The sequence below is a fragment of the Dipodomys merriami genome, unplaced genomic scaffold (genome assembly GCF_024711535.1).
Source record: "Dipodomys merriami isolate MVZ:Mamm:240054 unplaced genomic scaffold, mDipMer1.0.p SCAF_41, whole genome shotgun sequence".
NCBI lineage: Eukaryota > Metazoa > Chordata > Mammalia > Rodentia > Heteromyidae > Dipodomys > Dipodomys merriami.
Window position 1 is genome coordinate 5,452,734 of NW_027205715.1, and position 72,089 is coordinate 5,524,822.

Genomic DNA, 72,089 nt, shown 5'->3' on the forward strand with positions numbered 1-72,089 from the left:
CCACCTCAATTCCATCACAGGTGATAACAGGAAAGCATACGCTGAAGTCAGTGCAATGAGGGAGGGAGACACAGAGTCCATGAAAGTAAGTACTACAGGAACTGAATGAGTAGGAGAAGAAAGGGAAAGATTCTTGTAGAGTGAGACAAGTAACTTATATCTCAATAGTCAATGTATTGGGGGTGGGAACGTGGCTTAGTAGTAGAGTGCTTGCCTCGCATGCATAAAGCCTTGGGCTCGATTCTCGGTACCACATACACAGAAAAAGCTGGAAGTGGTGCTGTGGCACAAGTGGTGGAGTGCTAGCCTTGAGCACAGAGAGGCTCAGGGACAGTGTCCAGGCCTTGAGTTCAGGCCCCAGGACTGGCAAAAAAAAAAAAAAAAAGTTCAATGTGATTTAATTTCCCAGACAGTGGGAAATGCATGTGCAGGGACTGTGTGTCATGGGGAACCAAACCTATGTTCAAGAAATGCAAAGAAAACTGTGGGGACTATCACACATGTGGAGGGAGGTAACTGGAAGATTACAGCAGGAACTCAGGAGCTGAAGTAAGAAAAGATTTGGGGGGTTTTCGACTAGCGATGGTTGTTTACAAACAAAAACAAATGCTACTCACTTGGCCAAGGCAATGATATGTCGCTCTAGAAATGGGAGAAGCTGAAGTATGGAGATAATAAAACAGTAATGACAGATAAAGGTTAGAAGAAAGGAGAACACATAGCACAGAGATGCTCAGGACCATGAAAATTCCTAAAGAGGTGGATACATGCCATGATGTAGTTATTACAACCCATCCATTGTACAATCCCACCAATGAACTCTCATGCAAAGATGATAATCAGGTGTCGATGCATAGTTGATGACAATACTAAAAATGTGCTAATGGTGTGGGATATCTGTAGTGGGAGAGAGTGGACAAATATATGGACAAAGTGGGAACTTATTGAACTTTCTGCTTAATTTTGCTGTGAACCTAAAACTTTTCTTAAAAATAACTGTTAGGGTGGAGTGGGTGGGTTCAGGGGAGGGGGTAAACAAATGAAGAGACAAAGTGGGAGAGAATACAGTCTTAATATTCAATGTGTATCCATTAAAAAAATTGAGGGGAAAGGTAGGATTGAGAGGATTAGGGGAGAGTCAATGAAAGGGTAATATAGATCGAGAGGCTCATAAAGTGATTTGTTGAATGATAATTCCTTTGTACAACAACTTAAAGATAATTTTTTAAAAATAAAAAATCAAATATGGTAAGGAAAATTTGTTGTGATTAGTTTTAACTCCTGGGATAAAAAAGAAATAGTGAACACAAAGCAATTATTAACAGGCAATTTCAGGGTTCATAGTAATATATGATGATGACTTGGGTGGACTAATTACTTTATCCTTGGAATCAGGCTTCCATGGGAGCTGATGGAAATCTCAAAGTCATTGCGGTGGGACATTCCTTGCCTCCTACCTCAGAATAGGACATCTTCTAATTGGCATCTTTTCCTGGTTGTACCATTTGCATCTGTCATACTAACATCAAATGCTGAATGCTGGGAAAGCATAGGTTGTAGCTACAACAGATCTAAACTCTATGTCTCTACCTCTTTAAAGTTATGGTTTGAGCCAATTACATAACTTCCCTTGAAATCTGGGGATAATCTGGGAAACTTCAGAAATCTGGGGATACTCCAATCTCAGGCATGACTTTCCGGTATTCCTATATCAAGATCAAATGTGAATAACGCCATATCTTGTAATTACTCAACAGTAGCTAACCTTTACCATGATGTGGTCTATCAGATATACCTTGTGACTCTAATTTTGTCATAGTCCTGATTAAAAAGGAAACAAAACTTGAGAAGGAATAAATATTTTTTGATGTTACAGAGCCAAGTACAGAGATAACAAATTTGAAATGTTAGAGTTCAGTCTTTCAGTCTTTACTAACAGGCTCATGACAGATACTTGAAGACAAACCATAGAACAAAATCTTTCTCTAGGTTTCTCACAGTTATATCTGAGGATTCAGTTCACGGATCTAATTAGAAATGAAAGCCACACATTAAACCAAGGGGCCATGGAGCTCACTCTTTGTTAATTAGGGGTTCACAGGGATGCTATCTTTGCCAATATTGGTCCCTCTGTCCTGACGATGTGCTCACGTTCTCCTGTAACCCCCGCAGGTAAGCTTTCTTCCCAGTCATGTACTTTGTGACAGGTTAGCAACAATTTCAACTTCATGCTCCATTTTCTCTGCCTACTGAGGCAATTTGCTCTATCCATGCACTTTGTTATTTCCTCCGCTTTGTGCCTCCGACCTGTAAGGTGTTTTGTGACGGGAAGTGCACTTTGAATACCAACACGTCAATTGCTCACCTGGATGAATACTATCTACGCCACTTTAGGGGGAGGAATTTAATAGATAGGTCATCCTCTTACATTAAATAGCTGGTCAAGACTGCAGGCCAAGTTGTTTCCCCCCCAAAAAAATGCCTCTCATTGTACTTCCTGGGGCTTTTGGCATTTTACCATCATGACATTCAAGGTCCTCCACAGTCTGGCTTCTCATCATCTCTCAAGGCTCATCTTCTACCACTGTGGTGTTATTTGCAACGGCGGTGTCAGCGTGTGAAATTGTGTGCTCTGACCTAAATTCATTATACCACTTACAATTCCATCTCCCTCTGCAGAGGTCATTTTCTCTTCCTGTAAGATCCAGTCCTGTCCCTGTTCTCTGTACTTGCCGGAACACCTGCTCACCTGCCAAGATTCCATTTGAGTCTCACATTCACTAAGTTGTATTCCTGATTCTTTTCCCCCACCTCCTGACCCACAGCTGCTGGTTATATTCTTAAAGCTTCTTGATCATCAAGCATATGTTGCATTGCAGTATGCTGAAGCTATGTGTTTCTAAATCTTGATGAAGACACTGAACTCTGGAGTCCTCCCATCTAACACATCTGTGCATGGAGACTGGTTAAGATATTAATGATGGATGTTATAGGAAAGCCAAGAAAACTATCTTCTTATAATCAATTTTACCTTGTTGTGAGGGCTGTGTATGTATTGAGTATACAAAATGATGTTACTATAAGTCTTCATATCCAGAGGTAAAAGAGATGTTAATATTGACCATCACAGCTGGATGCCAGTGGCACACGCCTGTAATCATAGCTATTTGGGATGCTGAGAATGGTGAGGTTTTGTTTTGAGGACAATCTGGACAGAAAAGTTGAAGATACCCCTTCTTGATGAAGAAATAGATGAAGTAGAGAGCCTGCTTCTTAGCTGTAAGGCCCTGAGTTCAGACCCAAGTGCCACCATAAAAAAATCAGCCATCATAGTTCTATGTGTAAGATAGGTGCAAACTATCAGTTTGGTCCAGAGAAAGAAATCAAAATCACAGGGAATGTGGGGGAGGGGGCACGCTATTGTCTTCACAAGTTGACCGTCTCTAATTTATATTTCAAAATTGAAAATGTCCTAGAATCTAAGATTGTATATTTTTTTTAGGATTTGAATTTAGGGTCTTGCTCTTGTAAGACAGGCATATTCTAACCACTGAACCATGCTTCCTACTATTTTTTCCCCAGATTACTTTTTAATATGTTTTTTGTTGTAAACAAATACTGTACAGAGGGGTTACAGTTACATGAGTAAGGTAATGAGTACATTTTCTAGTGAGCATTGTTACCTCCTCCTTTGTTTTTCCCCTACTATCCCTTCCCTCCCCACTTCCCCAACTCCTCCCTGCCCCGCCCCAACTTGTAAAGTTCATTTTCAGCATAGTGTTTTGTATATCTAATTGTTACAATGGGTGAACCTGTATCCTTATTTAAGCATTGAATTGTTATTTCCATTCAGTTCCCCAAATTAGAAAAATGTATATACAAGATGCAGGACAAATCAAATACAGTGAAAGCAGGGGTTATACTGTGGGGGAGGAACATACAAAAGAAACAAAAAAAAATCACATAGTACATTTTAAATGCGTTAAAAATAATAGCAAGAAAGAAAAAAACAACTTCTGTCCCTATCTTGAGTTTCATTTCCCTTAGCATCATCTTATCTGGTCATATGTACATAGCTTTTGACCTTTTCTGCTTGTCCTTGACTTATACTAGTTATTGCAAATAAGGGAAACCCTGGGACCTATGTTTCTTTGGGCCTGGCTTACTTCACTTCATATAATTTTTTCCAGGTCTTTCCATCTCCTAACAAATGGGGCAATGTCATTCTTTCTGATGGAGGCATAGAGTTTTTGCCTTTTGTCTGGACATGTACCTGGGCTGCAATTCTGTAGTTCATGCATCCCGCCATGGCTGCGATGACAGGTGCATACCTTCCCTCGAGATACCTTGATAGCTATTGCCCAGAAGTCCTGAAAGCATCATCTTTCTGACCTCAATCTCTCGCCTAGCTGAGATGACAGGCATGTGCCACTGCATCCAGCTGTTGGCTGAGGTCTCCTAATCATTTTTCTCTGGCTGGCTTTGAACCACAATCCTTCCAATCCCAGCTTTCTGAGTAATTTAAGATTATGGGTGTGAGCCACTGTACCTGACATGGAATCTGACCCTTTTTAATGCTGATAATAATACACGAGGTTTCAAATTTTTTTAGATTAGGGATTCTCAACTACTAGAATCTGCACAAATACTGCAAAATCTCAAAAACTCAGAAATCTGAAACACTTCTGGTCCTAGGCATTTCTAGATAAGAGATACTCATTCTGCACTGTTAGTTACAGTTACATGACTTTGTATAATTATTATTCTATACTGGCTTACTGATTTAGAACTATGTACTACCTTCTTTTAATTGGTATTTTATCTCATACCAATCTCAGGAAGTGAATATCATTATCACTACTCTATAATAGTAATGCCAAGGCTCAGAGAAGTTTAGCTGTGATAACCTGGTTTTAGAACATAGACCTCCCTAATGCACCTTATTCTTTTGTGTGTGCCCCTCCTGGGGCTTGAACTCAGGGCTTGGGCACTGTCCCTGAGCTTCTTGATCTCAAGGCTAGCACTCTTCAACTTAAGCCTTTGCTCTACTTCTGGCTTCTACTGAGTACATACTAACCTTCCTGTCTGAGTTGCTTTGAACCACAATACTCAAATCTTGGCCTCCTGAGAAGCTAGGCATGAGCCACCAGCACAGGGCATGAATCTTTTTCTATAATCTGTTCCCAAAAACAATGTTCCTTCCTGACTACTGAAGAAATTGAGCCAGAAGATATATACATTTCCCCAAACTGAGAGGATGGTTATGGAGATGGAGTGACGAGATGTAGTTTTACGGAGCTATAAATAACTCAGTACTGTCCTGGTGAGTCCAGACACCACTGGAAGTGAAAAACAAAGCAAAACCAAACCAGAACCAGGGAACTAGATCTTTTCTAATTCCAACTTTTTCCCATCTCTTGCTACCCCAGGAGCAGCCCTTGCATTCCCAAGGACAAGAAAATGTGATGAGTAGCATTGAAGAAGATAACTATTGTTTTTTTTTTTCTGTTTTCTTTCTTTTTGTTGTGTAGGTACTATGGTCTTGAGAAGTATTGAGAGAATGACAAAGTACCTGAACCCTTCATCCTCCTCCTTTGCTAAGGCTAAAAGGACAGCATAAATAACAGCTAGGAGAAAAGATCAATGAAGGCTTTGCCTGCAATAACAGAGAGAAAAGTACCTGGCCAAGGGAAACCATAAATGCCATCGAACCTCATTCCTCATCCTTTGAACAGAAGGTCTCCTCTGACCAGAGCGTTAAAGATCAACTGCGGCTCTTCCCTTGAGCATAGATGTTTGCTGTACTTATTGTCCTGCCCAGCTATCTAGCATGGCATTGAAAACTTGTCTGCAAACACAGTGGAGGCTTTCCCTGATGGCTAATCTATAAACTCCATAAAAGTTACATTTATCTATCCAGACTTTTGCAGTTGATATTATCCACAGTAGGGCATTTACTCCCCTTTCTTCCATTAGTAATGCCATCAAATATAGTGAAGCTGGCGGAGACCAAGGTACTCCGGACACCCATCCAATTGTTTTCCTGCCTTTCACTGGTGATGGATGGGAGTGATTGAGTTTTCCATCCTGAGCTGCTGCACTCTTTCAGATTGTTCTGTGAGATGACAGGCCTCCTGCCAGAGCTGTTTCTTGGGCGTGATAGAGTTGAAGTCATTTCAAGCTGGGTTCGGGACAACCTTGACAATTTCCAGGAGTTCTTTTGGGGGTTCACCCTGGAGAGGGAGCTGAGTAAGTGGGGGCTGTATGTTTTTTAGTCCGCCATCTATGTGCTTGGTACAAATAGAGAATGACCTTCACTGTCCCCTTCCACCCACCTCTTCCCATGTATTTCTCACTTGTGCTGTATGTACAATGAATTCTTGCCTGCATTCTCCACTCTCCTCCATTTCATTCTTCTATTCCTCTCCCCTTGTCCTCATCCTTCCCTCTTTCTAATACCCATTTCCTGATACTTGTCTTGTTGGGGTTTGATTTGGCTTTTTTTTTTTTTGGTACAAATGAACCGCTTTGTTAAAAGGCAAAAAATAAATTGGGTCTCTCTTTCTCCCTCCCTTTGAGAGCACTCACACTCTGTTAAAACATGCCCCTGCCTTTCTGCTTTTGTGTTTGTCTGCTTGTCGGCCTGCTTCCTTAATAAAGCTTCACAAAGTTTTCCTACCAAAAAAAAGAGCAAGCAAATTAAATCCATAACCTAAAATCAAGATAAACAAAGGAAGAATGGGAGAGAATGTTGAAAGGGGTGATGGTGATCGTGTTGTGTTGTATTCAGAAATGACTTGGGTGAATGGGAACCCTTTTATACAACTACTTAAAGATAATAAGAAATATTTTTTAAAAGCAACAATTTCCTTGAGCCTGACTTGGAGATTGAAGATCGCTGTCTACATTTGCACAACCAGTAGCAGAATAGTTCATGGATCTCTGAGTTGCTTTTCTTCCTCTGAACTTGAGTGGCCTTATCTCTACAATAGATGTGAATGTATCCTCTCCTTTTTACATGAGTTTTAGGATGGTCAAATAAGATGCTATAAATAAAAGTCCTTTGTTAAGTGTGGAGAACTAAGAAGATACTAGTTAAACTAGTTACCCTTTGAGCATTGTCCATTGCTGGTCCTGGGGCTTAAACTCAGTGCCTGGGCACTGTCCTGAGAGTGAGCCTTTTTCTCAAGGCTAGTGCTCTATCACTTGAGCTGTTCTACACTGCTCACCTAGCTAAGATCACAGGCGTGAACTGCTATGCCTTGCTTTTTGTTGAGCTGTGTGGATAGCTAACTTTTTTTTCCCCTAGGCTGCCCTTAAACTGGGATCCCTCTAATCTTCACTCCAGAGTAGCTGGGATTACAGATGTGAACTACCACTTCCAGTCTGTGAAAATGATTTTTAAAGGAAATATTTCCAGGAATAATCAGTAAGGAGCTGAAAAAATACAGGACAGGGAAGGGAGAGAGTTTAGCTTGCAGGAAAGCTTTCAAAAGAATAGATTGTTCTTTAGACATAAATTAAGCATCAGTGTTATCATTGCTACGACAAGGAAGATGAGATACCGGTTTTTGGTTTTATTTATTTTTTTGCATTTCTATCACTTTTTGTTTAAGTGTACCCCTTTTCCTGTATATCTCTATTTCAGAGATGCCAATATTTATAAAATGCATAAATAAAGAAGTAGTTATTGAACAGAAGAGTTGGTGGAAGAGCATTGTGCTAATTACATGCAAAGCCTTGAGTGATTTACCAGCTATGAGAGAGGTGGAGAGGGAAGGAAAGAAGGAGGGAGGGAAGGAAGAAAGCAAGGAAGGAAGGAGGGAGGGAGGGAGGGAGGGAAAGTTGGAGGGAGAAAGGGAAGTAAGAAGGAAGGAAGGATGGAAAAATGGAAGAAAAATGCAAGGAAAAAGAAAGGTTACCATTGAACATCATATGTTACAGATAAGATTTTATGTTCTGGAGAAATAGTGATGAATTTGATACTCTATAAGTTAGGTTCTTTGCAGAATACAATATAATGATAAAAATCCATCATTATTTTAGGGTTTGTTTTGCATTGCAAGTGTTGTATAAATGTGAATCTCAGTTTCTATATTATGTGATAGGAACTGAAAAACCTTCCTGTCTGGATTGTGGTTGGATTTGTTTTCCAAATCCTTGTGGCATAATAGAGCTTAACTCCACACTTAGCTAGGGAAGGCAAATTGTCAGCATGGGCAGTTGAACAAAGGTAGAGAACTGAATGTGGCCCACACAGAGCCTCTAAGAAAGCTACCTGGGGCTCTCCAGGAGTGAAAGTTTAAATCATCCCTCCCATTGAGCAACCTCACCAAAACTTTATAGCACATGGTGTTGGATCTATTTTACGCATTAGATTGGAGAGTCACTTCATAGAAGTCACACAGCTAGGAGGAGAGCAACCTAGATTCAACCTATGCTGTGCATTTAATACCACATAGATTCCTATACTACATGAATATTTGAGTATTACTTTAAATAACTATGTTAAGTCTTGAGATATTTAAAAGAATGATTCCTATCATCTTTTAGTCATCAAACAAATCCATTGTTAAACAAAACTGGTTAATCGCCATAAATTCAGCCATTCACAATATTAGTAATGGCTTTTCTTCCTTTTTCTCCTTTCTTCTTTTTACTCCTCTCCCCCTTGTCCTCCTTCTGTCTCCCCCTTTTTCTCCTTTCTTACCCTCTCCCTCCCTCAGTCCTTTCCTCCCTCCATTTTTTCCTTCCCTCTCTCTTCTCTATCTTCTTCCTCTTCTTCCTTCTTTCCACCTTTCTTTCCCCTCCCCTCCTCTTCCTTTTCACGTTCATATCTTTTCCTTCTTGCTATTTTTTCCTTTTGTACACAGCCCTGATTATCGGTAGAATATTCAAAGCACCAAACAAAAGCAGAACTCTGAAAAAAATAATCAAACTTAGATTTTTCCATTAAGGAAAAATAACATGCCACTACCACCGGATGTAAATCTACAGGACATGAACATTCCTTCTCTTAGAGAAGTTTTAGAAAGAACTGGGGAACTCATCCTGAGTAATAAAACCAAGGAGTAAAACTGGAGCAGCAGAGCAGTGGGTTCATTATAATAACAGCATGGCTTTCCTGAAACTCTAGGCAGGGAACCCTAAATTGTGCTCAGTGCTAACTGCGTATATTACTGGAATTACATTACAATTAGGTTGGCACTGAAGCTAATGTCTCTGGTCCCCGGTACCCAGTCAGTTCCAGCACTTGACTGATTTCCATGGTAGCCTGCACCAGCCCCATGGAATAAGAAAACCACGCTTTAGGGAATGGGCGCGTGGCGCGCGTGCGCGTGCGTGTGTGTGTGTGTGTGTGTGTGTGTGTGTGTGTGTGTGTTCACTAGAAACCAAACTGCCAATTGATTGCAACATGATATTTAAAAGATTGTTTAACTGGGTTTTTACCCAAGATTGCTGTTTCAGAAAGCGATGGTACAATTAGGAGATGAGAAGCCACATTTTTTGACACAACCATTTCATTGTGAGCAAATAAAAATGCGCATTTGCCAAACAAGAAGGTATAACTTATCTGTCCCTAGCACAGGTATTTACAGCAAGGCCAAGTCCTGGATTATTTAAATAAAGCCATAATATTTAAAGAGTCTGAATTAGCTCTTTCTTTGTCCCGGAAATTGGTGATAGGGCTGGTTAATCTAATACTCAGTGCTAATGTAATTTTCTTTACTGGTGGCACTGGGGTTTAAACTCAGGGCCTCCAACTTGATAAGTAGGTAATCTATCACTTGAGCCACATCCCCAGCCTTATTGTGATTTTTTAAATGATATTGATTAAACAGCAGCAACAAAATGGTGAAACATTTGAGCAATGATTTTCTGATCACTCTCTCTAACTTGAAAGGCTTCCCTGTTACATCTCTTTCTTACATCATATTCATCAGCCAAACTAATCAATTCTCCCATTTATTCTGAATTTAACTTTTCTTGTAGCTTTGTCCTTTGTTTTGGCTGCTCTCCCCCTATCCAGTATCTGCCTTCATTTCCTTCCATAGCCCCATGACTAGAGTGTGTCTGTCAGCAAAACTGTCACTTTCCTGAAATTTCCTCAGAAGTTCTTCACATGAACTTTTAATGATGGAGTTCCTCTGGGGCTCAACTTGAGCTCTTCTACTCCTGACCTAGACCATTTCATTCATTCTCTAACTTAAATTAACATCTGTGTTGAAGATCCAGAATTCAGACTGTAGAGCCTTATATCCAGCAACCATCTTAATAGAAATACTGGATTATTTCCCAGACATTAAAAACCCCAGTGTTTCACAAGTAGAGGAATTCCTAGTACAAGAACCACTTAGTCAGTAAAAAGTACCTGGACTACCCTGGTGACTTACCCTAGAAATCTGTTTTCTCTATAATGTATACTTCGTAATAAAATGCTGGGGGGGCTGAGACTATATAGCTCAGTGGGATAATGCCTGCCAATATCTGGCTCTGGATTCAATCACCAGCCCTGCCTTAAAAAAAAAAATGAAGCAATGAAAATAAAATGCTAATAGATTTATTATAAGTAGAGACTCTTATCTCCTTAAATATAAATAAAAACAGGTAGTTAGCATAAAAGTTACATAGTCCAAAAATGTCTTAGATCTTTGCCTATAAAAATACGAGTTTAGGGCTTGGAAGGTGGCTCAGTGGAAGAGCGCTTGCCTTGCATGCTCGAGGCCCTGGGTTCGATTCCTCAGCACCACATAAGCAAAAAGAAAAAAGCCGGAAGTGGTGCTGTGGCTCAAGTGGTAGAGTGCTAGCCTTGAGCTGAAGAGCTGAGGGACAGCGCTCAGGTCCCATGACCGGAACCCCCCGCCCCCCCAAAAAACCCCCACGAATTTATATGTGAAACAGTTTTTAGTAGCATTATTCACATGTACCTAACTGATAACCCAATTTTTTGTCTAAATGTTCATTAGCATACTAGTTCCCACCTGGGTTTTGTGCCCTGTCCCTTTAATTCCAATAGTGGGGAAAAGGCAGGAGAGACCAGCCCCAGCTACACAGACTGAGTAAGACCCCATCTCAAATGCTGGAAATAAAAAGTGAACTAGTCCTTCCAGGCAATGGTGTACAATTCAACAATAAAGAGTGATTGATACACAAAAAATATATGGATTGAGATCTTACATGAAATACTGTAAATGAAAGAATTCAAACTCAAAGGTTTCACACTGCATGAATTTGTTTTTTGATTTTCCAGGAAAGGAAAATCTGTGAGAACAAAGATCACGTAAGTGTTACTAAAGGTTGGACTGAGAAAAGTGCTGGAATTCTTTCAGTGCAATTCTGATGGTTTAGGTGGTTATGTAAATCAAATCATGTGTTCAAATTCATAGAACTTTTCAATTATTTTTTTTAAAAACGAAGGAGCAATAACAAATTCTACTACCTCATTAAGTGTATGGGTCAAATAATTTGTTTAAAAGAACCAAAAACATCTGTGTCATAATAGGAACTGGCTAATCTTCATGTAAAATTACTCCATTTTTTTTGAAGACAAATGTTTATAATTTTCAAAGTCACTACCAGGACCCACATACATCTTAACTGAAAGCCTGGGTGTAGGTAAATAGTTTCTATTCTCATGCACGGATATCTACTTAACTAGGAGAACATTTTGCTGGGTTTTGTAAAAGTACTTAAGGCCTTTTTAGTTCCTCACCACTAATCCAAAACTGGCCCTGAGCAATAGCGGCTGGAAGCCATTATTTTATAATAGTTACTTCCCATTCTGTAGCCTGAATAAAGTGAATGTATGGTTCCAGTCCAATTCCTAATGGACAGGTGTCTGCATATCACAGATTGTGCTAATTGTTACCCTGCTGTCAGATTTAGTGCATCCCTGAGAGAGAATGAGCCTCAGAGGCTGAAACACCCCATAGGACTGTCTGGAATCTATCAATGGAAAACTCACACTTCTGTCAGCCTCACTCGGTATACACAGGCCTCGAGTGATAGTAACTGGGCCACAGTTTGTGGGAGGATGGAAATGACTGCTGTTTCTGGTTCTTCCAGTAAATGGACCTCAGGACCATTAAGCTGGTAGGTATCCTACATCAAACATAGAGACAGAAGTTTTGAAATCCACAATAAACACAGCTTCTCGAACTCTTTATTTTCTGTTAGATAACCTGGGGTTGTATGCTTTTCCTTGAATTGACTGATTAATTATTCTAACATGGCACTGATTTTTTTTTCTTATGCATTGTCCAAGTTGTGCTTTTGCTGCATTGCCTCTCTTTTAAGTATACTGTGATGGATTCGATCAAATTTCCTACCATCACAAGGGAAGACAGATGGTATTTCAAAAATTTCTAGGGTGACCTTATTTTATTTTGGTCATCATAACCCAATATTTAGTTATTAGTCTGGCAGGAAGAGGAATCCAATTTTATCAGCATCTCCAGATTTATAGGATGTAGGAAGCTAATTTTTACTAAACAAATTAATAAATGATTATAGTGGGATCCAAAAATAAATTAAAATAGCTTGTAAATATTCAATTATTGAAATTTAATTATCTTGTTGATTTCCTGCTTTTTTAGCATTTGCAACATTGCCTTTCTCTGGGGGGTAAATGCTTGTGGAAAAGAAAACTCTACTACAGTGCAACCATAACACACTCACGTTCAATCACTCAATGAGAAATGTAATACAGGGTACTGAAGGAAGTACTGAAGGAAGATGTCTTAAATATGTGAATCGTATCACTTTTATTTACCACAAAAAAGCTGTCATTCTCTGCTAAGGTATATGTGCATTTTTTTATTGGCTTGGATTACTATGTGATCTTGTGATAAATCTCTTTCGAGACCACAGGAAAAGAGCAAACTCTTGTCGGTCAATAAAGGATCAACTCCTGAAGAGTATGTGCACTTCCACTGCCAGCCCTCTAGGGAATGGGAAAGATAGACAGGCAGCAGACAACCTAGGCATTGGAGAGATCCCTGCCATGCTGGCAGAGAGGCCCTAATCATTCCTTTCTTGACCCTTGGAAAGGTGGCTACTTCTTCATGAATATACAAGACCTAAATATCCTGTTGTAGGTCCCATCCAGTACAACTTAACGTCTATTGAGTTTCATCAATAGCGGAATACTACTTGAATACTTCTTGGGTTATTCCAACAGGATTCTTACAATATTTAAGTGAGTCTCCTTATATCCTCTGTCCTAGTATCAGCTCTATCTGTCACAGAAAATCAAGGGATGAGGTTGCTGGGTCATCTGGATGGATGGTGGAACACAACACAGCCTCCCTGGAGACACTATGATTGTGCCAGGATAATTAGATATGTCTCCAAATGGGAAGGGCAGTTCAGGAAATGGTATAACATTGAAAAATATTAAGATCTAGGCATGGCTTTCAGCTGGATGACAAGGTTCTGTTCATACCCCAATCAGCCTGTCTCCGAAAGTAGACATCACCTGCTCCTTGGCTTTCTCCTTTGTGTTTTATCTAGAGGAATACCTCTTTTGTTCACATCATCTTTCTGTAGACAGGGTGTTTAATGTAGTGTTCAGACAAGCCCTACCCCAAATCACACCTAAAGTCACCTAAAGTGGACCCATGGATAGTTAAAAACTATTTAGTTATACTTTGATGGGCAGACTGTAGATTATTTGTATCAACAGCTTATCCGGTTTGTATACTTTTACTAATTTAATTCTTCAAATGTAATCCTTTGCTGTGATGTACAAGGTTGATAGCCGCTGTCTACCTCCAACAATGTGCCCCTTCTGGGTGTTTGGTTTTTGCACTTGCTACATTTATAAGGTCTTTTCATACCAACTCTTCTGGCTGAGGGTTTTGAGGAGGATGGGTCATGGGGGAAAGACATCAGGGGAATGGGGAAGTGGACATTTGGTTAATTACCTGATACAATTTTTTGTGTACATTTAACTCCTTGTTGGAGTTTGGAGTAAATTCCTGATGAGCACAAATCAGATTACACACTGCAGGGAGAGTTAATGATTTCATGCTGAGCAAGTCTGTGTGAATTGGGATTATTTTACTACAACTATATGATTATTACTCTGGAAAATGTAGCAGTAACTACTTATTATTTAACTCATAATGGTGCTACAATTACAGTAGGGGGGGCCTTATGTACAAAAACTAACTGTTCATCTTTCATATTAGGAAGTTAATAGTGCCTAAAATTGAGAAGATGAGAAGTAGTACCATAAATACATTTTCTAAAATTAAAGTTTAATGTTTCAGAAGAAAATGTTGAAGGAGTTTAAAGTAGGGACCCTCATGGGCAGAAGGATTCATCTAAAAGTTATCTATGTATCTAATCTATATCATCTCTATGTATCCATAGATAGATATCTATTTCTATAGATATCTATATATCCCATAGTTTGTGGGAGGATGGAAATGACTGCTGATTAAGAATTTCTATAGATATCTATAGATAGATTTCTATCTATAGATATGTCTATATATCATATAGATAGATAGATGACATATCTGTATATACACATATATCATCTCTCAATACTTCTTTGTTATCAATCTTTGTCTTCTTGCTTATATTCTTTGATGTATAATATATATTTTTATAATGCTATACTAATGTTGAAGTGAAACAAACCTCTCTCACACCACTCAACATGAAGTTCTGGCTACGGATGTGTGGGGGATTTCACTGCACATTAAGTAGATCTCCAGTGAAGACTTGCTGGAGTACACAGACTTTCTGTCATGTGGAAGAGATGTACCCTTAGGGTGAGGTATAGGAGAAGGGCTCAGCGCTCTATGTCATCTCTGTCTGGGGTGTCAGGCTCTCCAGGCATGTTCACATGATCAACAATCCAGAAATTCTCCAAACTAGGTCCTTCTGAGGGTTTGATGGGAACTTCCTGTCTTCAGCATCACTAATTTCAACCCTGGCCTTTAGTGATCAGCTTAGCCTTCAGTCTCTTGACTTCTGAGACTGGAAAGTTTCACCCTGTCTCATATTGTGCCTTGTTGTTGTTGTTGTTTCCTATTGGTTCCCATGAAGTAGTATAGGGACTTTCAGCCACCTAGCAACATAAGCAACATACTCTGTGGAGTACAGAGATTTTAGCATATGTTCAGAAAGAGACAGAAACCAAATGCGTATTTCTTGTAATATCAGAGCATCATAATTACAGGAATTATTAAAATATTTCAATATAAATTAAAATTAACATTTTATCCAATATCTATCATATCATCTGGATGACCACCTACTAAAATAACAATTGATTATGTGTATAATATATACCAATATAGTGTATACCTTTTATCAGGTCTATTCCTCTGAAAATAGCCAATTTTCTGATTGATTCCCTAAATATAAAGCTGTGGGGTTCAATGATCTCTAATCTGGACACAGTTCCCTAAGTACAAATCTCTCTCAAAGGGTGCAAGATGTGTTGATTCCCCTCTATTCTTTTAACATGTTCATATTATGCCTCGCTGAGGGATTCATGGATGATTCCTTTTTTGTTGTTGTTTTTGTATTGACTTCATGAAAATGAGCCAATCATACAATGCCATAAAAGTAGGTTTGTCATAAAGTATCTTTGATAAACAAGAACAATTCTATAATGCACAAAAAGTCTTTCAAAGCAGAGTCACTCAGAAGCGCAGGAACATGGAAGTTGAATTTTATGGTCCATATCAATATTTTACTGTGGTTACAAATCTCATGCAGATGCCAAGATATTTTATGTTGCCAAATGGTTCTTTTATTTGGTAGCACATGTTGTGTGTTCTATTTAGTACCGAACACATCTGTTAGAACGTTTTTCTTGTTTTCCCTCCCTACAGTTTTTGTTGTTGTTGTTGTTTGCAATTCTAGTTCCTTTAAAGATACAAACTCATTCATCAGCCCGATGCATGTTTTATGACTTATAAACATTGTTAAACGATGCCATTCTGAACAGTTGCGAGTTAGGAAATTACTGCTTTGGGAAAGGTATTTTTTTAGTGGTCAAAGAGCTTTTCATTAATCTCCCTTCTGCAGGTTTAGAATCCAAGCAGGGCATGACAGCTCTGAAGGCATCTGGGTTTCATGTCCTCTTGGGACTATGCAAATGGTGCAAGGGAAGAAATAAACAGGTGTTTTGTGTGATGCCATTCAACTGGCTTTCTACTTGCCCTTCTCCACTTCAGGTTGAAATCACTTGCCAGCTTGGCAGAAGTTTGCTTAAAAGGCAGGCAAGAGGTGGGGAGCGAGAGCAGTCAGTGATTGCTTTACGTGCCAATGAAAACTAGAAGGTGTGCTGTGTGCAGGAGTCTCTGCCAGGCCTGCCCTTCAGCCAGCACCCAGCCCATCTTCCCCACAGAGTTGAATCAACATTTTCAGAAGCAGCCCCCTCCGGAGTGATCAATGCAAGGTGTTACTTGGAGAGGAGCTGAATGATTTAGCTCTGTGGGGAGGCGGGACATCGACCTCCAGCAGCAGGCGGCTGGGGACAGATGGAGGGTGACTTTTTAGAGCCCAGGCATGCATGTAAAGGAAGGTGCACACCAGGCCAGAGTGGAAAAGGCCCAAGGAACTTTGTGTTCCCTGTCAGGCACAGATCATGGGCTTTTCTTCTCACAATTTTGACATTATTTGCATTTAGATTTGGGGGAATATTAGCATAAGATAAAATCCAATTGAGTTAAATTGAAGAATTCCTTCAGGACACCACCTTAGGAAATACTAAATTTCAGAAGAAAGCTCAGTCTTTCCTACTCTGTGTGTGTGTGTGTGTGTGTGTGTGTGTGTGTGTGTGTGAGAGAGAGAGAGAGAGAGAGAGAGAGAGAGAGAGAGAGAGGAAAAAAACAGAATGGAAGAAATCTGGTTATAGTTACCTTTTGTTTATTCTTTCTCACATTTTTCATCCTTACCGTTTCCTTATTTTAATTCCACCTGAATAGACCTTAGGTGATAGAGACTTGATTTGGTCATGAATTTGTTCTTTTTGGGGGGGAGGGGAGGAAGGTGGGTGGGGTGGAAGGTCTAATAACAATATATATAAGATTTTGTTGGCCTGTTATGAAGGCTGGGCTTACTGACATGTGGTTTGATAAAGAAGGAAATAGTACATAATGGTTTGGTGTATAAAGATTTTTTAATTGTCCTAAGCAGAGGATCTGGTTATGGGACACCTGATATCTAGATTTCATAACATGGCTATGGATCTTGAAAAGTAGATTAACTTCCTTACTTCAGCTTTCAAAACTAGATGGGAAGTTCAAGTCTTTAATTTTCTTAAAGACTCTTTGTATCTGGAATAACTAGTTAAATTTTCTTTCTTTACAGAAACACACACACACACACACACACACACACACACACACACACACACACACACACACACACACACACACACACACACACACACACACACACACACACACACACACACACACACACACACACACACACACACACACACACACACACACACACACACACACACACACACACACACACACACACACACACACAGCTCCATTTCAAATCTGGGTTACAGTGAAGGTTTATAAAATTATTTTTAATTTTTAGCATTTAGCTTTTGATGTTAAAATATGTATGATTATTGAGCCTCAAGAAAGAATTAACTTTAAAGCCATGATAAGCAATTAATTCATTCAAGTTACCAGCCTTGAGTAACACTCCAAATTATAATATTTTATTCAAAAAACCCCATATTAACAGTAAACTCACAAGATCCTTTGGCACAAACAAATGTGTAGCTAGAGATAACCTATTTTTTTTCTTTTCTTTTCCTTTTTTTTTTTTTTTTCTGGTGCTTATCACAGGACTTGAGCTCAGGGCCTAGGCACTGTTCCTGAGCACTTTTTGCTCAAAGCTAGCACTCATCAATTTAGCCACAACTCCTCGTTTGGCTTTTTTGAGTAGGTCATTGGAGATAAAAGTCTCAGGGATTTTCTTGCCCAGGCTTCAAACTGCAATCCTCAGATCTCAGCCTCTGAGTAGCTAGGATTACAGGCATGAGTCACGGGTGGCCAACTATTTGTTATATTTAAAAACTAAGTATATAGGGTCTTATTAATAATTTATACCTAAACAGGAGCTTGTATTTCAAACTCAGAGATCTGTGGGATAATATAATCTGCTCTCCTAGATTAAGAGTCTGAAAACCACCATTTGATTCTAAGTATAATATGCTCAACGGAGTCATAACATAATGATAATACTTCCTTATCAGATCTGCATGCTAATCCATGATTTCAGATGAGAAGTTTGGCTTAACATTTTCCAGAGTGAGTTCAGTAGATTTTGTCTCCATGTTTCAGAGAATTTATAAAATGAATGTTATAAAGGTAATATTGTGTTGAAGTAATGAACACTAAACTTATAGATTATTTAATATACCAGTACTAGTCCCTCAGAAACATAGACTACCACTTGAGAAGTATTACTTTAAAGGTATTCATATACAGGTTACACATGTAAGCCAGCACTGACACTGAGGCTGAAGCAGGACAATTGTGAGTTCAAGGCCACCCTGGACTTATGTAGTGAACAATTGTCTTCAACAATGCCAACAGTAAAAGATGAATTTTGCTTGGTTTCTTGGTCAGATTTGTTTGTTGTCATTTGCTTGTTCTAATGAATGCTGATTATTAGAGAAAGAGAGAAAAATTATCTTCTGAATGAACTTTCTAGGAATAGTGAGAAATCCACTGTTGACTTGTATGTTTGGGTGGAAATTTAGCCACTACTGTTTTTAGGATTGAAATGAGACATTAGGTGGGTGGACAGAGTGGTAACATCATGCTAATGATGAATATTTAAGGTGTACCTTTTCAAAGATTACTGCCAATTTTCCAACTGGGTTACTGAGTTACTTTGTTTTCTTTTTGACAGTGGTACACCAGAGAGCCACCTGCTGGCTTCCATAGAGAAACACATCACTGACACTGGAGATTGAGAATGGAAGGAAAAGAACAAAACAAAAACAAAACAGTAATACCAATAAGCAAATCACTTAAAAATTAATATTTGAAGGAAAAGTATATGGATCTATCTAATTTTTTTCTGACAATTATAATTCACCTGACTTTGTATCCCCTTTACTGGAGAGTTGTTTTTAGAAAAGTGATTTAGATGTATTCAATCTAACAATAAGCACCACCATGGCATTTCAAAGTGATCTCATAGTCATTATCCCATAAAAGTAAATATGATTTGCATTTTATAGGAAATGGTAGCTAGAAACTGAGGCTGTTCACTTGAACTGGGACTTAGGCCATGTGTCAAAGCCAGAAATTCTGATAAAAGAAAATCTGCTCTTTGTATCTCACACAGCTATTTTATTACCTTTTTCTTTATACTGTATTTCTCAATTTGCATTTTCACCATATATTTGAGACCTCTCATTGTTGATACTGTTTTGTGGCTTACAATGCTAAAACAAGGTTGGCTTGCTCAAGTCAGAAACATGATAAAGAATTAGTTTCAGTATTACATGAAGAGGAAGAGAACCTTTGTGGTACCATTCCATTCTACCTCAAATTTAATTTCCATGTTTGATGAACATGAAATTTAGTTTATACTTTACATGATATTTTTGAACATGTTTAGGTTTTGATTTTTTTGTTAAAATGCATGTGGATTTGGTCTAGTTCATTAGAGTGTCTCATACAATTACAGGTTTATTTGTACCTTCTGTTTTCAGTCTTGGACATATTCAATATTGAAGTTTTGTCATCTTTCTGCAAATAGGCAATAGTTCATTGGAAACTCTTCTTCCTGGTTGGCCTGCTCTCCTTTCTAGTATTTATGTTGTTTTCTATTTCAAAAGAGCAGTACAGGAACTCTATGGGCAGGTTTCCAGAGATAAATACATGAGCCAGCGATATGTCTTCACAGCTTCCTTGTTCACTGGCTGGATGCTATTGCTTAAGCGTCTTATTCACTCTGAACTCTCTCTTCTTTGTTGAGAAACATCAAGTTAATGGTCTTTAGCACCAAACTTACAAAGTGAATGTTTAGGAACCTTTAAAGCTGTTGCATATATTAAAATACTTTATGAATTTTAAACAGTTTCTTCGGTATTTATTCAGTGTTCCTTATGCTCCTCCTGTTCCTTTCCTTTTTTTGAAAATTGTGCCCTTTAACCTTTTGTTTTCAAGCATTTGCAAGAGATGCTGTCAATTAGAAGATATAGTAACTAGGGTATGTACACATTGAGCCGTTCCAAGTTAAGTGACAGTCAGTGATTTGAAGAACTCCCTGACCAATTCACTTCTGTTATTCTGTTATGTTGAATGACTGAAAGCTTCGTTATACAATGAATCAGAATCATGACTTCAGAAGAGATCTTATTTATAGAATACTTCTCAGGCACCCCAAACTCATAATTCTCATAATTGGAATATTTCTTTCCCCTTCTGCATTTTTTTTGTTATATTTAGAATGAAATCCAAATTCCTGTCCCTGGCATCTTAGGCCATTGGCTCTACTCTGCTGTCTAACCTTATCTCCTGTTGCTTTTCCCTGATGCCCCTGTCTACTTCTGAGGTTTTCTGGTGAAGTTCTTCTGAACTCAGGACCTCAGTCATGTGTTCCTTGGCTTTCTCCAGTTGTTTGCTTCCTATAATGTTTTAAGTTACTTTGTGAAAGGAGAGTCTGGTATTCTACCTCAGTATTCGAGCCTCTACTTTAACCTTGGTTAAAATCCTTGTGTCCTCTTCACTTGCTTTGTAATAGTTGCCCCAATTTGAAATTGGCCTTCAGCGTGCAATCTTGTCTTCCTCCCAGATTCCAAAGCCCACAGATCCTGTTTATTTGTGAACATGTATCAACAAATGCCCTAGCAGTGTGCTTGGCCCCCAATTGTTGCTCAATACACATTTATAAGTGGGATGGGTGAATCTTGCAGTGACAAGTTTAGTCTCGATTTTACAGATGTCTAATGTGTGTACTGATTTCTTCAGCTACTCACTGACCACTCCTGCTTGATCTCAAGTCCACCAAACCTTAAACCTATTACTCTTTCACACATCACAGGAACGCTTAAGATTCTCATTAAGAGGCTGCTTTAGAGAAAGACCTACACCATTCAGCAAAGAAGAGAGGTGAAAGTGATTTTGTAAAAGGATACATCAACCCCTTAGAGAAAGGTCTCTACTTTCTCACAGTTCCCAGAATGTCAACCCACAATGGAGCCCAGAGCCCCGAAGTAGGACAGTGGAGCCTGGCTTGCCCCGAGGGGAAAGAGAGAAGATGATCATTAGCACTTGAAAGCTCAGGCTGCTCCTGAAGTTGATAGCTCCACAGCAGGGATCCTTTAATATAAAAGCACTGCCTTCATTAGTAATGCACAGAATAAGCTACCCTGATCTTCCCCACGATTGAAAAAGGGAAAATAGTCTTTGGAAATCTACCTTTTTCTTTGTGGGTTATAGAATCCCCTGGACTTATGTCAGTCCAATCACACTTTGTGGGGCCCCCACTTACTTAAAGAAATGCTTCCTGAAACTGGTGCCACAGAGCAGTAAAATCATCATGGAATTCCAATTCTAAGCTCATAGGGCAGACCTGTGAAAGTTGAATCTCTAGGGTGGGTCTGGTCCTGTGCATTTCAGCTCAAGTTCCCAGCTTTTCTTTTCATGCTCAAACTTTCCACTGCTATGCAGCAGTTGTTCTGCAGCCCTAGAGAGAGCAGAGCTCAATCAAAAGCCAGTTTCTATGTCTTCACACAACAGTTACCAGTCTGCTAGTCTCCATTTCCAGAACATTCAAATGAGTCCCAATCATTGCACTACTAACATGGTAAAACAAATGAATAAGTAAACCTCTGCTTTGCCTCTGTTATTGCACATTTAAGATTCTGTTTTTGAACCTAAGTGGAATGCTTTCTCTAGAAGCTATACAGTAGTTAAGCATTGGATTGTAGTAAGTGGACAAGTGAATATTTTCAGGCTTTGCCCTCTTCAGCAAAGGACTAGACAGGATTGCCTGCTGAACTTTTTCCTTTTTCTTTTTTTTTTAAGTTTTCCAAATATATGTTGGCTAATCTATATGTTCATTTAGTCATTCCTTCCAATTGTCACCTTGCATAAGCACTTGGTTACCAGTACCGTGAATATCTCAAAGTATTGTGCATGTGTGTGTGTGTGTGTGTGTGTGTGTGTGTGTGTGTGTGTGTGTTACTGTGGTATTTTCCAATTACTGAACTCATAGGAATTAACATTATCCAAGTAAGAACCTCTCATTCGAAAGGAATAATATATTATAGAATGTGGTTAAGGTCCATAGCAATAGTAGTATTATAAAAAATACAGATAATAAATATAGGATTACAAATAAATGCATTTTCCCACAGAACTGTAAGCCACTACGGTGATTAAAAAAAATCTTCTTATTCATTTCTAAATATCACATGAAAGTTTTTCATAAACAATGGCTGAATGAGTAAGTAGGGAAAATAGAAAGTGGAATTACTTTTTAAGTAGACTAGAGTGGAGAAAAATCCTCAACCCAGACAGAAGAAACACCTTGGAAAAAAAAGGACTTTTCTAAATCAGGCTTCTCCATGATATAGGCAGGCATTCTTCTCTATTTCTCTCAGTCTTGAATTTATATTGTTAATCTACTTTTATTCTGGATCAGGTACAGATGCTACATCAACTGTTCTGTGATCAAGAACCTAACTCCATGCTGGACATTTAGCCCTTTCTTTCTTCTCCAGAAAGTGTGGTTACACTCACAACTGGCATCTTTTGTTAAGTGTTCTAAAATTGTTTCTGCCTTTATTAAGACCTACTGGTGGAAATGACAGCATCCCTGGGTTAGATCTTGTGTGCCTATGAACAAGATACCAAAACTCTATAAGACTGCTACTTGATTTTGAAAATATGCATAATGTTTCATAAAGGTGTCTAGAAATGAAGTGAATGAACGCATGCAAATGAAGTTCTTCATACTTTTTTTTTTCTTATTGATACATGTGTCTCCCTTTTTTGTGTTGCAAAAGTATTGCTGAGTAAGGGCTTGCTGCACAATCTATGTGCTTTGGGTTGTTGCAGAAATAAAGAACAGGAACCAACAAGAACAGGAGGTCAAAGACAAAATCTGCCTTTCCTGTTGGGTGGTGCTTAATAACTTCGTGGTAAGGGAAGGAATGGGGTCTGGGAGGATCTACTGAATGTGGTGGCAATATCCGACAGTCTGTGAACCCACATGGAATAGAAGGAGAAAGCTTTCTCCCTGATTATTCAATGCTGAGATGTAAATTACTTTGCCATGGTCTCTCTACTATTAAATCTCCGAAATTCTGAGCCAAAATAAATCCTTTCTCTCAAGTTGCTTTTCTTAGGTATTTGTAAGAGTGACAATAAAGCTAACACAATCAGTAATTGTATTCACAATAGAAAATGACAAGTCTGTTCCAATAATAGAGTTGTGTTCCTCGTTTGCTTCACTGTTCCTTCTCAGCAGTGGAATATACATGCAATATTTTTATATATAATAGTTTATATATTATGTTTTATATATGTGTACATGTATATATCTGATTAACTGAACAGACTAACTGAATTTAACAATGGAAGTATCCTTTGTTCTTGTGTGAAAAAAAAACCATAATGCTTTTACTTTATTCATTTGTTCTTTTTACTTTGATTATTGTAGAAAACCTGAGTTGCATTATTACATTAAATTTGGTCCTTGTGGTTATTCCTTGGTTATTCAAGTGCCAATATCTTAAGATTCAGCCACGGCTCCAAGCTTAACAAAAGAGCGACAGAGGTTATAAAGATTGCACGGGATGATTTACTAGCAAAGCAAAAGTACAACTTGAGATTGAAGCATGCAGTGAAGCTAAAGATCAACTGCCTGAAAGTTGTTGGGGCTTGGGGTTTTCATTATCCAGTAGGGTTACTAGAAGGCATGAAATTGGGGCCATCCCCTATCATTCTCCCCAAAGGATTGGGCAGTGGCACAATTGCTTCCCTGATTGCGGGAAGCCATATGCTTGCACTTTTGAGAAAGCTAGGTCAGGAACCTTGCACTTGATCCTCTGCTCTTGTGTAGCTCTGTCAGTGGGTGGTCATTAAGCCCCGAGGCTGCCTGCTTGGCCAGGACATTGGAAGTGTGCTCAATAAGGAAGCCATATCCTTAAGGACCATATCCTTAAGGATAGGTCAAGAACACTAGCACATCTGGAGTTTTAGGATCCTGCCCCTAAGAAGGAAGAATAAAAGCTTGTGACCAGGGTGTTTCTTTATTTCTGCTCATGTCTATTTAGATGTCTGGGCTAATTAAGTTGACCTGTTTTCTTTCACAAGCCATTAATTACTGCGACTGTGCAGGTTCTACTTTTAAATATTCTATTATCCCCATGTCTTGCTTTATTCCTAGTCAGATTTATAGTGACTAATGGAATTACCATAGAGCAGATAAAAAAAGTAAAATGCATACACACATAAGTGTATCTGCGTGTGCATGCACACACACAAGTGTATCTGCGTGTGCATGCACACACACATATGTAGTGAAGGTAAAACATATAAAACAAAGGTGGGTTTAAAATAAAAACCCCAACTCTATGCATTAAGGCTCATTGCTGTCAATATTTGACACTGAAATTTGAAAGAGCTAATGGAAAACATAGAGGACAGTTAAAATTTTAAATTCCTCATGGTTCAAAATGAAATACTTAGGAGATCTACCAGTATAATTGTTACTGTGAAAAAACACAACCATACAAGCTCAAGAGGTGCAAAAGCAAGACTCATGCAGGTTTTGCAAGATCTGGTGTATGTCTGATTTTCTGAGATTAAAACAGCTACAGTTGGTCAGAAGACTATGGGGCTCATGTTCTCTCCTGTCCATTGTCTAGGTTACATTATATTGGGTATGTTGAATACACGCACATCTTAAGGTTGGTTCAATTTTAGAAGTGGGCTTTTGATCTTTTAGTTTCATTATTATCAACTTTATTTGCATTATTATCCTGTCAATTAAGTTTGTTACTTGAGAAGGTATTATGCATGAACTTTGTCACATTCCTGTCACTATGCAAACAAAGCTACTGGTAATTTCCCATGCCTTGTCTTGAAAATGGACCACCACTCTATTTCTAAAATTATGAGCCATTAGTAACACTATTTGCAACCTTTTTTGTATGGAGCAAAGAAAAGAAAAAGAAGCATATATGGAAGAAAGAAGTCAAATATTTCTCTCTCTGTCTCTGTCTCTGTCTCTCTGTCTTTTCTGTCTCTGTCTCTGTCTCTCACTCAGAATCTGAGGTCTGTTCCTGAGTGTCTTTTGCTCAAGGCTAGTACTCTACCACTGGAGCCATGGCTCTACTTCTGGCTTTTTTGGGGGTAGGGGAGGTAGTTTATTGGACATAAGAGGCTCATGGACTTTCTTGCCTGGGCTGGCTTTCAGCTTCCGCCCTCGGTTCTCAGCCTTCTGAATAGCTAGGATGACAGGTGCGCTCCACCTGTGCCAGGAAAGTATTCTTTTAAGGAGCACAGTGATGAAGAGATAATAGCTCTTGTCTTTTGTCCCTGAAGACTAAGTGAAAGAATAATTTGTCATACCTTCTAGTTCATCAGTATGCTGAGGAGTATCCTTTACCAATGATTAAAATATATGTTATGTAAAGAACATCATTGACAACTTTTTCTCAGGCCTTCATAGAAGCAAGGACTGATTTTTCTTAAGGCTGACTCTTGCCACCAGTCAGTTCCCATTCAATCAAAACATTTCTATCAAAGGCTCATAGATGATGGCCCAGGCTCCTAACTTTGTGATTGTCTGGCTAGATTCAGAGAGAAAATTTACCATATCTAGAGAAATAGATAAATTGCTTATCCTTTGGGCAAGCCAAATCCCTTCTAGTTGATAAAGCCTTGAGTAATCAGGAAATGAAGGAGACTAATAGATTCACCCTTGATGAAAATTGACACCCACATGCAAGTCTCTGGGAAAGTGAATTTCCCTGGACAAAACTTACTTGGGCAATGTAAATCAGGCCTGGAAGGCACCATTTGTATGCAAACAGACTTCTGGATTAAGTGCAATTGCTTTCTGTCATCTGGATCACAAACAAGATGAACAGATTGAAAGTGAAAAGGCTTATCTATAAACCTGGTGGAAAACAGAGCTAGATCATTGCACAAAGAAGTCAAGGAACTTAAAGGGAAAAGCAAATATTAACTCAATAGTCCCAAGAGAGGTACACCTTGCTTTCTTAGCAATGATACTTCATATCCAAAATGATTTTGGTATTGTTTACATTCTAATGCTGCCAGTATTTAACTTTATTTCTGTAAGCCAATAGTTTTTATTAATGTTCATACTTACCCATTTTCATACATGTCCTAGGATAATAAGTACAATTAAATTTGTAGGCATGTAACTCCAATCATGTTTGGGATGTTGTGGTTGTGGGGTTGGGGAGCTTACTGATTGGTTATATTAGACAAGAAAAATATCTGTTGGGTTAGTTTTAAGGATTATGGCCACACATTTGTCTATTATATGCTCTATGTCTAACGTGGATTATTCTACATAGATTTAAAAGAATGGAGAACTGTCACAATGGATTCCTTTATCATTGCTGAATCTGATGTCAGCCTCAGGTTTAAATTCATTCTACTGAATTTCTAGTGAGAGCGCAAGAAAGAAATGGGTTATTGAGTGAAAGCACTTTGAAAATAAAATAAAAATAAAATAAAAAGTAGCAATTTCTGTGACCAGGAAATAGACAAAGGAGAGGAGGATCCACAACAAGGAATAATGTCTTTGTTCCTCCTATGAGAAGATGAAATTGGATTTGTTTGCTTACCTGCTTGTTGACAAGTGAGATTAAATCCTATCCAAAATAAATGAAGGCACACAGCAGTCAGATGGCTGCAGAAACTGACAGGACCAGGAATAAAGAGTCTCCCAATATGACTTCATTGGGAGCTTAGGTGCATCAGTTTTTATACCTCTCTTATTTTTGCCATTCTGTGGTCATTTAAACACTGTAGCTCATGAGCTTCTAAGAGGCTACTTTTTAAACCGTGAGATTTAACTTAAAGCCCTCCCCCTTTGTTATCTGTGCCCTTGGCTTTGAGCCATTCTCTGCTGGAGTCACTTTATGAGTACTTTGGGTTCCAAGAAAGAGAAAAATTCACCAATGATCTTGTCAGACAATGTCATCTTCTTAGCATCTTAAAGGGAGCAGGCAAATCTCAGGAGAGGCTCCTGCCAGCCTGTTAACTTGGGGGCTCAGATATGGAGTTAGTGCTTTCTAGCAAAAGCAGTTTCTGAGAATGTATTATAGCCCCAATGACCTACAACTCCCCACTAGGCTCTCTACCTTTTACATTTTCTGCCAACTCCCAGTAGTGCCAAAGTGGGGAGCAAATCTTTAAGGCACACAGGATGTTTAAAATCGAACCCTCACAGCTAACATTTTCAGAGAGAGTGCTTTCCATGAGTAAATTCATTTAATCATCACAAAAGTAGGAACTAGGTAAGAAATATCTCCCTCCCACTTCTTTTTCTTACAGTTAAGGAAATGGAGAGAGATAAGGTAACGGATGTGCTCGCACGATTAGAAATATTGCAGCCTGGCACTCTGTTCTTAACTACATCCCATCACCTTTTAGTGAGTCAATAAAACCCCATGGCAATGTCTCACAGAACAATAAGGAGGGTTGGGAAAGGTAGAGTTGCTCATGTTTAATTCATAGAATACTGACTTCATAGAATTCTAACTTCCTCCTGGGTTGAATGGTTTCTATTAGATTTAGGTTTTGTTTGTTTGTTGTTTGGTTTGCCTAGCATCAAAATTTTAGAATAGCTATTTACTCATCATGGATAATAAAAATAAGATGAAGATATTAGTTATGTATCTAATGTATTCCTCTAAGGTCATCAAAGTCCACAAATTAAAAAAAAAATCCTCTGATAGTAAACATATATTCATGGACCTAAAGAGGTATGTTAGGGAAGTAGATAGAATGTTTTTAGTTTTCAGTTCACAACAGGGAAACACACTATTTTGTAACAATATTTACTTGAAAAAACATGAATGTGATCAAAATAAATCTTTCTTATGATATAGTAGCCATGATTAGGATGATCTGCCTACAATTCTCCTTTCTAATGTTGGTGTTTTTTAAAAACATATTTCTAAGGTCTTACCTAGTCTTTTATTTCCCCTCTTCAATTTTCTAAAAGAAATATCTTGATTTTATTTCCCCTCTTCAATTTTCTAAAAGAAATATCTTGATATAATGCTGCAAATTTATTTGTGCAAAGCTTTGTGAAAAAAATAGGTACATCTCTAAATCTGGAAAGAAATTCTTTATAAGGAAATAAAAGAAAATTAATGAAATGTGCTAATGATTTGTTTACATTTATGTATTTAGCTTCATAAAATAAACCTACTTCAGAATACTCTCATAACTATTTTAATCTTCATCTTAGTTTGGGATGCAGTAACAAATATACCATTTTTCATTGTAATAATTTTACTACAATAGTTTGGCAGATATAGGTATCTTTCCATGTGTTTAGCACTGTAGCAAGGATATATTTCCAATTTAGTCTTTAGCAGCCTTATATTTCAAAATTAAATTATCCTTTTTTTTGAAAATGCTTACTTTTGCTTTGTTTGACATTGTGTATTCTTATTTCCTGTCTGTTTGAATGTCCTTTATCTTTCCAAACCTCTAAATGTTGATATCTCTGAGGCTCACTTTCATTTTTATCTGATATTTTCTTATATAATAGTGAATTCTTAGAGGTTATTTCCATTCCAAAAGTCCCTAATAATTTTGGTTTTACCATTAGATACTAACTTGAATTGAAGACTACTTCAGCTGGATCTGTAACACTGGTAAGCGTCTGCATTATAGGGCATAAGGGAGCAGGCATGATTGGCTCACTATCTTTGTTAGTGGATCTAAATTTTCTTGAGAGACAGAATTTTCCAGAAATTCCCTTTTATGGACAGCTGTACTGCTCGTTTAGTTTGGATAATATACCTGGATCTTTGGCAACTCATATACCCAAAGAGTTAGTGTGGTAAAGAGATCCATAGTCTTTTCCTGTTTTAGAAAATTATGTAAATAGGAATAATTACTCCAGATTTTCATTACTAAAAGAGCTGTACTCCTTAAAAGATATATGAAGAGTATTGGTCTATGGTTTGAATTTTCAGTACTCCTAATAAGTCTCTACTTATGGTTGTTAATATTGCTTCCCTGGTTATACTGCCAGATTCTCATTCTGAAACTTGGGTTCCCCAAATCTGTGATTGCAAGGATTTAAATGACCAGTGAAACCAGCATAAGGATCAAGAAGTATCTCCAAGTTAATAGTAATAACCAGGAAGTTTTATTTATTTATAGCTGGAAGAGAGGTTACTGTCCAGTAATTCTCCATCTAGTGACTAACCTCCCGCTTACCATTCAAAATTTACTTTGAGAAGAGAAATATAAAATTAATCACCAATCTTTTACAATGGAAGAACTATTTGGGGAGATGTAGAAAACTTATTTCCGAGCTAGCTTGAATTAAATATTAATATCAGAAAAGAAAAGAAAAGCTTTCAGCTTTCTAATTCTTGAAAATATAAATTTTCATCATTATTCCACTTTTCCTTTGTTGAAGAGGTATTCTCTGCACACTTATTACATTTGTACCTTAAAAAAACAATTTTTGACGTTTAATCTCCTAGACAAAAATGCCTGCCGTGTTCACCAAAGCAATGCATACCTGCAGTTATTAATTCACATAAATTTTTTGTCTTCTTAAAACTGGTTATATGAAATTAATTCAGACAAATGCCTTCATATTCAGTAAAATTTAGAAGAGGGAGTGAATTAAATTGTGTTACTTGAATTATTTAATGACTTGCTGCTAAATGGATTTGGTAACCTCCTGTAAAAATGTATTCTCTAGGTTTTTAGTATACACATTTCTATTTAATACCCATCGCCCATGAATATTGCTATCACTAGGTTTCTTTTCTGGTTTGGGGTGTTACATATAAGAAACCAGAAGTCTAGTCCAATTATTATTATTTTGTAAACTCTCAGATGTGCACAAAGTATACATCTTCCAGGCACATTGCATCAAGTGAACATCAGTTGTCACTTGTTGGGGCCATTAACTAGACAGGTCCAAAATAAAACTCAGTACAGAGAGGACATGTCATGCTTTCTATAAATTATGTGTTCTGAGAACCTATTAAAGCTGACAGAGAAGAGGGCCCACGATTGGCGAGCACCTGATTACACCTTGTACTTTATTCCCTGTTGACTTTGGTTATGCCATACTTTTCCATTTCCTAGAGAAATAAATTAAAAGTCAGAAGTAATTTGCCTGATGGAAGGTGCAGGTGGAATTTTGCTCACAGGAGCCTTTGTACACTGTGAAATCCAATTTAACCCCTTGGTGGGAGATAGCTTATTTTCTTTTGTTGACAGCTTTGTGGCAGCTAAAATAGGGACCTGATTAAATAGAGACAGTGAGAGATTGAGGTCTTCTTCTAACAGCGGGGGGATCAAGGCCTCTAATCTTATCTCCCAGAACACAGAGATGAACTGAGAACTTAGGCAGGAAAGATTAGCACAGCTATTTTGTGCAGTGGGAGGAGAAAATAGTAAGAAAGAACAGGAAAAATGAAGTGTGAAGAACCACCTGTATATGTGCCTCGTGTGTGTGTGTGTGTGTGTGTGTGTGTGTGTGTATGTAGAGAGTGTGTATGTATCAGCATTTGAATATAAGAAAGTCAGAACTGTACAATTAAATTAAAAATAAAGGAAGAAATCCCCAAAATAACCATTTGAAATGATAAGCTTTGTATGGTATCATCCTTAGAAAATTGTTTTTTAACAGTTCTGTACATCTTTGCTGGGTGCTGGTGGCTCACACCTGTAATACTAGCTACGTAGGAGAATAAGAGCTGAGGACTGCAGTTCAACACCAGCCTCAGCAGGAAAATCCACGAGACTCATCTCTCCAATTTAATTACCACGAAGCCAAAAGTAGAGTTGAACTCAAGCTGCTAGCTTAAGCAGTAAAGCTCTAGGATCCTGCCCATTCCCTGAGTTCAAGCCTCAGGACTGGCATAAAGAAAAAAAAATGTTTAGTACTTTGTATTATATATATACTATAATTTCATTTTATTCTCTTTTGTGCTACCTTTATTTACTAAAGCTATGTTGATATACATATGCAACTATAATTAGATGAAAACTGATAGATGCATAATGTTTTGTAAGTTCAAAAATACTGTATTTAACCTGAGCATCTGTGGCTCATGCCTGTAATCCTATCTACTCAGGAGGCTGAAATCTGAGGGTCTTGGTTCTACCCTAGCCCAGGGCAAGAAAGTCTATTGAGACTCTTATCTCCAATTAGCCACCAAATAGCAGGTAGTAGAACTCAAGTGGTAGAACAGTAGCCTTTAGCAAATAACTCAGGGAAAAGGCCCCAAGCCCTGAATTGAAACCCCAAAACCAACACACACACACATACACACACACACACACATACACACACACACACACACACACACACACACACACACACTATTCAAATACTTTACTGTGCATTCATAAAGTTTTATGGATGTTATTCTTTTGGTGTTGATATTAATTTTTCATCAACTTCTCTAATCCTATCAGAAACATGGAACACACATTTTATTGCTTACTAATAAAACATGTTCTTTGAAATGTTGTTAAGTCTGAGTCTAAGCCAATGCTTTTATTGAGATTCAAGTGTAGAATAGCATAACAATTATTTCTTGCACACAAAATACTGAAAGTCATGTTTTAAGTTCAAGTCAGTGATTACTTTTATCTGGGCTTTGCTATTTTATCTGGGCTTTACTTCTGTTTCTGTATGGTTTTCTGCAATGTAGACCTTGGTATGCCTACATATCATAGCTTATTTCCAGTCAGTTGACAGGGTTCCAGCTTGGAGTTGAGGTCAGACTGTTGGGTCTTAATATTTTCTCTAGGATGTAGACAGATATTATAAAGATACTAATTTATATCCAAGTAAATAAGGAGCATACACATGCACAGTTAAAAATAGGTCTCTGAAATAGGCCTCCGTCTATAGACTCGTGTGAAATATTTTGAATATATGTTGGCATTTCCGTTTTATTTATTGTATTATCATTATTATTACAGTTAATGTTATTTTTATAGCGCTAGAACCCAGGACTGTTGCCTAGAACCTAGGCAAACACTACCATTGAGCTATACCTCCAGCCCTCCTTTCTATTTTAAAGGGCCCAATTAAGTAGCCATTTCTAAGAGAATAGCAATAGCAATTCTTCAAGAAATAGAGTGGATTAGATAGCATTTCTTTAGCTAAATAGGATTAGAGTCCTTTTTCAATGGACATCTGTTAGCTCTAGTGTTGGAAGTTACAGTTTTCTTTATACCTAAAGGATCTTCTACCTTGATCAGATGGTCCTCAAATGGCATTCACTAATGGTAGCCTAGGATTGTCTGTCTAACCTACACTTACAAACTCAGCAATACACAGATGCATACATAAACTTTTTGCTCAGGTGGTTAAATGTTTCTTTTGAAACATTTATACATCTTTGCCTCTAGTATCTCTTTCACTTTCCAAGTCTCTTGGGCAAATCTCTTTGTCTTACATATGTTACAAGAGACTCTCCATCAGTTCTTGTCATTTCCAGCTTTGCTTTCAACTAATATGGTTTCAAGAACAAACAAAATGATTTTTTTATGAAAAATGTTCCTCCTGTGGGAATTTGAGAGTTACACGCACACCTCTATATTTATTTGCTTTGTTTAGAAAAAAATTCAAAAGGACATATATACTTCATATGACTCTACCACTTCTCTAGAGGGACTGAACCTAACAAGGAGGAGACAATCATCAGAGTCATGTGACTTCACCAAAATAAATGAGCTAAGGTCCTAGAGTATGAGAAAGTCTGAGATGTCATGAACTGAAATCAGTAGGGTTTTGTCAAATTCAGTTGTATTTTAAATGTTGAAGGGTGTGATATTCATTGAAGCCTAATTTTCTGTTTTTTTTTTGCCTTAGTTTCTTATCTCTCCCATGAGGATAGCAATTCCCATCTTATAAGTTCATTATAAAAATTGATTTATGAAAAGGCTTACATATTATGTGGGTTTAATAGACGGTCATCTTTTTTCCTCTCGTATGTGTCAATCTGGTTAAAGATCATGTCCTGTTTTTACTTAAGGATTTTTGTGATGACAATTTAACCTCCTGATGCCCTTAAAATTTCTGTAGCTTCCTATTTGGCTCAGGTACAAAGAAAGCTATAGTTGTTGGTGCATCTCTGTAATCTCAACACTCAAATATTCCAAGAGCTAAGAGGATTGTGAGGTAGACCCTAAAACCAAATAGATAATGTCTAAAAGCAACAATGACAACAAAAACAAAGCAAAACACAGAAAGCCAGATAAGCACATTTGCTCATAATGCAAATAATGTGATGGATACTGAAAAGCAACTTAAATTTTATTTCATCCTTTAAGCAAGCAGATATGGAAAGGTTTGAAACTACCATTTGAAGTTCTCTTTTCTTTCCCATTAGTGTTGTTAACATCTTTCTGGATATTACAGTACCTTCTATGCACCATTTTCTGACTGACAGAGGAAAATCACAAGACCATCATTCAGATTTGGTGGTGGTTGTTGGAATTCTCAGTAAAGGTCAGAGACAAAAGTAGGCTTAAGGAAGAACCCCATCACAATTCTTAGATGCAAAATGTGAGAATAACTTTATTATGCCAGTCTTTTCTCTCATCTCAGTTTCCTTACCTCAGTTTCCTTACCTTGTGATGATTAATTTTGATTTCCACCTCAATTGTTTTGCAAAAAGGGTATACTGTGATACCCTGATTGGGAGGAAAGTAAAAGATAAGATCTAAGTTGGAGGAAGTATGTCATTCTGGTTGTGTCCTGAGGGACTATAGCTTTCTTTTGCCAGTCCCTTCCTTCCTGTCTGCCATGAGGCGAATAACTTCATCTTCTACACCTCCTACCCCCATGATGTTTTGACTCACGGGGCTCAGAACCAACAAAATCAAGGGCTGTAGATTGAAATCATTGCAAACACGGCCTAAAATAAATTATGCCATCTTTTACCTTGTTCTTTCAGGTGTCTTGATCCAGTTATACCAAAGTAAAACCGAAAAATCAGTATCAGAGAACTGGGTAATTCATATGACTAAACTTGATCTATGGTTCTTAAATGTTTGAATCTGGTTGGTGGGAAGAATCCGGAAAGGTTTCATGGGGGATGCCAGAAAAGCCCTACAATGCTCTAAGAGGATCTTAATATAGGGTATATGGATGGGATTTCAGAAGACCAGAAAGGCTAAAGAAATTGTGGCTAGAGAAAGGTTTCTAATGGGAATTAGGACAATGCTAGAGGCAATGAGTGTTACATTCTGTAAAAGAACTTGCCTGCCTTTCATCTGCATTCTGACACTTTGCATAGAGCTGAATTAAAACATAATGGGCTAATAATGTAACTGAGAACATTTTAAGGCAGCCCAAGTATTCAGGCTGTGACATGGGTATTGCAGGCTGCCTTTAGCAAGACATGTGGTGAAACAACAAAACACAGGACCCATTTGACTCAGGAAAGCCCATTGCGAAGTTTGAACTTAGGAAATCATGGTTCCTGAGGAAACTAGCGCCATTTAAAGTAGGCCAAATGCTTGCTTGCATTGAAATCATGGGAAAGATGCTGTGAGGATATTTCAGGAATTGGCCTTCTCCATCATTCCCAAGTTCAAGGGTTTGAAAGATTTTTGCATTGTGAAGAAAATACCAGGCCATCTTGTTCCCACAGAACAGCTTATGATTTTTTTTCCCCAGAATTCATTCCACTTTGTTCAGCAGCTCAGACATTCAGATGTTGCTACAGCTCCTGTTCCAACAGGGCCTGGCTTCTGTTCATGCTGTCAGTAGACCTTGGGCTTGGCCACATGATGCTGGTTTTATAGGCATGCAGAGTATAAGAAGTGCAGGGTCATGTGAAAAACAAAAACAAAAACTACCCAGTTTTCAGAGGAAGGCCTGCTAGGCCTTTCTAGCAGGGGTACGGTGATTCAAGAAGCTGTGCAGATAAAGCTTAACCTGCAGTAGAGGCTACAGGATGTTGGAGATGCTGAGACCATAGAACATCTGTCCTGGAAAGCTGCAGGCCACAGGGTCCAGACCAGGAGAGAAGCCATGTTGGTTATAAATGACAAGGTCATAGAATTAGGGCTGCCCAAGCCTGTTAGAGTTCACATCATGGCACTATATAGGACCTGGGAAGCCAGACATGGAGCTATAGAATTTAATGCTTGCTCTGCCAGACTTTAGTCTTGCTTTGGCCCTATTCATCCTAGCTATTCCTGTATTCCCCCTTTGTTATAGAGATGGTTATTCTGGACCATTTTATGTTGGAGGTGGGCAATTTGTTTTTGAATCGACAGGGGAATCTCAGCTAAGAGTTGCCATGGGTCTCAGAGGAGTCTTTGAAGAATATTTTTAAAAATTTTTTTTTATTGTGAAAATACTGTACAAAGGGGTTACAATTACATGGGCAAGATAACGAGTACATTTCTTATCAGGCATTGTTGCCTCCTCCTTTGTTTTTCCTTCCCATCCCTTCCCATAACCTCCCACCAGATCCTCTCTCCCACCCCCACCAAAGTCCTAAAGTTCGTTTTTCGACATAACGACTTGTATATCGCATTGTTGCACTGGGTCCACCTGTATCCCTATTTAAACAATTTGTTTTTTTCCCTTCCCTCATTTTGCATTTTGAGAAGGAGAGTAGTCCTTTGTGAAGGAGGAGTGGGGTGTTATGGGTTGAGGAGATCTGCTTGCTTGAGTGTCAGGTTGTTAAGGGGGTGTGTTTGAGATGGTTAATCCTGAAGGTCATTGTGATTGGGTTAAGAAAACCTTGGGGGAATAAAGCACAGCTGTGCTGTGTCTGTGACGGCCTTTCCAGATAAATAGACCACAAGGGCTTTGACTTACTGATGGGTTAATTGCTTCATGGATTCATCATGGCCTTATTGGGTGCTGGGAGGGAGTATGGCACTGAATGCATGACCTTGGGGAAGTATCTTGCCCCAACTGCCTGCTTTATGTCTACCATGCTGTGAACAGCGTCCACTCCATACGTTCTTACAGCCAGCCTGTTTTGCTGACAAATATCCACAATCCATGAAGCCAGAATCCATGGATTGAAATTCCCGAAGGCATAAGCCAGAGCAGATCTTCCCTTTTTTGTTAGATATTTTGACCATAGCAACACAAGAGCAATGAGTACAACAACTGTATAGATTATTTTTTTAAACAAAGTATCCTCCATTCCAGCGATTGTGATCTGGAAGTGTTTGGAAAGGGTTTATTTTTCAAGCTATTATAAAGTGGTTTGGATATAAGGGGATTGAATTGTTTGTCAGACACTTTTCTTTAGAGGTATTCCAAAGGTGGTTGGGAAGATTCTAGAATAAACAAAAAAAAACAACAAACAAAAAACCATGACTCTGACCTTATGTTGCTTCAAAATTCTTTTCATTTTCTTCTCTTTTCATTTAGTAATTTATCCATACAAACCTTATTTGGCATCATGAGCTTTCAAAGCTAATGTATCTGAATTGCTATAAATCCTCATCATCAACATAGAGACAAAATAATTTTCTGATTCCCAAGCCTCAAAGTACTTTCCAGGAAGTATAGAGGATGTGGATACACCCAGGAATTCATTGGCTTGAAAAGATAGGTATTGTTTTGAGTAGGTATGTATTATTTTGAGCTAGCCTAGGCTGGCTTTGAACTTTGTCTTCTCCTGAGTGCTGGGATTACAGGTGTGTACCACCATACCTGGCTAAAAATTATTCTTTTAATGGTAAAGTCTCTGGGAGAAGAAACTTGTTGATTTTAAATTGTCACAAAATATAGAGCTACTATTTAGTTATTAATCATATAGCAGTCTCAAAGAGAGATTCAAGTCCTACTCAAATTCCGCATTGGCAACTTCACTGTGAATAGTAGTAACTTCTGATATAACTAACTGTATTTTTTAACTTTGCCCTTTTTTGTATTCAAAGCAGGATTATTTATATTTGCACATTGAGACTTTTCAAAGTAATTTGCTTCCAGGGTAAATTTTCACATGGGGATTCTAGTGGACACAATTTTTTTTAAAACAAAGGAACATTTGCTTCATTTATTCACTCATTCATTTATTCATTTATACTTTTACTGGGGCTTGAATTCAGGGCTTGGTCACTGTCCCTTAGCTTTTTCTGCTCAAAGCTGGAGCTCTACCACTTGAGCCACAGCCCCATTTCCAGCTTTTCAATGGTTAATGGAAGATAAGAATCTCATGGACTTTCCTGCCTGAGCTGACTTTGAATGGGGATCCTCAAATCTCAGCCACCTGAGTAGCTAGGATTACAGGTGTGAGCCACCAGTATCCAGCCTTGCTTTGTGGTTTTGATAAACACTTTTGCTACCTGTACCTGCTATGACTCTGACATATGGAGGAAGGAAGCAGTATGTTCAACAAGGGATGGACTACTAAAAATGACACTGTTTAGCACTCTTCTTCCCAGCCTAGGAGAGGAAATGAAAAAGAAGAACAGCAATAAAAAGGGAAAGAACACTAGTTTGGAGGAGAAAAAGCCCATGTCCCATAGTGTTCCAAAATAACAGCCACTTGGCTGACACAAGTACTTTATAAAGTTTCTGCCACAAGGGTTTCTGTAAGGTTTTTGACAGTATCAGATGGCCAAAGGAAAAATGGCTTTTTATTTTTATTTTTTATTATATATTTTTGCAGGAGTCTTTCTAAAGAACCTCCCTAGAATGAACCTGTTTACCACTTTTGAACTAACCAGTTATTGAGCACTACGTGGCTGCAAGTGCTGATGGGGCAGGAAATTCCAGCCTAAGATAGAAACATCACTCAGTCTCCATGGAGAGGGACTGACAGCGGATGATCATTAAGGACAGCTGTACTTACACTTTGTGAGTGATTTGCAGCAAATCTCAGGACAGCGAGGGAAATGGTGTGCCAGGCCTCCTAGATGCACCAGTGATTTATGATCTAGCCTCTTGATTATGACAAGAGATATTAGCAAAGTGACTTGTAGGTTCATTAGTCCTTATACTTAGAAGGACTTTTTTCTCCTTTTCTTTGAAAGATATTGGTACCTTTTATGTATGCATGTATGCAGATATATAGGCATACATACATATATATATATATATCTGCATGCAGATGTATGTATGTGTTTGCTTGCTTGTTTTGTGATGCTAAGGATTGAATTCAGAACCTCTCACAGACTAGGCAAGTCCTGTACCACCAAACTATAACTTAGCCCACAAACAAAACAACAAACAACAACAACAACAAAAACAACAAAAACCTTAACAGGAAGGTAGATAATGTCTCCCAATTTCTGACAAAGAACTGACTATAAAGTGAAACCTGATTCTGACTCTGATTACTTACGTAAATCAAAACATTAAAGTTTTAGCCAAGTGCCCATGGCTCATATCTGACTTCTTAGCTACCCAGGAGGCTGAGATCCAAAGGATCATGGTTCAAAGCCAGCTCAGGCAGAAACATCTGTGACATTTTACCTCCAAAATAACCAGTGGAAAGCCAAACTGGAGATGTGGCCTCGAGGGGTGGAGCACCAGACAAGCAAGTTGAGCTTATGTGTTTCTGGGTTCAATCCTAGATCTGGTTTAATTCGTGAATAGCTTAATTCAACTTTCTTTTTCTGCATCTCTCTCCAGTTTTTACTGAGTTCCCTGTGTAAAGCCAATAGCAATACCAAGTCCTTATGTATCCTTCCAGAAAAATCATAAGCCTGTCCATGTGTAGAACTGTGCAAATACATTCTATGCCAATAGGAGCACATGTAGCTGATAGGAGGTAGGGCTGAGACCTGTGACCAGGAAAACCTGTCTGTGTTTTTAACTGCTATGGACAACTGTTATAAATAAAAACAAGAGGAAGTAATATTTTGTATGGGATCCTCATGGTAATTGCGTCAAAAGAACAATGGTTGTATTAATAGACCCTTTTGTAGATGGAAATGTGTGACTCACATTAGGAGAAGTCAGTTCTTTTAGGTATTATTCACAGTGAACAGTGGACCTGAAATACAGACACTCTTCAAGATAAATTAAAAATGCAGCTGCGGTGTGAGGCATCCCACTCTTGATTACCCCAAATTTATTTTTCTTTTCTGTCTGCTTCCTTTCACAGAAAGCAAAAGGAATAAAACTCTTCAATCTTTATGGAGCCAACTTGTTGGACTGAAAGTCTTAAAAACAGAGAACAAATGGATATTCTTAGTTTTCCTACTTCATCTCTATGTCTGCCAGTATAATATTTAGTGGCAAATTCGGTTCTTTTTCCACATCATAGCCTTTATTGATGCTGAAGAGACAAAATGGGAAGGAAAACCACCTTGAGTACCTCTCCAAACAATATATATCCTGAAGATTATAGATGAAGCTATATACAAAATCAATCTGCTTATTTTTTTTTCCAGTCTGGCCCTGTAGATTTGTCTTTTCTTGCAAAGATATTAATTGGGCCAAAGGGGCTTTGAGAAAGTAGTTTAGTGGAACTTAAAAAATCTATCAATGAATATTTATTGTGGGCCTACTTGGTAACTTGCCTTGTGAACATCTTGTAAAATCCTTCCTGTGCTCCTGCACTGTTTGTATATGTTACAGGAAAAGATGTGGGGAGAGATTAGACAGAAAGGTACTGCTTATGATCTATTTGCTGTCTTCCTCATAGGAGATGATATTAATGAGCCCAAGACTGTGGTCCTATAACGCTGAGAGGAAAGAGGAAAAACAAGTAAACTCTATGGAAAAGAAATTAGCAGAAATGTGAGGAAATACAAAAGAACAAAGCAATTTTTTCATGATGAGGGTATAGAATGTATTTTCTGCCTGTCCTTTAGTATTTCTTTCCTTCATAGAAGGATTCACACTTTGCTGTGCTCTTCTTCTGCTAGTTGGGTAAAGATTCAGGCCTGAAGCATCCTACCCCATCAGGTATATCAGTAAGGATCAGCACATCATTCTCCTGCCTTAATGGTTTCCTTTTCCCTGGCTTCAATGATCGTCATCTGAACATATCATGTAGTCATTTTTCAGAAGTGCACAAATGCTGAGCTTTGACTTGTTTGTAATTTGGTGTACCCTGGTGAGCTTTGCCTCTACTCCACCCCTACACAGGATATGAATTTATGCCGTATGCACTACCTGCTTATTCCTCCCTCAGTAGCCATCTTGGTTACCAGAGCCAGTGTCCTGATAGTGCAGTGTTTCTGTTTAAGAAGCCATGATTCTACTTATTAATGTCACAAATGCCTGAGTAGTGGCCCTGGCATTTGGATATGCCACAGAGAAGCTGGGAAGGAGTTCTCTCAAGGAAAAGGTGCAAAGAGTATACAATGAGACTGTGCCAAGGGTGGGGGAGAATATCGCTAGTATTGGTCTATATTATTATTGTTGTCACTCTCTTAACATGTTTTATTTCTTAGCTTATTCTTAGTTTTTGGCAGTACTAGGACTTCAACTCCGGATGTCTCACTTAGCTTTTCTACTCACAGGGAGAGCTCTACCACTTGAACAATTTCTCCAGTCAAACTTTTTTGCTGGTTGCTTGGAGACAGAGTCTCATGGAATTATCTGCCACGGCTGGCTTTGAACCTTGACCCTCAGAGTTCAGACTCCTGTGGCTTGGATTATAGATATGAGCCATTGACACACAGCTCTAGTCCCTTTTGTGTTGGCTAGTCTCTCTCTCCCTCTCTCTCTCTCTCTCTCTCTCTCTCTCTCTCTCTCTCTCTCTCTCTTTCTCTCTCTCTCTCTCTCTCTCTCTCTCTCTCTTTCTCTGTTTGCCTCTCTCTCCCCCCGCCCCACCCGTATGTTAGTGCCAGTGCCAGTCCTAGGGTTTGAATTCAGGGCAGTGTCTCTGACCTTTTTCTCGAGGTTAGTGCTCTACCACTTGAGCCACATTGCCACTTCTGGCTTTTTCTGAGTAATTTATTGGAAATAAGTCTCACAGACTTTTCTGCCCAGTCTGTGTTGGCTGTTTTTGAGATTGGGTCTCACTTGAAGCTCGGGCTTACCTGGAATATGATGCTCCAGTTGCTGGGATGACAGGCATGTGCCTACACAGCCAACCATTGGTTGGGATAGTCTCATGAACTTTTTGTTCAGATTAGCCTCAAGCCACGATCTCCTGGTTATGTAACGAAGGTTGCACGATCAACTCACCATATCTGGCTCTGTTTTCTAATGTAATAAGTATTCATAAGACAAACATATTTGTAAGAAAAATATAATATAGAGGGTTGACTTGACTACTCTCTGGCTTTAGGCATCCTGTACACTAGGTCTTGAAACAATCCCTCATAACTCAGGGACTGCTTTTCACACATAACCTAAGACAATAACAACATCATGAAAGTCATGGCTTTGGGGAAAACTCCAGAGGATTTTGTTTCCCAGAGGTACTTCTTCCTGGGAGGGGTTGAAAAAAATGGTTCTACAGTTATCTTGATGTCATTTGTGGCCCAAGAATCAAGTCAATTCAAGGAACGATGACAGTGAACTAAATGTGGATATGTGATCTTCTCCTTCCTCATGTGCAGGCCAAGAAGTGTCTTCTAAGAAATTGTATTAAGCACTAATCATGAACCTTTCATTCCCATTTTATCCTGGATTATTTGGACAATATCTTTGGTTGGTTTATTTAAGTTGTTTAGTTGAGGTTCAGTTATTTGGGATCAACACAAGAGAGGAAGAATAGAGGCAAGGGCGCAAATCCAAGAGAAGAGAGCAAACCCAGAACAGATCTTGGCAAGTTCTGAGAGTTGTCATGATGCAAGGTTTAGAATTTCATCGTAAATGTAGAGTGAAGGCGGAGGAAAGGAAGAGTAGGTTCCTCCAGGAAACATCTTGAAGATCAACCCCCCCCCCCTCACCTTCCAACACTGAAATATCAGACTGTAAGGAAAGGAAGAAAATAGGCCCTGCTGTGCTCTCGGATTATAAACAAGAGCTGAGGTAGGAAATGCAAGTAGCTGTATAGTAAGTTAGTAATAAAGCATATGTATTGTCTCAGATATTTTTAATTCCAATGATACTTGAATATAATGTAATATTGAGTTTACATTTTTCTGGAATATTAGAGACAAGAAACAATCCAATATTGCCTTTGCAATAGGAGTGAAATAATGAAGTTTCATAAATACAGACAAACACAGGATGGGGAAGGAGAAGGGAAAGCAAAGAGGGGGAGATGTTGGTGAATATGATTGAAGTACTTTATATTCATGCATGAACATAAATAACAAAACCTGTTTAAATTATTTAAAGGTAGGAACCCTAAGAGTACAAACAGGAGGAGGATTTGATCCAACTACAATATATCCTTGTACAGAAGCAACATAATGAAACCTCATTGTCCAATTAATACATACTCATTAAAAGAACCCCAAATACAAATTTAAAAATGAAACAAAGAAAATAATTGGTGTATGTTTGTAAATCCTCTAAAGTTGAAAAGAGGGAAAAATTCATGTGAGAATGAGGAGTCAGAGAGAGAAATTCTTTGAAGTTATATCTATATATAGGAAAGTGAGCCAGTGGAATTTGTTTGTAGGATAATATAATTTCTCAGTGCTTTCTGCTCAACTCAAGCTTCGTGGTTGTGTTTTATTAGCATTTCTCTCCCCATTTGATTCCAAATCATCACTCAGGCTTCTTTGCTAATAAATTCTGTTTGGAGATGTTCTAGCTTGTTAGATTTTCTCAAAATGTGTTCTTAGCTTCTTCCTCATATGGAAAGAGTAGAGAGAGTACAAGCCCAGACAGGAATGTAGATATTCTAAAGAGGATTTTTTTTTTTTTGACAATAAATCAGTATGATTAAGTTCCAGTTTTCTTGAGGTAATCTCAATTTAAAGTCATCCAGGAAAAATGTTGTGTACCTTTGTTAACTTACATATGAATAGGGGCCCATTAACCCGAGGCTGTCTCCATACACTCTTTGAACAGAGCCATTTGAAATTGTGGTGTTCTGTCTTCTGGAACTGAAGTGGTGTTCCGTCTTTTGGGTACTGAGTTCTTTTCTCACTGCTGCCTGATTGTGTGAATAGTTCTTTGGTCCAATAGATTTTATTTGCTTGAACTTTTCCTTTTAACATTTCTCAGCTTCATGTGTGCTGCAGCTTATGAAATAAACTACTCTGACCTTCAGATATAGGTCCATCTTAACAAAAGAAGACCCCCTTAAAGTCTACACAACTTAGAGCAGAATGCTTCGTTCTCAGTGATTTATTAATAGCAATGGTTTGCACTGTTTGTCATTCTGATTCTCTGAATTCTTCATTGGTTAAGTAGAAAATGATAGTAGTGCTGACTTTTATAGTGAAGCAAGCTCTACCAGACGGCCACCTGTGCAGATATTTACTGATATAGATGTGCATTCAGCCAGTCCCTCCTTCACTCTGACTTGTTTCCTGTTTGTCAATTCAAACAATTATCAAAATGTTACTTAATATTTGGAGGGATGCTAGAATCTGGTAATAAAAGGTTCATTGGTAATGGTGCTTGCCTTCAAGCAATTCATGGTGTAAAGGAAAGGGAGATAAGTGGAGAAGTAAATTGAAATGTGTAGGATACCAAATTTGCAGAACAGATTATAAAAGCAACAGCCTTTATTTAAAAGCTTTTGGACAAATGTCAATGTCAAGGACAAGAAGATATAAGCAAAATAAATCAGGAAGGGGGTAACATTATTTAAAAGGAAATATGCTCATTATCTTATGTAACTGCAATCCCCCCCCCCCCGTTTGTCACCTTTATAATAAATTTAAAAAGAGAAAAAAGAAGAACACATATATCACAGATAATTTCTTTTTCTTTCCAACTTTAGTTTTTAAATTTCTACTTTCTAGCAAAGGAGTATGTTTTCAAGACTCAATAATTTTTTTATAGAGAGGGTATAAGTGTAACTGTCTATTTTGTTCTGAACTTTCAGAAAGAAATAACAACTAGATACATAAAATATGACATTATTGGTGATTCTGATGTGAGACAACATTGCCTTGAGTATATTTTATACCATTCCTGCAAACAGATTGTATCCTAAATAATAGATGCTCAAGCATCCACTTCTCTACATTAGCCACTTATGAACTGCCTATATATTTGTGTATGAACACACATGCAGATATGCAGAGACACATTCATTCCACATACATGCAGAATTACTCAAGGGAATTCATAGTTTGAAATCATGAAGGTTCTGACACGTCTGGCTTTATTCACTCTGTGGCTCAGAGACATTAGTAAAACACATTTATATTACTTGTGATACACGAAACAGACTTTCAGTAATGAATCAAAATGGACAGTGCAAGGCATTTACTGGATACATATTTAAATGAATGAATGGTGAATTCTTCTATGTTGACCTCAGTAGCTTTGCTGCATAGTAGTGCTAATTTTATCAAACCTCTATGAAACTGCGTAGAGTGGGCATATAAATAAATTACCAGAAAGATGACTTGTGTGTCTTCTATGAATGGTTCTGGGGGAAAGTATCTCTATAATTTGAAACTAGGATACAAGGCTAGATTTTAATTTTTTTCTTAAGTAAATAAGAGAGTATAAGAAATTGGGCCAAGGATCTTAGTAGGTGTCAGAATCATTTTTGGTTTTGATCCTCCACCAAATGTGATTTATCAAAGAGATCACTAAAGAATAGTGAAATGAGCCATTGCCTTTAAATTTTTGTTGAAATGCTAAGGAAACAATTACTACTAGTGTGATACCTAGAAATCTCATGTTTTTTTATATATTCCTGATCTGTTTTCTGGCCTTGTCTCTTTTCTACCCCTCCTCCTTGCCCCTTTCTGTCTTCTTTCTGCAATTTCTACCTAAATTGCCTTAAACCCTTTTTTCTTGGTTCTTGTAATTTGCTCTGCCCAGAATGGCCTTCTGGCTGTATTCTGATGAGATCAACCTCAAACTCTTCACTTTGATAAGATGCTGCTGAAACCCCACTGTTTTTTAGGAATCTTCCTTCAAATCTACAGGAAAGGAGCATCACTGCTTTGAACCCAAACTCTGCCCTAAAACACCTCTACAACAATCTTTGATTCACAATGATGCCCCAAAGTTCCTTTGTCTCCTTGTTGTTGAACATTTGAAAGGCAGTGAATATTTTCTTCAGGTTGACTTTAAATCCATTTTATTCAAAGGTAATTTAAAGTTTTCATGGTAAAAATTTTATTCAATTATATCCTGAATTCTGCACAACACATTCAAGTCTTGATTGTCAAAGGCAAGTGAATGAATAGTTTATCCCTGCTGCATAGTTTGTGTAGAAACTGTAGTAATTTTATCACATTATCTACTATTTCTCACTAAACCCAAGATAACCTCCATTGTGATACACCCCAGTCTTGTGCACCATAGGAAAAATATATTGTGCCCATTGTACTCTGACTCCAGGCTTCAGCACTTATATTTTGTAACTTACTTTAGAAATCTCTTGTAGATATTTTTATTTCCTTTTTTTTCTTCTTGCAGACTTTTGTAGACAGATTTTATTATTTTTTAATCATCTCCCTCTTTGTTTTTCTGTGTACAGCAGTGTGTTCTATGAATGGCCATCAACTTTGTTTATTTGGGGATCATCATGCCTTCAGAGGCAGACACCTGAAATTCTTATTTAGAGCTTGAATACTTAGAGTTGCTGATGCTTACCATATTGTCACCCAGTACCATCATTTAAAAGTCAAAGGTGCTCCTCATAATGTTATGTTTCTAAAAGAGGGCTTCACTTATAACTCAGACCTTTGTTTCAAAGCTGCTTGTGTACATTTTTTCCTTTTGAAAAAATTAAGTTGAACTTTACATACTGAATTGGCTGTTTAAAAGTACATAATCAATGGCATATAATACATTCTCACTATTAAGCCATTGGCACCTCTGTGTAGGTCTCAGATAAATATGTTCATCATCTAAAAATGCAGACCTTAAAATAAAAAATTCCTCCTCATTTCTATCACTTGCTGGCCTTTAGAAAACATCAATCTACATTCTGTCTCTTGACCTACCTAATATGGTTATATCTTTATCTTTTCAGTGTGTGTGTGTAAATGTGTGTGTGTATGTGTGTGTGTTTGTGTGTATATCTATGTGTGTGTATGTGTGTGTGTATGGTGTGTGTGTGTGTGTGTGTATGTGTTTGTAATTGTATGTGGAGGCCTAAGGTTTGAACTTAGTTTAAAGCAAAGATAAGGATCTCGGAATTTCCTGCCCAGCCTTATTTTAACCTATGATCTTCAGATCTTAACCTCCTGAGTAGCTAGGATTACAGGTGTGAGCCACCAGCACCCAGAATATTCTGGATATTTCTGATAGAAGGAATAGTAAAATATGTGACATTTGGATTTTCCTTTCTTTTTTTTCCTTAAAGGCAAATGCTTGCATGGTCTTCGATATTGTACTATGTATCATTTTAAAACCTGAATAGTGTTTTGTTAAATGTTCATATCAATACTTTTCATTTGTCACTTGGATAGAGATTTATGGTTTCATCTTTGGGCTACAGTGAACGTGTGTGCAAATATTTATTGAATATCTGTTTTCAATATTTTTTGGAGGGGCATGTTAGCAGTATTGAGATTTGAACTTGGACCTCGTACTTGTTAGGCAGGCTCTTTCCTACTGGAATCAAACCCATATCCCTTTTAGATTTTTTTTTTTGGATGAAGTCTTATGTGATCTCCCTACCTGTGTCTTCCTCATAGCTGGGATCATAAGCAAGTGAGACTGTGAAGCCCTTTTTGCACAAGTTATTTTGAGATAGGCTCTGGCTGTTTGTCTGGAACTACTATTCTCTTGATTTCAGCCTCACAGTTGCTAGAATAATAGTGATGTGCCAGCATGCCCAGGCAGCCTTTGAAAGATAATCCTCTCTTGAGTAGATGGGATACAGGCACAAACCACCAGTACCTGGCTTTACAGAGGATTAGGGGCTGACTTTATTACTTCTTTTTAGTACTTTAACTACTAGCTTTTCACTGCCTTTGTGATTCCAATGTTTCTGATGAGAAATTATCTATTACTTTAATTGTCTTATTTATGTAAGGACTTGCTTTAAGATCATGTTCCCTCTTCCGTTCTCAAATTGTTTGATATATCCTGATGTGTATCTTTTTGAGTTTCTTCAACTTGGAGTTTATTAAGATTTTTTAGATTCATACATTTCATCAGATTTGGGAAGTTTTCAGGCATCATGACTTCAAATTTTCTCTCTTTTTTTCCTATGTCTTTTTACTCTTTGGAGAATCTTATAATGTATATATTGTTAAACAATATTATTTTACAAATTTCTTAAACCATTTGTTTCATTTTTATTATTTTATTCCTGCATTTAGGATACACAATCTCAGTTGTACTATTTTTGAGTTTGATGATTAAGTTTTCTCTTTGCTCAAATTTGCTATCAGAATGTTTCAGTAACTTTTTTTTGTTTCAGTATTGGGTTTTCATTAATTTCTCAATCTATTGTTTTCTCTATTTCTTCACATATTACCTTGGTATTCTCTGTTTCTTCATACAATTATATATTATTTATTATTTAGTATAATTATTATTACTGTTTGAGCATATTTTGGATTTTAATTTTAAATTAAGTCCCATATCTGAGATATCTTAGAGATGGTATCTGTCAGTTCTTTTTTTCCTATAAAGGAACTATTTTCTTGTTATACACCTTATAATTTGGGTTGAAAACTGGAAAATTTGAATATGATTATGTGATAAATGTAGAAATTGGGTTTTCTCACTCTCCTCCCAAGTTTTCTCTGCCATTGCTTGTTGAAGGTTGTGGTCATTAATTTTGTGTGACTTTTACAATCTATACTTGCATTGCTTGTCATATGTGGCCATAGAAGACAGTTTGATCATCACAGCAGTTAGCCAGTGACCTGACAAGAGACCCAGGGGCAAAATGAAAAACCCAAACCCCTCTTCCTGTCTGTCTTTGCTGATTTGCCGTGAGTGGGGACATTTGCAAAATGCTGGGAAGGCCACTTTGCACAGATTTAGCACTTACCTTCTGTTGGCATAGAACCCAGAGGTCAGACAGAGGTCAAGCACGGTTCCGCTCAGGACTTTCCTGAGCTATCTCCATCTTCAGGCTGGCATTAAAGATTCCTTGTTCTATTCAGTAGCCTTCAAATACAGCACTTATCTCAAATCTTTGCCTCCTTGGATTTCTCCTGCCTACATTTTGTCCACCCCTAGCCCTTTCTTTCTTTTTATTGCTCCCCAAAGATAGGATTACTTATTACATGTCTTTGAATTCTTCACACCAGTTCACGAAGCTGGTCCAGATCAATGAAGGCAATGTGACCACAGGCTTTTGTAGCAGAAACTGAAATAGGTCAAGAAACATCTCCACAGCCTTTTGACAAAGTCCTATTGCAACTTCCGGAAGTGAGGAAACTCCATCAGGGACGTAAGACTACCATTTCCATGATGAGTGAGCAAATCACTGCACCACTTGTTTCCAAAATTAAGGAGCCTTTTGCTTCTTAAACACTCCTCTGTTACCAGTTTGGTTTAGATTCTGGAGTTCCACAGAAGTTGATTCTATCAATATTCCCTAGCTTAATGGATACATCAGTGTAAAGGCTTTTTTTTTGTCTTTCCCCCCCTCCTCCTTTTTTTTTTTCCAGTCCTGGGGCTTGAAATTCAGGCCTGGGTACTGTCCCTGAGCCTCTCTGTGCTCAAGGCTAGCGCTCTACCACAACTCACAGCACCATGTTTAGCTTTTTCTGTTTATGTGGTACTGAGGAATCGAACCCAGGGCTTCATGCATGCTAGGCAAGCGCTCTACCACCACTCAGCCACCTTCCCAGTCCCAGAGCTGACTCTTGAAGCCCCCTTCCAGCAATTCCCATGACAGCATTGTCACTGTTGTTTTTCTTTTCCCCTCCAGACTCGATTTTATCAGAAAGTTTCATAGAGTTTTGTCAGACAGCTCAGATTCATGCATTTCTCAAATGAGTTTGTTATTTTTGGTTTGTTAATGAAAGGGTTGTTATTATCTGGTAATACGATACCAAAAATAGCAATCAAGAAAGCTTCTGTATGGATATAGAGGGAGAAAAGAACTTTAACACAGAGTCAGTTTTTCTTGGCTTGATGAGAATGATTACATGTTGCCTCCTATTGTATGTCTCATACTAATTTCAGCAATATTATAATGTGAAATGAATGATAAAATACACCAGATACCATTTCTACAACTCAGCACTCTGTGTTTTCTCTAGGTTCAGCTCTAATACTCATGATTGCAAAAACACCAGGAAGATTTATCTGTTTTTTTCTCCTTAACGCATCAGTGTTCTCTAAGAAGTTTTGGTTTCTCATCTTTTATCATTATTTATGGCCATGGTAGTATGATAGGTTTGCCTGGGACTGAAAACAAAAACAAAACAAAAATTCAGAATTTAACCATAGCGTTCTTTATTTAACATGGTGAAATATTTGCTAACACATGAAGTATTCAAGACCAAACTTTCCCCTCTGGTTGTTAAAAAAAAGAAAATAAGAAAACTGAGTGGTTCACAGACCTCTCCTGCAGGCTTGAGATACTCTAAAGGACTAAGAAATCAGTAGCAATACTTGTTCCTTGATTTTTCTGGCCTCCTTTCCTTTGCTCCTCCTCTAGCATTGCTTGTCTATTCCAGAACTATCTTTATTCTCCTGTTTCCCAACTTGCCAGCATGCTGTAAATCTATTGGACATGGACACACTGCTTGTCAACCAACCTTATATTAATAGATGGTAGATTTGGCTGGATGCTGTGTTGATAATTTTTTCCCAACTTCAAATTCCCTGGGTATTCATAAGAATGAAATTGTCTAGGTTGTCAGTTCTATTCCATTGATCCTGAGCTCTGTTCTTGTGCCAGAACCAAACTGTTTTGATTACTATGGCTTTGTAGTAGAGTTTGAAATTTGGTATTGATATTCCTATTCTATTCATTCTTAATTAGTCAAATAAATATTCCACTGAATATATGCAATCGTGACTGAACAGGGACAAAATCCTCTAGCCTCTAATCTTATTTTGAAATACTCACTTCTGATATTGCAAAGAGTTATTAAATTGTGAGCTGGTGATTGCCTACAAAGACAGATGGATTCATTCATATTTCTTAGCAAAATATAGAAAGAGGCTATCTTTAAATACATAGAAAAAACAGAAGATGATAAGCAACTCAAGATACCACCAGGAAGAATAAAGGATACTGATATCCCAGATTAATTTTATATTTAATGTACACTCTCCATATGAAACAATCTTTGTGTTCATATAAAAATATATACAAACTTAATTTGTATGTATTTTTATTTACAGTTACATTTTCTAGATTATGTATAGAAAATCTAAGTAGTGCTTGTTATGACATGTCAGGGAATACAGCTCTGTTTGATAAGAATATATATCTATATAGCCTGTGATCAAAGTTGTACCTTTTAGATTTTGATCTAATGAAATAATTTAGAGCACTCAAATTACATAGGTGCTGTGTGATTCTGATGCAAGTTCTATAAGGACATTTTGAGGTAAGTGGTGCTTTAAAGGAATAAACATGTCTTCTAAGGAATAAAGAGCTAAGGAAGGATGGAAAGACCAGTCGGCAAAGTTAGGGATAAAAGAGAACAAGCCTAAGAAGCCAACCTCCTTATTCTAATTTTATGAGCAAGAAAGCTGCTCTGACACAGGAGATATTAGATAATCTAAGGGCACAATATCCATGCATGGCAAAGTTTGAATTCAGAGCCCGATCTTCCCTATTCAAAGATTTGGCTCTTCTTTCTGAATATATCTGATATAAGCTGTAATTAAGAGGCTGAGCCAAAGACCTAGACTGTGCTTCTCGCTTTATTTTTAAAAGCTCAGACGTGGAAACAAAGGCATATTGCTGTGCCAACAACAGCTTGCCACTGGTACTTTGCCTCAGGATGTGTGTACTGCTGGGTTCTAATGAATCAGTTGTCTGTCGGCACCCTGCGCCATCTCTCTGAATTAGCGGAAAGCATCTCCCTGCTCCAGTGGAGGCCAGAGCCCTTGGAGCCTGCCTTTCAACTGGGGAGGGATTGCCATGGTGAAAAATGGAAAGAAGCAGATGTTCTTAATGCAGAACGGAGACAGGCACCTCCTGAGTGTGGCAGAGCGATGCCATCTGCCCTTTTGCAAGTCCTGGGTTCAGCTGCTCCCGAGTTGGGAGGAAAAGCAATTTAGAATGTTTGTGTGGTCTATTCCTTCTAGGCCAATGCACTATTTCTCATTAGCCTGAGACTCACCCGCCTTGTTTCATTAGCTGGATTTTTTTTTTAACTCAACTGTGTGGTGTGTACTGCAGCTATTCAATGAGAGAACTTATTCTGTCTATCATCATTAAAGAATTTCTCAAATCACTGGATTGAGGAAAAGTTACCACTTTCCAGTCATTAACCAAATATTATGTACTTGTTCTGTGTGAAGAGCTGTGCCGGTGATGGAATGCAACCAAAGTGAATAAGGGAGATGATACATTGATATCAGGGAGAATGAAATCTTGTGTGGAAGAGCAACTAAATTCTAAGTGATTGTTAGGAAGAAATACACAATTATTACTCATTACCTAGGTACTGGTGGGAGCAAGATGGCAGAACTTGTAAAATTCTTTCAATGTGATAGACAAAAGCAGTGTTTTGGGAAGGACACATTTTATCTATCTGTCTGTCTGTCTGTCTGTCTGTCTGTCTGTCTATCTATGGTGGTGGTAAATCTTGACCTCAAGGCCTAGGTGCTCTCCCTTTGCTTTCAGGGATGGCACTATACCACTTGATCCATAGCTACTCTTTCAGCTTTTTGCTGGTTATGTGTAGATAAAAGTGTCTGGAATTTGTCTGTCCAGGGTGGCTTTGAACTGTGAACTTTAGATCTTAGCCTCCTGTATATCTAGGATTATAGGCCTGATCTAAGAGTACCTGACCTCCAAGACACATTTTAATTGAAGTCTTAAAGAAGAGACAATCCATTGGATGCAAACAAAAAGGAAAGTGCATTTCAAATCAACAAATGCAATGGTATAGGTACCAAGGTGGAAAAGGGGTAGCAACTCCAAGAACCAGGGACATGTCACTCTGTGGGATGCTCCATGAGTTATGAAGGATGATCTATATGCAAGTCAGATTTATTGATTTATAGAACATGATGGTAAGAGTCTATTCTGGAAAAGAGAAAATTGACCCCCACCACAGGGTGGCATCCATGCAGAGCAACCTATCAATTGAGAGATATTTACATGTAGATATACATATATAAAAATAGGCATGTCTTATGATATAGATGAGATGTATGAGTACAAAAGTATTACTCAGTGTTATTTCCAAAAGCTAAAAGCTTAGCATTTTTTAGTGGAAAAGAAATTTTCTTTGTAGTATGTGGTGAGGGCTATGGATGGATGCTGATGGCTTAAACAGGCTCTCAGTGTTTTCTTTGAGATTACAAAAGTATTCTCAGGTAGTGTATGGAAAGAAAGACGTTAGACCTAAATCAGTATTCCCAGGGCAATGAGTGGCCTTTCAAAAAATGTTTTCCATGGAGAAGAGACCAGAATCATAACGAGGATCTAAGATTGCAGATGAAAGGGTAATTACCCACTAAGGAATGCATCACACATCATTTCTGAAAAAAGGAAAGGACTCCTGAGAACTCTGCTCTTGATCTTTTGCCCTGTTGCAGAATGCAGTGTTCTGTATTTGAAGAACATGTGCTGTTGAGCCAGGACTCATTCATTTCCCAGGATTACCTCTTCAGAAGTTTTAGTGATTTGAGGGCAAGTCAATCAATTTTCTCTGAGCCTCAATTTCCTTACCAGAATGTTCGGAGGGAAATCCCCACCACACATCATCGTTTTAAGAATCAAGTTATGTAATTACCTGAAACTGCTTTGTAAGCAACAAGACACTGTACCAATTAGATTATCATTAGTACTTTGATTAGCTAATCTCTGTTGCTAATTATGATGCATCAAATGAACTTTGCTATAAAGGTTTAAATACTTACGGACTACATGACTCAGTAATTCTGAATAATAGATCAAAGACATGGCGTCTCTTGTGAATTAGAGAGGCATTAAAACTAGAAAGGAGGAAATTGGAGTACTCCGAGTCCCATTGACTGCAGTCCGTCCTTCAATCAGGAGCTGTGTGTTTGCACATTGAATATGGGTAATGTCTCACCAATGTCCCTGTTATAAAGCCATGGTCTCCAAGGTGGGAAGTCCTGGTGATATTAGGGTACTGTGGAAGATCGTTAGGCAGGAGAGGATGTGTCCACCAAGGGAATTGTGGGACATTGGCATCTTCCTAACTCAGGAGGTAAGTGGCTCACCCCACCACATTCATGAGGTTTCAATCTTCTCAGAGACCCAAAGAGACTGAGTCAATTGATCTTGAACTGTGAGCCAGCATACATCTGTCTTCTTTATAAGTTAAAGTTAAAAATAGTAGATAGAACATCTTTGGAAAAAGCTTGTGAAACTATCTGATTTTCTTATCTGTAAATAGAGGCTCTCATTTCTACCTCTAAGCCTGATGATGATCAAATGTACTGATGAACGCCAGTCACAAAACAAGTTCTCAAAACTTATTAGAACTCAGTAATTATCATTCCTATGCTTCTCCACATACTAAATGGCTCCTTTTAAATGTTCATAAAACGTTTTTGAGAGATTCTTATGTGCTGGTTTGATGAAAAATTCAAGTTTAGGCAGGTGTTAGAATCTGAAGAGAAAAGGGTAGTCTGCTGACTAATTGAAAATGCTAAATCGAATTGGAACTTTCCATAGTAGATGAAAATAATAAAGGCTACATGCTACATGGTCTGATGCTCTTCTTTCTCTCTTCTTCTCTTCCTCCCTCCCTCCCTCCCTCCCTCCCTCCCTCCCTCCCTCCCTCCCTCCCTCCCTTCCTCCCTTCCTTCCTTCCTTCCTTCCTTCCTTCCTTCCTTCCTTCCTTCCTTCCTTTCTTTCTTTCTTTCTTTCTTTCTTTCTTTCTTTCTTTCTTTCTTTCTTTCTTTTTCTGTTTTTATTTCTTCCTTTCTATCTTGTAAGGCTTGATAAGAATTTCATTTTTCTTTAATTGAAGAGATCTCTATCTGGATCCTTGTTCTTTCATAAGTTAAACCATCTTCCTTGCCCTGACCATACTTGTTCCCATACTATTTTTCATCTAATACAGGTCTGATATATAGTAAGATATAAGTAAATGTTGTTATCAAATACAGGCTTTCTTAGTTTTACAAGTAGGTCTCAAAAATAAAAATCTGTCCGGGTGCCTGTGGCTCATGCCTGTAATCCTAGCTACTCAGGAGGCTGAGATCTGAGGATCACAGTTCCAAGCCAGCCTGGGCAGGAAAGTCCGTCAGACTTTTATCTCCAAAAAGCCACTAGATAACCAGAAGTGGTGCTGTGGCTCAAGTGGTAGAGCACTTGCCTTGAGCTGAAGAGTGCAGGGACAGCACCCATGAGAGTTCAAGCCCCACGACCGACAACAACAACAAAAATCTGTGACTACTGATATTGGTGATAATATTGACAATTAGTAAAGTTGACATTAGTAATGACCTTCTACTGAGTTGATATAGCATTACCTATAATATGCTGAGTCATTTAACATGTTACTTTGTTAAAGTTTCAAAGCAATTTTATGCATAAGCCAATAAGTTGACTGAGGAGGACAAGGTTAGCCACTTCTTCAATGTCAAGAAAACAAAATCTAGGCCAGGAGCTAGTAGGTCATGCCTGTCATTTTAGCTATTCAGAAGGCTGAGATCTGAGGCTTACAATTTGAAGCCAACATGGGCAGGAAAGCTCATGAGACTATCTCCAATTAACAATCAAAAATCCAGAAGCAGAGCTGTGGCTCAAGTGGTAGAATATCAGTCTTGAGTGAAAAGGCTAAAGGACAGTGTCTAGGCCCCGTGTTTAAGCCCCAGGAATAGCATGTGTGCACCTGCCCCTCCCCACGAATCAAAATCTGAGCAAGTACAAGAAACAACTAGGAATAGTAGTTGAAGGATATAAAACAAGGCTTTCTCAGTTCACTGGTTTCTAATGGCATTTTTAGTTTTGGGTGACACTAGGTGGGTAGAGTTGATTCTCACCTGAGAGATACAGTCTCCTGACACTGAGAGATAGGAATTTCTCTAAAAATCTGTAACTTTCAACCTTCACTTTTATTTTGTACTTGACTGGAATCACCACCCAGGAAGAATGGTTATGAATCATCCAATATTTATTGGAATATTTGGACTCTGTAGCTCTACATCTAAACTTGTGTAATGAAGCCACATTTTCTCCTTAATTTGACACACACTCATCTTTGTGTTGCTTCTTCAACCTTCCATTTTTTAGCATGCTGAAAAAGGATTTTCCACAGCTAAATAGCTATTTCCAATAATAAGAACACATTTGACATTTTGAGAAGGAAATCTATAGAGGTGTTCAAAAAGTAAATTTTAATATTTCATAGAAATGTCTGGTAGTATTTTCAAACAAATAATGCTCTAATAAATAAACACTAACTTTTATTTAACTAGGTATCTAAGTGAGATTATTTTGGGGAAATTGTCGAAGCACAGTGTGAAAATGTTATTTATCAACTTTGTAAGACCTATATTGAAATTCTACTTCCAAAAAAAAAACAAAGAAAAAGAAAAGACAGCAAGGCCATCCATCCTAATTTGGTTCTCTTTCAATGTGAATCTTTTCTTGAATCCATAAAGATTTGAATTCTTTGTGGCTCAGAGAGGATACAAAGATAATAAGCCTATATATCTTACTAAATAATGTCTTTAAACAAAACAAAGCCCTCCTATAATTTCTTATACCAATTGTGTTTTGGGTCCCTCGTACTCTAAGATTAAACCCCTGTTCATCATTATTCCCCTATCATTATCGCAACAATCAAATGCTTAAAATAAAATGTATTACTTCTGAGAGCCATCTATCAAAGTTTCTCTATGAACATAGCTCTCGGAGATAGAATTCAGAGGTCGGATCCTGCACACACCATGCGCTGCTTCATCTCTACCTCATTCTTAGGGCACCACAGGCCATTTTTCAAGCAAGCAATAATCTACGTGACTAGATCTTTGATCAAAAGATTCTGTCAGACAGGATGACTGTTGTAGGTAGCATGGAATAAGTAAAATAAACACAAACAGCCATTCTTCTTGGCCCATTTAATCTTTATTAAACTGAGACAAACCTTCATTGTAGTCTATCTCCCATTGATGTCTACTCATGATAGTATGAAGGTATGAAAGCATGAACGAACAAATGAAATTAGGAAAAGGCAAGGAGCCCTGGAGCAATGCAGGGCACCTGAGGGGAGGTAGAGGAAGATGAGTTTGGAAAGGTCATCAAAAGCCCTGTACTAACTATAGTCAATATTCTGGAAGAGAGGGCATTTAAGAACTTGGACAGGGCAATAAAGTGACTGAATGTGCATTTTTTTTAAAGGTTAATGTTTTCAACCAGGACACTATTGCTCAGAAGTGTTCAGAAGTGTTCAGGTGTGTGTTTGTGTGTTTGTGTGTGTGTGTGTGTGTGTGTGTGTGTGTGTGTGTGTGTGTGTGTGTACATGCAGAGTGTTTTAAATCTAGAATACGGTTTAACAAAATGTACAAAGTTGTCACAGAAAATTACATGTCCTTGGAAGTGGCACTGTGGCTCAAGAGGTAGAGCACTTGCCTTGAGCTAAAGAGCACAGGGACAGCGCCCAAGCCCAGCGTTCAAGCCCCACGACTCACAAAATAAATAAACAAACAAATACATAAAATAAATCCATCTTTTTAAGAAAGAGAAAATTACATGTCCTTAACTCATTGTTTTTAGCATCTTACATTGTCATAATCCTTTTTTTTTCTTTTTTTAATCGCCAGTTTTGTGCCTTGAACACAGCCTGGATGCTATGCCTTGGCTTTTGGCTCCAGGCTCATCACTAGAGCCAGGTTTTCACTTTCAGCTTCTTGCAGCTGTTGGGGGATAGAAGTAGAAGTCTTACAGAATTCTCTGACTGGGCTATGAGCTACAATCCTCAGATCTCAGCCTCTTAAGTAGTTTAGATTATAGAAATAAACTATCAGCTCTGGCAATAAGGGTTTAGTTTTGTGTTTTTTTTTCTTTTTCATAAAGGTTTGAAGCATTGGTCTAGCATACGATTGGCATGTATTGAACTGTAGAAACAAGAGATTAGTCAAAGAGAGACAAGGATATCAATGAAGTTACTTCTACTGAGCTCTAAAAGACATGTTAGAGAATGAAATGAGACTAGTGTACCTTTTTGTATAAAATTACAAAATATTACAGGAAGGATTTAACAAAAGTCTTATACTTAGGGCTTTTTGGCACAGTGAATTTTCCTAAGTAAATTAAAAAACACAACAAATCAAAGACAGTCTGAGTAACTGGGATTTCATCAAATTGTAGAGTTTCTGCATGGCAAAGGACATAGCTAGCAAGCTAAATAGAAAGCCCACAGAGTGGAAGAAGATCTTCACTAGACAAGGGCCTCATATTTAAAATATACTTAAAACTCAAAAGATTAAATCCCTCCAAAACAAATCCTCAACCTCAAAGAAACAATAACCCCAATTAATAAGTGGGCAAAAGACTTCTCCAAAGGATAAATAGGAATGGCCAATAGATACATGAAGAAATGTTCAACATCTCTGGCCATGAAATAAATGCAAATCAAAACAACATTGAGATTCTACCTCACACCAGTTAGAATGCCCATTATCAATAAAACAAATAATAACAGATGCTGGTGGGAATGTAGTCAAAAGGGAACTGGTAGGGATGTAAACTTGTTCAACCACTCTGGAAAGCCGTATGGAGGTTCTTCAGAAGACTAAACATAGAGCTCCCCTATGACCCAGCAATCCCATTCCTGGGCATTTACCCAAATGATCACAAACCAGCCTGCACTAATGTCACTAGCACAATCATGTTCATTGAAGCATTATTTATCATAACTAAAATATGGGCTCAACCCAGATGCCCCTCAGTGGATGAATGGATCAAGAAAATATGTATATATACACAATGGAATTCTGTGCTTTCATCAGAAAGAATGATATTGGCATTGCCCCATTCGTAAGGAAATGGAAAGACTTAGAAAAAAATTATTTTAAGTGAAGTAAGCAAGACTCAAAGAAACATTAGCTGCATGGTTTCCCTAATGTATAATAGCTAGAATATATCTAGGATATTCTTAGGATCACAATGGTTCAATAAGCAATGTTGATATGATGATATAAAGTGAGGCTTATTGAAATGAACTCCAAGGAATAGAAACAAAAGGTTTCTTTAAATTGTACCTCTTTGCAGTTAATTCTTTTTTCTTTCTTTTTTCCTTTGGTTTATTCCCAGTTGTCACAGTTTTTAATTTCTGTACCCTTTCTCTTGTATATAAGTTTATCTGATTTGGGGAAGGGAAGAGAAACACAGACACTGTGGGACTAAGGGTCAACCAATTCAACAGTGATACTCACTAGACACTATGCTGAAAATGAACGTTAAAACTTGGCTAACATTGTTCAAAAAGAAATATACTCATTCCCTGACTTATGTAACTATAATCCTGCTGTACATCACTTTTACAATAAAATTTAAATAAAAAATGAGATAAAATTATTTTAACTTAAAAAAATTGGCTTGTATGAGATTTTTGGATTGTTATCTTTTTATGGTAACTGAAATAAGGTGTGAAGTTATTCATATTGCAGGGAAAGCAACATTTTAAATAGGCAATTTTAAGATACTTGTAATGGCCGGGCACTGGTGGCTCATGCCTGTAATCCTAGCTACTCAGGAGGCTGAGATCTGAGGATCGCGCTTCAAAGCCAGCCCGGGCAGGAGAGACCGTGAGACTCCTATCTCCAATAAACCACCAGAAAACCGGGAGTGGCGCTGTAGCTCAAGTGGTAGAGCGCTCGCCTTGAGCTGAAGAGTTGAGGGGCAGCGCCCAGGCCCAGAGTTCAAGCCCCACGACTGACCAAAACAAAACAAAAGAAAACAAAAAAGATACTTGTAATGTAAATTTGGTGTATAGTAATCATATATATGAGGTTCAGTGTTACTATTTCAATTCACATATATAATTTGTTATGATCAGATCAGGGTAATTGTCCTATTTACAATTTGAGACATTTATTTCTGTTGGGAACATTCCAAAATTTCACTATCTGTTTTGAGAAAATTAATGATTATCAAGTACAATATTCCCTTGTGTTGTAGAACAGTAATCGTTATTTTTCTTATCTGGCTCAACCCCTGTAACCACTAACAATCCTCTTGTCAATCTCTTCCCTTCCTCATGTCTTTTCCAAGGTCTGTATAATTTTCCATTGTTCATATTTTGAAGTGTGTTTCTATGTATTTTTGTAGATTGTCCATGTTTTTATGTGACTCAGTTTCCCCTATATCCACAGGAATTCTCTGAAGAGCTAAAGTTTCTGAGTCACTGGTACACAAAAGAGTAACTGTTGTATATCCTATACAAAGGAAATTTGAGATATACCTTCAAGTGTTATGCATTTTGTTAAAAAAAACATGAGTCTGAGCAATACATTTCAAAGTTTTGGGTGGGTGGAGGGGAGTAGAAGTAAAATGCAAATAGATATTTATCGCTTTTGGTTCAATCTCAAGATAATATGTGCTGAGCATAGAAAGTCTGGAAAATAAAGTATAAAGAATAAAAATGTACATGCCATATAATTTTATTACAATTTTAGTACATTGCTATCCAATATTTCTCCACATCTATAAATATGCATTTCGTCTTCTTTTATAATGTTCTTTACTTTTTAATAACTCCATAACATCCCAACATTTAAGGGATATATATTTTCTCCATCAAACTTTATTTTTCTTCCTATTCATTATTCAATTTCTTTAAACTCAGATCGCCTCCACTTAATATCACCCACCTTCTTTTATGGGCAACTCTATCATTCTTTCTTTTCCAACTTCATGACCTTTCGCTATGTGAATTATCTAAGGCTGCCCTTTAAGTACCATTCTTCCCTGGACAAAGCACAGAGAGCAGTCAAAAAAAAAATCACCAAGTCTTACTTAGCACAATGCAAAACTCTGAATGATTATGGAAATGAGTACTTATATTTAATGCATCGCACAGTCAGATGTGTGTATACATTATAATGACACCAAAAATAGAGGTCTTAAATGAGTTCAATAACCCCAGTCAGGATTTATGCTTTCCCTGGGTTCTGAAAGAAGTAGGAAATTATATTGCCAAACCACTGATCTTTGAAGAATAATAGGGAGTGAGAGGAGGACAGGGAGATTGAAGACAGAAGAAAATCATATCCTCATTTTCAAAAAGCTGAGGAGGTTTCTATTCTTTAAACAATGCACTGTGCGCATGACATTAATACCCCACCAAGCTGACATTTTTGTTAGATTGGCTGCTTATTTTCCATTCTTACTTCCTAAGGTGATTTTCTTTGAGGTTGGTCCTCTTTGTGAATCTGAGAACACAGTTCGATCATCAGAGTGGCATTAACCCTATTTTCTCCTGTGGGGAACTTGCACCAACCTAACATGATCAACAGATTTAGGAATCTAACAGAGGAGATGGAAAAGCCCACCCTAAAGCTTTTTCTTTGGAGCCAGGGCTAAGAGCAGACTTGGTTCCTCACATATTAAACTGTGTAACTTTGAAAATGCATCATTTGTTTCTTTTCCTTCCTTCTGATCACTTAATGGTCTCTGTGTTTTAAAGCATGGATTTGTATTACAGTCATAGCTTTGCTTCAAGGTTCTTTAAGAGAAAATGTACTTTTCCTGTACTCTGAACATTCTTCCTGGGTAATATTAATAATCTCCATGGTTTCAGTTTGAATGTTCTGAGGTGCTGACTTGCAAATAATTAATTTCTAGTTACGCAAATGACATACCTATTTTCAAAACTTCTGGAATTCATCTACTTGAGGATACTTCTGAATATTTTATCTTCTCCCCATGGTGAATCTGACCTCTACCATCTCAATTTCAGTAAGAATCACTATCCACACACTTTTCTCTAAGTACTCCTTGAAAAAACTTGAACATGTATCAATTTTCGCCCCTAAATCCAATCTGTTAGCATAGTAATAATTTTCAAACTTACTGCATTTGACCTGTCTGTGGTTTCCAGTCTCCATTCTCTTTGCCAAAATTTTGACTTATTTTCTTGGGTTGAGGTCGAGGAATGTGTATTTTTCCAGAATCTTCACATATTTGTGGACCATATTGTGATAAAAGGTCATGTATATTCATGTTTTCTTTAATATTAGGAAAATGTTTGTTACATAGTAAGTGATTAAAAGTTGGGAAACACAAATTCATCCTCATTCAAGAAACTTAGTAATGTCACTAATTTGTCTCTTACCTTCATTAAGTCAGCCATTCTTTAATCTACTAAGAATCTGTGGTATTTAACAGAATTTCTGAATGAAGGCTACATATCTGTTAAATAAAATTGCCTATTTTAAAAAATGAGATAAAAATTCCCACAAAGCCTAAACATTCAGTAAATTATACCCTCCTATCTTTTACTGTTATTTAAAAAAGTATACTCCTTATCTTTTCTACAATCCCTTCCCATATTCCCATGGGAGCTAATTCTGCAATTCACAACAAATCTACATGTCCTTTCTTTCTTTCTTTCTTTCTTTCTTTCTTTCTTTCTTTCTTTCTTTCTTTCTTTCTTTCTTTCTTTCTTTCTTTCTTTCTTTCTTTCTTTCTTTTTTTTGGTGCTAGTCCTGGGGCTTGAACTCAAGGCCTAGGTACTGTCCCTCAGCTTTTGTGCTCAAGACTAGTGCTCTAACACTCAAGCCACAGCTGTATTTCAGGTTTTTTTTGAGTGGCCAATTGGAAATAAAAGTCTCATGGACTTTCCTGCTGAGGCTGGGCTTAGAACTGCAATCCTCAGATCTTAGCCTTCTGAATAGCTAGGATTATATGTATGAGTGGAGCATGACTGTCTTTTCCTTTTATGTGATTTCCATTTTTTATAGGATAGCAAACTGTGATGGCATTCTCTTTTGTGTCTAGACACTTGGTGTGTGATTTCTCTTTAGAATGCCCTACGCTGCTTGCTCTTAAAAACTGGATTTATTGATTGGATATATTGATAGATATAAGATCCAGTTAATGGAACCTCCTCAGGTAACTCTCCTCAAGCAAAATTATTTTCCCCATCCTGTACAACATCTAAGCTTTTTCTTTATACAGCTTACAGCGTTGGAAAATTGTATTTGGTTATTTCCATTTGTACATGCTCTGTTTATACTGAAATTCTAAGATTCACTAAATATTTTGGTTGTAGTAAACAAAATTAAAGTTTAGGAATCAAAATAATTATTAGCAATTTCTACCTCTAGGTTCCCTAATGTATCATCAGGTTTTGGAAAACCTAGCCTTTTTAAAATTATTACTGTGAAAATACCTTATAGAGGGGTTACAATTACATGGGCAAGATAATAAGTACATTTCTTATCAAGCATTGTTGCCTCCTCCTTTGTTTCCCCTTTCTATCCCTTCCCATCTCCACTGACCCTCGCTGCCAAAGTTGTAAAGTTCATTTTTCGACATAATGACTTGTACATCTCATTGTTGCAATGGGTCCACCTGTATCCCTATTTAAACGATTTGTATTTTCCCTTCCCCTCCACAAATTATACCAACATCAAATACAGTGAAAGCAGGGGTTACACCGTTTGGGAGGGACATACAAAGCAACAATGAAATCATCATATAAATAGGTTAGAAACAATTGCATGAAAGAAAAAACATTTGAATACTTATCTTGGGGTTCATTTCACCTAACATCAACTTTTCTGACCTTTTCTGCTTGTATAAGACATATACTAGTTAATGAAAATAAGGGAAACCATGGGACCTATGTTTCTTTGGGTCTGGCTTACTTTACTTAATATAATTTTTTCCAAGTCTTTCCATTTCCTAACAAATGGGGCAATGCCATTCTTTCTGATGGAGGCATAGAATTCCATTGTGTATATATACCACATTTTCTTGATCCATTCATCTACTGAGGGGCATCTGGGTTGGTTCTATATCTTATCTATGGTAAATAATGCTACAATAAACATAGTTGTGCTGGTAGCTTTAGTATGGTCTTGGTTGTGATCATTTGGGTAAATGCCCAAAAGTGGGATTGCTGGGTCATAGGGGAGCTCTATGTGGAGTCTTTTGAGGAACCTCCATACTACTTTCCAAAGTGGTTGAACAAGTTTACACTCCCACCAACAATGCAGTAAGGTTCCCTTCTGTCCACATCCCCTCCAGCATCTGTTGTTATTAGAGTTCTCGATTATAGCCATTCTAACTAGGATGAGGTGGTATCTCAATGTTGTTTTGATTTGCATTTCTTTTATGGCTAGAGAGGTTGAGTATTTCTTCATGTGTCTATTGGTCATCCTTCTTTCCTCTTCAGAGAAGTTTCTCTGTAAGTTTTTAGCCCATTTATGTATTGGGCAGTTGTTTCTTTGAAGATTTGTTGTTGGGGGATTTAATTTTTTGAGTTCCAAGTATATTTTAGATATGAGACTGTTTGCTGTTATATGGCTAGTGAAGATCTTCTCCCAATCCGTGGACTTTCTATTGATCTTGCTAGCTATGTCCTTTGCCATGCAGAACCTCTGCAATTTCATGCAATCCCATTTGTCCAACCTTTCTTTGATTTGTTGTGTTTCTGGGTCTCTATTAAGAAAATTTCAGCCTGTGCCAAGGAGACCTAGGATTTCTCCTATTCCATCCTGTAATGTTTACAGAGTGTCTGCTTTGACTCTGAGGTCTTTGATCTATTTGAAGTTGATTCTGGTGCAAGGTGATGTATAAGGATCTAGCTTTAGTTTTCTATAAGTAGTTAACCAATTTTGCCAGCACCATTTACTGAAGAGACTGTCTTTCTTCCATTCTAATTTTTTAGCTCCCTTATCGAAGATTAGATGACTATAGGTCTGTAGGTTCATTTCTAGGTTTTCAATTCTATTCCATTGTTCCTGAGGTCTGTTTTTGTGCCAGTACCAAGCATTTTGATTACTATGGCTTTGTAGTAGAGTTTGAAATTTGGTATTGATATTCCTCCAGCACTGTTCTTTCTGTTAAGGATCATTTTTGCTATTCGGGGTCTTTTATTGTTCCATATGAAATTTTGGATTGCCTCTTCTATTTCCTTGAAGAATGAGATTGGAATATTGATAGGTATCACATTGAATTTGTAGATAGCCTTGGGAGGTATTGCCATTTTCACGATGTTGATCCTTCCAATCCAGGAGCATGGGAGGAAAACCTGGTCTTGTATGGAGAGCCTCCTACCAAAAGAGAAGGGGCTGAGAGAACAAAGAAAGACACAGACAGAAGTAGGATTGTGCAAAGTGCAACAGAGAAAGGTGTCTTGGGACAATGAGGGAAGTAGATCCTTATTCATGAGGGCAGAAGGAGAAGGTTTTCATAATAAACTAAACAAAAGTAGTCTTCGGACAATCAAAATATACTCCACCATTCTTAAAAGCAATATCTCTATCCATGGGTGGTCCAGCATCGATGCCTAACCCTCTATACTGGGCTGACTATCCTATCAAGTGTGTTGAGTTTTGTCAGGAAAGGGAAAGCCCCAGTCATCTTCTGCCTTCTCTGTAGACTTCAATGAATTAATTAATGATAAGTTAAATGAAACCAGTGACTGATAATAATGAATAGGATTGATCCTTAATATGATCATATATGAAGCACAAAATATTATTATCTTTCTAGGTTAAAATGAGGCATTCTCATACTGCTTGTCCTCCTACTTCTGAACACAAAGCAACCTACTTTTCTCTGAGGCCTCTTACCTGAATATTTTCTTTAAATAAAAAGTAGCTACAAGAGCTATGAATTCAGTTGATGTGAAAAAAAGCCAAAAGATCATCTTGTTTTTACCTGGCATTAGAGTACTCTTCAACTAACATATCTTTATCCTTTGTTATTTATTTTAAAAACAAAGATGATAGCTTTCTTAGTCTATATTTTTATAATGGGGAGAAAGATTTGGCTGCAATTTTTATCCTTTTTTTGGTCAGTCATGGGGCCTGAACTCTGGGCCTGGGCTCTGTCCCTCAGCTCTTCAACTCAAGGCTAGTGCTCCACCACTTGAGTCACAGCTCCACTTCTGGCTTTTTCTGCTTATGTGGTGCTGAGGAATCAAACCCAGGGCCTCATGCATGCAAGGCAAGCACTTGACCATTGAGCCAACTTCCCAGCCCTGATTTCAATTTTTGTCTGAAAGCATTATTCAGGCTTTCATTTATACAAAAAGTTATACCTTACAGAGTAAAAAAAAGCCATGCATCTACAGAAGAGTAATTATAAACCAAAACATCAACAGGGCAACCTCCTTTCCCACATGGCATTAGAGAAGAGCTTTGTATTAGCAAAACCTGTCTTCACAGCTTTTACTGCACAGATGTTTGAAATCCATCATTTTCATCATTATTATCATTTATTGTCAAAGTCATCATTTATCATCATAACCCTTCTAACTTCTGATTTCGTTCTTAAGTCAAATTTGCACACAAAGATGGGGTTACAAAGTCTGCATCATCAAATCTATGAAGTGTGTGAAATAAAAGTTATATAACACTGTGAGGGAGGAAAGGATTTTGAGTTTCCTTCTTTCTGTTCTTGCTTTTTTCTCTGCTTCCCTCTCTGCCTCTCAATGACAAATTGATTTGTCTTCATTTAAAACAGCAAAATGGAAAATAATAACTTGTGTCTTTTTAAAAAGGTTTTAACATGTTTCTTCATCTTCCTCCTCCTCCTGTTCTTCTTCCTTCTTCTTCCTCCTCCTCTCTCTTCCTCCTCCTCCTCTTCTCTCCTTCTTCTTCTTCCTCCTCCTCCTCTTCTTTGTCTTCCTCCTCCTCCTTGTTCTCCTCCTCTTCTTCTTGTTGTTGTTGCTACTGCTCTTCTTCTTCTCCTCCTCCTCCCCCTCCTCCTCCCCCTTTCCTCCCCCTCTCCTCCCCCTCCTCCTCCTTTTTCTTCTCTCTCTCTCTTTTTTTTTTTTTTTTGCTTAGTATAGTTTCCTGGACTACATTTTTAGCATCTGACTAATTTTTATTTAGAGAGGAAGACAATGATTTGTGCAATACCAGGAAATAATCTAATACTATATGAACAAAAACATGAATATTTCAGCTATATTGCACATATATGGCTGTTTGAATTAATTAAACTTATACAACATTTTAAATCCACTTTCACTTACTACATTTAAAGTGCTCAACAGGCTGTGTAGCTACTGACTATCAGTTTTTGCAGGTCATAAAACTTGAGTTTTCCTACTACTTTAAATAAAATCTAATTTGCTCCTGTCCTTCCTCACCCCAGGGTGACCCCAAGGGTCAGACTTTTTATTTTCCATTCCTATTTTCGTTTTCTGTTTTCTATTTCTCTCTGTTTTCATGAATCCCTCTTTTCAAAAATTTCCCACAATTTGTAAATGTACATTGATTATCAAAATCCAAATATGTATTGCTCAAAGCTCCAGTAGGGAAAGTACTGTCCAGGAAAACACACTCATTAAATGTGTTTGTATGAGTGAATGAATGGGATGATAGGATTTTGGAAAATATCAGTGAGCTATCAGAAGGTGTGTGGTTCAATAGAAGAACTCAAAGGTGACACAAGTTTATTTCTAAGTAAAAAATTTCATACCCAAATCAAGTGACTGTTTATTACTCCTGACCCTAGACCTAACACTAGTAAGAAGTCCTTCCTAGAATCACATCATTTATGGCATATGTTTTATGTGTCACTACTTTTTTTACTTTCTTGGTGAAGGTACATAATTTCCTTTAATGCCATTTAAAAAATGTTGGAAATCATATTAGGAATTTATATGAGATTGTAGAGAAGATGCTTCAAAGGATCCACTTGAAAATGCTTATCTAATGCATCCTAAAGATAATCATATAAAAAAAATCACCTATGATTAAAAAGATATGTATTCTATTCCTTAATAAAGCAGTAATTCTTCTTTTGTCCCAACTACTGAATAGTTGTCAGTCTTAAGTATCAGATATGACTTGATAAATTGTCATCATGAAATTACAAAATTTCAACTAACTCTTCAGTCAAAAAGAGAAGAGAAAAATCTTCAGGCTGGACCAAGTTCCCACTTGGTTTGCTGTAGTGCTTAGTGCTTAGTGCTGTGTGTGTGTGTGTGTGTGTGTGTGTGTGTGTGTGTGTGTGTGTGTGTGTGTGTGTGTGTGTGTGTGTGTGTGTGTGTGTGTGTGTGTGTGTGTGTGTGTGTGTGCGCACGCACGCGCGCGCGAGTGTGTGTGCGTGCGAGTGTGTGCATGCGCGCGCCATGGTACTTAAACTCAGGGCTTGGCTGCTGTGCCTGAGTGTCTTTTGCTCAAGGCTAGTGCTCTACCATTTGAGACATAGCTCCACTTCTGGCCTTAATTAATTTATCTGTTTTTGTTTATTGGATATAATAGTCTCTTGACTTTCCTGCCTGGGCTGGCTTCAAACCTCAGTCCTCAGATCTTAGCCTCCTGAGTAGGACTATAGGTGTGAGCCACAGGCACCCAGCTGTCAATTAGTTTTTATTGGATGAAATATGGGTGAATATTTACCTATGAATAGAAAAATATTGATACTGAAAAGTTATGTATCTGAAGCTTGAGGGAAATAGGATTTTCTTACAAATGACACATAATTAGTTCTTACCATCTTTCCCGAAGTATTAATTTTGTTAATATAAGGATTCTTTAGCAACTACCTCAAGCTTATTCTTTGATTCTTTGTGTCTTCCAAATAGAATATTTCAGTATTTTTTATAATCTTCTGTCTCCTACCATTTGTGAGCCTCGGTTACCCTATTATTAAACAATAGGAAAAGTAAAATTATTCAGGTATGAGTAAAACAAAAGCTGCTAGGAAGATAATATACTAGGACCTCAGATATATATTTTTTTTCATGAAATTCACAATATACAATATGATTAAGATAGCTTAGGGGATAATGCTTGGTAAAAAATGTTCTAGTGAACTATTAAAGAAATAAAAGGTTAACATTTTCCTTACTAGTGGCTATAAAACTATCACAAGCTTTCTCTCCTTGTCATCTTTTGGTTCATTGTAGGATAAAACACTTGAGAATGAATAGGTTATAAATTAGACATGTATTGTACACTTCTCTGTTAAATACTTATGAAGTCTGATCCTCTCAGAAACAATCCACATAATGAAATAGGATTTCTTTGTTCTATAGAATAGGAGGTTGAATGGTAATTTTGATAGCTCTGCAAAAATAATGGTTAATTGTAACCATATTTTTATTTTTAAGCAAAATTCTGACCCTATATTTTTGAACCTAAGTAATCATTTTTCTTAATCTGGGGATTACATGATATTGTTTTCTCTTAATTTTAAGCTAATGCATGAAAATCACAAGAGAATATGAACTTGAAGTTACTTTTACTTTTAGAAATATAATCATTTAAGGAGACCTATTATCCCAGGAAAGAGGGCACTATTTAAGTGAGAAATTTAAAATAAATGAATGTAAAACATAAGCTCACAATTGGATAAGAACAGAATTTTGAAAGAATTTAGATTCATTATTGGTGTTTACTTTGATGGCTCAGAAAAAACATAGAAATCCTGCCTCCATGTTTTAATAAAACTGTTCTGGGAAACTTGGATATAATAAAACATAGTGTGTATTTTATGACCTTCTCTCTGTGTGAGAGATGCAAATACAAAAGTATAACACCATTATGGTAAGAATAACATAATGTCTGAGAAGATATTGAGTGCCTCTCTCTCTTCTACTACCCTCCCTCCTTCTCTTTCTCCCTCTCCCTTTTCCTCTTCCCTCCCTCTTTCTTCCTTCCCTTTCCACAGATCCTACTTCGTTATGGTACTATAATAATTGCTTTAGAAATCAATATTTGCCTTAAAAGCCATAAAAAGTAAATTCAAGTATAAAGGGGAATCTACTGTAATGAGGATCGCTGGTATTAAAGGAAGCGACAACATGCTATTTCACAGGACTATATGCCATAATGCTAAGTGCTTTCTCTTTTATTTCATTAATGGATAAAATAAATAGGGTTCTAGGCACAAGTGATCTTAGCCTAGTGAACAATGAAAAACGAACACACGGTCCATTAAGAAGAACAATCAAATACTAACACACAATCCATAACTTTTTTTTAAGGCATCTTTTTTTTTCTCTTGTTAATATTATGTCCCTTATTGTTTAGAAGAGGTTGACTTGCCACTGTAGGACGCTGTAGTTTTTCTTTTTTTGTTTTTTGCTGGTAGTAGGGCTTGAACTCAGGACCTGGGTGCTGCCTTTAGCTTTTTTTGGTTCAAGGGTGGTATCCTACCACAGGGATCATGCCTACACTCTACTTGTAGCTTTTTGCTCATCAGTTAATGGTGAGAGTCTCATGGACTTTTCTGCCAAAGCTAGCTTTGGCCTATGATCCTCAGATCTCAGCCTTTTGAGTAGCTGGAGTAGCCAGGGTTACAGACATGAGCCTAAGTACCCAGGGATCTCGTTTTTGCTAAGTGGCCACTCTGCAAAATAATGTAACTGAGAAAGGAATAATGGGATGGAGTTGTCTGGCTATAAGCAGCCATTCCAACTAATTTATACCTATACAGACATTTAATTAATTCAGCTGACAGCTGCCTTATCGCCAGTGAAAATTAAGCTAAATTTGACCAAGAATTCAAAGTATTAATTTAGTTAGTAGACTATTTATTGAAAAGCAATGGGGGAAAAAGGACTTTTTGTGTACTCATTTTTAAATATTCATACTATTGAACCATTCCTACAAAATGCATAAATGACAACATAATATTCAACTGTAACAGTTGGTGGAAGCCATTTCAAGTAGCAGTTTAACAAACAGAGATGAATTTTAATTTGCAATGCCAGTTGAGCTGTAATAAAAACTAGTATTCCAGCTGTGAAAAAAAATACCACACAGCTTGGTTTAGAGTTATTTACAGGTTTTTTTTCTTTTTACACTTTACAGTACAATGAAACCATCTTGTTTCTATCCACACCAGAAGTTTGTTAAATCCAAAAATACAACTTAGGAAATATGAAAGGCATGTCTCTCTAGGGATATTAAAATCTCATGTTGTATTAGATTATAGTGTTTAGTTCGGTAGACGTTAACTTAGCAAGCTAAATAAGTTAGAGTTCTTAACGCTATTTCAGAAATTGTGATGGTTACTTTATAGCGCAAGGATAATCGGAGTGTTGTTTTTGAAATTAATAGAAAACAGGTATTTCCAAGCACTGCAGTTCATGAAAATGGATTTTTGCAATCAAGCTCACTTCCTGGGTTCCTATTATATTAGTGGAAATATCAACTTCTCATTTGTCAGGAAAGCACTGCAGAGAAATGCACTTGCAGCCTTCCTTGTAAGCATGAAGTAATTCCAATGCAGATTAGTCTGCAAAGACTTCCACTGGAGAAAGAAGCCTGGGCTTTCACAGTGAGCAAACCCGAGCACATGGCATCATAGGTTTGTTATTAATTATTATTATTAAAAACTATGCCACTAAAGCAGTCTTAGAATTGGGTAGATTTTTAAAAATGGAGATGTTTGAAAGGAGAAAAATAGAAAAGATAGAGAAAAATAGAAAGATAAAAGAATAGTACCAGGAGAACCTGTTCTTTGCCTTCTTGAGGATTTTTTTTTTTGGGTCCAGTTGTGGGGCCTGAACTCTGGGCCTGGGCGCTGTCCCTCAGCTCTTCAGCTCAAGGCTAGCGCTCTACCACTTGAGCCACAGCGCCACTTCTGGCTTTTTTCTTTTTGCTTATGCGGTGCTGAGGAATCGAACCCAGGGCCTCATGCATGCAAGGCAAGCGCTCTACCACTGAACCACCTTCCCAGCCCCAAGGATATATTGAGGTACAAAAAGATGCATTGTGTTGCTTTTGCCTAGGGAGGCAGCCAGGGACCAGCAATGCTAAGTGACACAGGGTTAAGGTGACATACTGCCTTAAATAAGGAAGAGGACTCCTTGACCCAGTGGTCATTCTCCAGAAAGGAGGGATGATGTGGGGAGCAGCAGAAGAGATGCAGGTGATAGAGGGTTAGGATTGAAGTAAAGATAGTAAGAAAGAGAATACATGGTTGACAGATAATCCAAAGGCTACTAGAATTTTAGAGCAAACACCTTAGCTCCAGGAGTCCCAGTGGAGTAGACCAGGCCACCCATCCCAACAGAGCAACCCAGGAAACAAGTAGTGGTGCAGTGCAGAGGAAGGACATATAGTCAACATAGCAACATAGGAAAGAATAGATAAAAGGGCTTAGTGATCTCAAGTCTGTCTTAAAGGGGCTGACAGGAGCTTTGAGATTTTATTGGGGTGGGGTGAAGGTGTTCATGGCTGACCTAAGCTGATAGTCTTGGTTTTGGGGATTACCGATTAACCTTATCTCAGTTTTGGTTCTGCAAGTTGAGGGGGGGTGGCATCTAGAAAGGTGACTATCCAGTGTACCCCACATGCAATGATTTCTCTACCTTTGGGGGACAGACTCACTGTCCCGGGTAACTGTTCTTACGTAAAGGGTTATCTCATTATGGAATGTTCTACAAAGCTTGGTATTACTTAGAAATAGTTTTAGCTCCTCATCATAAACATGTTGATTGAGCAATACAGTCATTTCTGGTATCCAAGGTGATTGGAGAGTGAAATAGGAGGACTTTTTTTTAAGACAAAAATAGAGGAAAAGAAGAACAAAATGGAATTAGTGAGGCCAATGAGGAGCGCCTTCCAGAGAAAATGGTGGGAAGAGGACAGAAAAT